The 72,089-nt window shown below is 46.0% G+C and overlaps 1 protein-coding gene across 1 annotated transcript; it reads right to left on the bottom strand.

Annotated features, from left to right (window-relative positions):
- Positions 1 to 28,590: 28,590 nt before the first annotated feature.
- Positions 28,591 to 58,398, bottom strand: LGI2 (leucine rich repeat LGI family member 2). The gene is made up of 8 exons (XM_036419330.2): positions 57,950 to 58,398; positions 56,071 to 56,142; positions 54,148 to 54,219; positions 51,893 to 51,964; positions 46,145 to 46,216; positions 45,308 to 45,477; positions 37,636 to 37,800; positions 28,591 to 34,029 (listed from the first exon to the last, which is right to left on the bottom strand). The coding sequence occupies exons 1-8, from the start codon at positions 58,171 to 58,173 to the stop codon at positions 33,212 to 33,214; spliced, it is 1,665 nt and encodes a 554-aa protein (XP_036275223.1). The 5' UTR covers positions 58,174 to 58,398; the 3' UTR covers positions 28,591 to 33,211.
- Positions 58,399 to 72,089: the final 13,691 nt, after the last annotated feature.

Genomic DNA, 72,089 nt, shown 5'->3' with positions numbered 1-72,089 from the left:
GCTTTCCCTCACTGTCCTCACTAAGGGCTTCCAGTGCCCACCTGCCACTGGGTCCCTAAGCTAATGCCATATGTTTTAGATTTTTGTTACAGTAGTCTCCCACTTCCAGAATCCAGAGTTTCTGTTTCTATTGCTGCCAATTCCATTCCTGTTGCTTCCAAACTTAGTGGCATGAAATACTATGCTAACGGTTTATGTGGATCAGGAATTCAGAAAGAACGTAGCTGGGATCACTTGTATCTGGCCTGTCTGGAACATCAGCTGGAAATATTTGAAGATTGCGAGTGACTCTACAACTGCAAGTTTGGAGCATTTAAAGGCTTTTTCAATCTGTCTGGCACCAGGCCTAGGAGAACTCGAAGATTAGACTTTTGACTGGAGTACCTATCAGTCTGGCTACTCCATGTTGCTTAGCTTCCTCTCAGTATGGCGCCCTCAGAACAGTCAGACTTTTCCCATCGCTGCCCGGCCCCCAGGGTAAAGTTTCTAGTGAACAAGTCAGAAGCTACATGGCCTTGATGCCTCAGCCTCAGAATTCATTCATGCATGGTCACTTCTGCCACATTCCATTAGTCACAGGGAAGTCCCAAGCCTATTCAGATTCTAGAGGAGGGGACATAGACTCTTCTTCCTCATGGGAAAGTGTCAAGTTCACATTGTAAAGGAGGATGTGGGGTGAGATATTTTTGAGGTCATTTTTGCAAACTATAATCTGCCACATCCAGGAAGGTCATTTCTGATGAAGCAGAACTGAAATGCAGTTGTTTTATGGCCAGACCCCAATTTCTTTGCTATAGCATGCTGATGAGTCAATAGCATCATTTGCATGAATGAAGGACCTTATGTTATTAGGGGGGAAAAAGTTGAAACATAAGGCAAGAAGCCAAATTCAGTCTCAATTGAACATTCTCATCTTACAAATGCAGCATAAATGTGTTTTCCATAGTTCTTGCAGAGCAAACAGCTGCATTTATTTGCGTCCAAAAACATGGAAAAATTACCAACTGTAAGCAAAGGGGAGGAACTCGAGAAAAATATTCAAATGTCTATAAGTGTAAATCGTCATAAAAATCGTTGTAAGGTTGTCTAAAGCAAGTGCTGAAACCTTCTCCTAGCCTGAGTATTCCACTTTCAAATGACCCCCTTCCCATATGATGATGACATTCGCTAGGTACTACTTCTATATTTGTCTAAGAGTCAAATGCTGATTATACTTTCTTGTGTTAACTTGATCGACCACTCCCTCCTATCTCCAACACACACAAGTTTAGCGCCCTTTCTCTCTCTCTCTCTCTCTCTCTCTCTCTCTCTCTCTCTCTCTCTCTCTCTCTCTCTCTCTCTCTCTCTTCAATCACACACACACACACACACACACACACACACACACACGCATGCATACACAAAATTTTCTGTATTCCTCTAGAGTCCTTTAGATCGCCTTAGATTCCTTATACAGACTGGTATATTTTTCATAGTTAAGACTTGGCTTGGACAAAAACATAGAACATATACACCTATGTCCAAGTTGATTTTACCCTATGTGAATCCCTTCCTTTTGCCCCATGAATAAAGACACAGTCTGAAAGAAGATGGCACCAAAGAACCTTTATAAAATTCTCATCCCTTTCCAGCCAACCCTTGATCATATTTTTTCTCTGGTTTGTGAATCTGAAAATGTCAGAATTGTTCCCCACAATTTAGCATTAGCAAGAGAGCTCTTTGAAAGGATTCTATTACATCTTTATGTATTTTCAAATAAACTAGGTCTTGTCTAAAAAGTTTGATTTGCACTGCAAATTCCAAAAGTTATGGTAAGGATTTTAAGAACTAAAGAAGGAAATACCACTCAGTGCTTACTGTGTCCAAAGCAACATGCTAGGCACTTTTTTAGAGAGATGTGCATTGTAGGGCATGGCATAAAAGAGGTCATGATAAGTACTTTGTGTAGATGGGTCGGATGTCCAGGAAGGAGGAGGTGGTGAAGGAGAAGGGAGAGGGGCAGCATTAGGGAAAGTGGACACCTGATGATTGGGAAGGATGTCTAGAATTCCAACTGAATGGATGGTATGTGTATTGCTCTCACTTTCTTAATTAACCCGCTGCCTCCTTACCACTGCTTATGTGTGGTTTGACCATTACCAGGCTGTCCGAAACTCTTGACTCTGCTCCCACTCCCCACTGCCTTAATCTTGTTTTCTCTATTCTAATAACACCAGCCAGGTTCCCTCCTACTTCAGAGCCTTTGCAATTATGGTTCCCTCTGCTCTGAATACTCTTCAAAAACTGTGAGAGAATATAATAAATAGCTGTTGTTTTCGACCACCAACTTTGTTGTGGCATACCCAGAAATCCAACAGAGATGTACCATGATCTTCACAGAGTAGAGGGGTTTCCCTGTCCTTCCTAATGTGTCTGGGAGCTGAAATGAATCTGGAAGGCAAGGAAGGAGAAGAATAAGAGTCACGGGTAGCACTCCATGTGATGGGCTGAGTAGCGCACACCCCTTCATTAGGTGACATTTACGGCCATCTAAAATGAACTTGAATTATTGCTAAACTTCACCTGCCAGGTTGCTACAGAGTCATGCACTTAGCTGGTCCATCTGCTTGATTTAAATGAAGAAGAGGCACCCTTATTAGCATAGTGCTCTGACCCGTTTCCTTTGAGTCTCCTCAGAAAAACTGAGGGTGGAGAAAAGCAATCCCAACCCCAGCGGTGTTCAGTCCCATGATCTGGTGGTGATATTTGGTCCCACTCAGAGCTGGCCTAAATGTGCTGCTTGGTGACTTCTGTGTTCTCCAGACGTATTGGCCCGAAGCTCTGCTCTGCTGATTCTCAAAAGCAGCCTGTAACTTGCTGCACTTTTTCTCGTGTGGGCTCCCAGGGAGCAGAGGTCGGCCCAGGGCAGCTCCTAAATGATGAGCTCGAGGATTCTCAGAGTGAGACCAAAAGGCTTCCGGGTAGATTAGGAAATTCCCCCAAATCTCCTCTCCCTCCTCTTCATTAGCATTGCCACCACTACATTTCCATAATCACCTTTATAATTATTTGAAGTGGAAAGAGAGCAGGTTACCTGCATAATGAAAAATAGATGGGGGAAAATAGAAACTGTGGAGATTGGTGATTGAACAGCCTCTCTCGGAAATGCACATCATCCTGTGTGGTGAGTGAGTGTGAGGGCTTTGCATCCAACACACTGGTCCAGATTAAACTAGCTCTCTTCTCTCTGATGCCTTTCACTCCAGCAATTCAAATCTGACTTCCTGCCATAAAGGCTCCCCAATTCCTCTCCTCTGTGACTTCAACACCTCTCTCCCATCACAGAATCCTCCATCTCCCCTTCTCCTCAACGTCCAAGACTTATCTAAACCTCCCTTGGAGATTTTGTCATTTTCTGACATATTATATAGTTTGTTTTCTACTAAATTATAAACTCCCTGAGGGAAACTTCCTGTTGCATTCTCCTCTGCATCTCCCATCCCCCAGCCACCAAGCATGTGCTTTGAATAGAGCAGGGGTTTCATCCCTGTCTATTGAAAGAACAAGAAGCTAGAGGTTATTAACTCATCCTTTTAATGGACATATATCAAGAGGTGTGGTATTATTCCCCAACCATTCTTCCTCTCCTTTCTAGACACAAGATAAATGGCACTGATCTACCTATTTTTGCAATTAAAGAAGAACCTATAGGTGTGTTCTGGCCAATGGAAAGTAAGCAGAAAAGATTCATACCACGTCAAGGCCTGGCCAATTACACCTCCATGCATGACCTTCTATTCTCTTTCTCTTCCGCGAAGCTTTGAGACTACATCTGGAAGATGACAAGGACACAAGATAGAAGGATCCTGGGTCTTTGAATCATCACATGAGGAGAAGCCACCTACCAATCAGAAATACCATTTTAAGATTTTGTGTAAGAAATAAATGTCTGCCATGTTTGAGCCATTACAAAGTTTTGGGTGTGTTTTTGTTTGTTTGTTAGTTTGTTTGTTTTGTTACAGAAACTAGGACTACCTTCACCAATATAACAGATTTTAGTATTTCTGGGAAAAGGTGCAAAAAAACATGATTCTTTTTTTTTTTTTTTTTTTTTTTTTTTTACAATGTATATAAAGTTTTATATTAGTCAAGACAGGCTAGGTTACACTACAGTGACCATTAAGCCTAAAGTGCCAATGGCTTAGCTCAGTGGTCCGCAAACTCATTATTCAGCAGAGCCAAATATCAACCATACAATGATTGAAATTTCTTTGGAGAGCCAAATTTTTTAAACTTCTTCTAATGCCACTTCTTCAAAATAGACTTGCCCAGGCTGTAGTATTTAGTGGAAGAGCCACACTCAAGATGCCAAAGAGCCTCATGTGGCTTTTGAGCTGCAGTTTGCCTGGCTTAGTATATGAAAGCTTTATGTTTGGCTCATGCTGTGTATCCATTACAGGGTTTTTATTTGTGTTCAAGTCCAATGAAGCCTCTAGTCCACACTGACACTCAGGTACCCAGGCTGACGGCCTTTCTACCATCTGTAGCTACAACATCTGGGAGGGGTGGCCTTCTCATTCACTTTAGTAGGAGAGGAGAGACCAAATACGCCCTTCCCTGTTCATCCGATTGGCCAGAACTTGTCATGTGACCCTAAAGAAAAAGAGCTGGGAAGTACCCACATTAAACGTAATATTTAGTGAGCATTACTGTCTTCACCACTTTCCAGAAAGCCTCCTGGGTTCCCGCCAGCTACAAACACTGTCTACCACCACTGGATTCTGGTAGCACTGTCTATGCCCTTCCTTATAAGAGGTATTTTTTTTTACACTATATGAACACACACACACACGTCTATATCTATAAAAGAGAAATCACTTGCTACATGCCTCTCTCTTATTTTCAGGTATTAACTAATTTAAAACCCCACAATAGGCCCTGGCCAGGTAGCTGCTCTTATTGTCTCAAACTAACAGATGAGGAAAGTGGGGCACAGAGGGCTAAGTTTCAAGCCGGATTCCAGCCAGGATCCTAGCACAGCCTGTTCACTCACACAGAGCATGCTCTGAACTACTCCACTACATTGCAGCTTGTCTTTTTAACTTCCTTATTAGCAGAGATTAAGATATAAAATTGATTTATTGCTTTATTTCCCATAGTGCCAAGTTCAGTGTTGGACACATAGCAGGTTTCCTGAAAGGTACTGCACACAATTAGTACCTTTCTAATCAAGATTGTCAACAGAGCTGGTCTTTTAGTAATTCGATCTTCTGCAATGCTGGTTGCTCCTGAGGTTTGGGGAAGTATTTTAGGAGATACGATTGTTTCTCCTTAAAAAGCCACGGGTCTTCAAAAAGGTAAAATCGCTTTGTTGGAGACAGCTAGGAAATAGCAAAACAGGAGGCAGCAGAAGTGAAGGTAAGACACTGAGGAAAGACTTGAGCCACTTTGCTTATATTTTGTTTTATTTTGTGCTTAAGAGGCTGTTAAATTGCAGTAGGGAGGTGTGGCTGCTAAATCTATTTGGTCTTCATTTGAGTCCCTAGACTTCATAAATAAATCCAGATCCCCAGAGAGGACTTCCCTTGGCTTAAATGTGGATTCCTAGTAAGCTACAATCCCCTGCCATTGGCCGTGGCCTTCTACAGATTAAATTTATAAAAATTAAATTACAACCCAGCAATGTGGCTCCCAAATGAAATGTAGAGGGCAGAGCACCTGAAAACACCAGGGAAATGGTCGTGAGAGGGAAGTGTCAGGGACCCGGTGGCCAATCTCACCTGTCTACGCTCAGAGAGGCAAAGGTCCCATTCATTTAGAAAGAAATGGGATTGTGCGAGCCAATTTAGAGCCATCAGAGCAATGAACGGGGAGAGGCGTCTCATCCTAATTAGGACTCCGTGGTCCAACCAGGCATGAATGACATCACAGTAAACCTATTTCAGGGGAAGGCATTCCCCCAGTGTGACCGGGGCTGATGTCTTACGTGCAGTGAGAACCAGTGAGTCAGGGAGGGAAAATACTAGAAAATGATCCTCTTTGATGACTAACATAGAGGGGGCTGTTCTCCCATTGCCCTGATGGAAAAGTTGGAATTAATAAGGAACTATCAGCCCTGCTTGGATGTTGTATGGTAAAAGTGGAGACATGTATGTGTTTAAATGGGAGGGACTGGGTGGCACAAGAAATCTATCCTGAGAAGGCAGGACTAAGTGATGCTTTGTCATTAACCAACCCACAGGATTGCTCTGCACTACCTGTTGAAAGGTAACAATGCCCAAGTCACCTTCAGACGTACTGCAGAGCCCTAACCAGTTTGGCTCAGTGGATAGAGCCTGCGGACTGAAGGGTCCCAGGTTCGATTCCAGTCAAGGATATGTACCCTTGGTTGCGGGCACCTCCCCAGTAGAAAGTGTGCAGGAGGCAGCTGATTGAAGTTTCTCATCGATGTTTCTAACTCTATCCCTCTCCATTCCTCTCTGTAAACAATCAATAAAATGTATTTTAAAAAAACAAAAACAAAAAACACACAGAGCAGAGCTTGACCCAAAGTATTTTCTAGATTAAGCAAACAAACAAATGAACAAAAAGCCTGAAGTTTTCCTAGTACCATACTAGAGATCTCAGGTTTAAAAGAATATTGGAATTTAAAGAAAAATGTTTCCATGAAGATGGACATGATTTTTGCAGAAAAGTAAGGCTCACGTATCAGTTAGGGTTCTTGGTATTTTAATATAGTCTACAAATATTTTCATTTTTTATTTTTGTATTACACAAGTTTTTATTTGCTTATTTTTTTTGCAACTTGATGTTGCTCAACAAATATTTACTGAGTCCTAAAATAGGCCAGGGACTGTTCCAAGCCATCCCTGAGAATGATGTGGTGACCAGACCAAGTTCTTTTCCTCATAGAATTTTCTGTTCCAGAGGAAGAGACAATGAACAGTAGGCAGATAAACTAATAGTTGTGTGATTTCTTACTGAGATAATAGTGATGATGGAAAAAAATAGTGTCTTAGTCTGTTCAGGCTACTGTAACAAAATACCATAAGAATATGACGTAACAAACTACTATAGACTGAGTGCTTATACAGAACAGAAATTTATGTCTCACAGTTCTGGAGGCTGGGAAGTCCAGGATCAAGTGCTGGCAGACGTAGTGTCTGGGGAGAGTCTGCTTCCTGGTTGGGAGAAGCCATCGTCTTGCTATGTCCTCACGTGGTAGAAGGGGAACAAGACAGCTCTCTGAGGTTTCCTATATAAGAGCACCAATCCCATTCGTGAGAGCTTTCTCCTTAAATGGATAGCTTTCTATATTTTCTGTGCAGCATGAATGCTGGCATGGGGAATTGCATGTGCAGTTCTTCTAGGATAGGGGTGTCGAACTCAATCAGAGAAGGGGCCAAAATCTAAAATCCAGCCTAAATCGCGGGCCGAATGGTTTACTGAACAGTCATAAACTGTCATTGTGATGGAAACGCAGCGGAGTGCAGTGATGACAGCGCGGTGCGGGCCACATTGCAAGGCCTGGCGGGACGGATTTGGCCCGCGGGCCTTGTGTTTGACACATGTGTTCTAGGACATTGGTTCTCATATTGCGTAGGACCTCAATCCCCCAGAGGTCTTGTTGAGGCTCAGTTTGTTGGGCTCCACTCGCAAAGCTTGTGACTCAATATGCCTAGGGTGGGGCCTCAGGATTTAGATTTCACGGGTAAACTAAGTTAAATAGTGTCACCCCTTCCCCCACCCACACACACGCACAGACTTAAGGTTCCTGTCTTCCCAGAACCTCAGAAACTGACCTTATTTAGAAGCAGAATCTGGTCATACAGGATCAGATGGGTCTAAACCAAAGATGACTGGTGTCATTTGGAGAAGAGAAGAGAAGAGATAGAGACACACAGGGAGAAAGCCATGTGCTGCCAGAGGCAGGACTGAACTGGTGCATCCGCCAACCACGGAACACCAGGATGCCAGCAACTACCAGAAACCAGGTTGAGACAAGAAGGCTTCCTTAGAGCCTTCATGCATGTTCTTGAAATGGCCTACACTTAGCTGGGTCGCAGAGTAATGAGGACTTAACCTTGTTCTTCATTTTTTTAAATTATTCTAACATGACATTGTTTCAATTACAATATCTTGGTTTTTTCCCCCTAATTATAAAAGTAATGCACATGTTAGAACAAAGGAAGGGTGCTTTCTAAGGTTGAATTTAAAACAAAAACAAAAACAAAAAAAAACAATAAACCCTGCTTAAAAAATAAAAATATCCCTGCTTGCCTTCCATTAGTTAGACAAGTGGTGGGCAAACTCATTAGTCAACAGAGCCAAATATCAACAGTACAATGATTGAAATTTCTTTTGAGAGCCAAATTTTTTAAACTTAAACTTCTTCTATTACCACTTCTTCAAAATAGACTTGCCCAGGCCATGGTATTTTGTGGAAGAGCCACACTCAAGGGGCCAAAGAGCTGCATGTGGTTCAAGAGCCCCAGTTTGCCGACCATGGGGTTAGACTATCAGAAAATACAATACAATGTTGGTTAACTAGACTAGAGGGCTTTCCCCTGAGGAGGGAACACATTAAATTACTGTCTAAAAAGCCAATCCTGGTAAATATGAGCAACTTCATCCTAGCAAAAGGTGGGAGTTTCCTTTTTCTTATCCTATTCAGTGAGTTAATATCAACTCCAGGTTTATCATCAGTCTAAGATTTGCCTTAAAATCTCATTTATATTAACTCAAGGCGCACTCTTAGAGTCCAGGACTTGCGTTTTTCATACAGTCATTTGTGGTGTCTCAGTATTCGTATGCATGCATAGCTTTTCCTCCCTGAACTGCACATTTCTTCCTCTCTGTGACACCATCTGCTTCCCCCACATAAGCCACTTTGCAATGCTATTATAATGTCGGCGTCAACAGCTTCCCACCTGACCTGGAAATCAGGTTCCTGTGGGAGACAGTAATATATTTTTTTCAAACCATTAGACAGATACGACAAACTTTTCTTCTTTTTATTAATGCATGAATACATTGAAATAATCTCAGCCAAGTGTTTATACATGCTCTTTGCTTCAATTCCATCCTCTCAACCTGCGCTAAATTACAGGTGTTTAAGTCAAAGATGACTCCCAAGAGCCTGCCCCAAGTCCATCCTTTTTGTCCCCCCAAGAAATCCCAGCCACCCTTTTCTGAACCTCCCCAGAAACTTGCCATGGCATAGCAAATAGCCAGAACTGGACACCACCTCTCCTGCGTATTGCATCTAAAAATCAAAATGCTACCTTTTAAAAATGAAAAAGCCAGTAAAGTGCCTTTCAAGGTTCAATTTGAGTTTAGAAAATTCATTACAATGAGAAGAAAAGAAAGAGGATTTTATATATATATATATATCGCTGGATAGTTAGTGGCATTGATAGATCATGGCAGAACCATCCGCAATATGGCCAAATAATTTCACTGGAGAAGATTTTATATAGCTACAGCTAAAATCCAATGAGCTGATGCAGAAGGCTCAGTATAAAATATAACAGTGACTGTGAGCGCCAAATCAATCTGGGAACTTGGAGGGATGGGGGGAGCCCCCTTCATGGATGCAACTAAGTGGAGCTGTAAATTCAGAGGCTTCGGAGTGGCCGGGCAGTGGGTTACAGCTGGTGATTTAAGAGATCTCACACAAAACACCAGCAAGTGGTTGTGAACACCGATGCTTAGAAAAGCATGTGACTCTGCAGTATGTCTGCGAGAAAAAGCTAGAAGGATATTCTTGAGGACAACTTAGAGATTTGCAATCAGGTGGCTAGGTTTGCAATTGGGTCAAGACCCCATGTCCTACTTCAATTTTCTCCTGTATCTGTTGTAATCAAAATACGTTGAGCACCTATATTCATTTATTCACTTATTAACCAGCAATAGGATACCTCAATGAGCCAGAATCTATGCTATGCTCTGAGGCTAAGAGTAAATAGGACGTGATTCTGGTCTCAGGGACTCACACACATTCCACAAACACACAGACCAAATGCTTTTTGTGTGGTTCCCAGCCTGAGAGAGGGCCCTGTACACAGCTTTCCTTCCCAGCCACACCGAAGTCGCCCAATGAGGGATCTGGCTTGGGCAACTGCCAATTGCCATGGTAGAAGGGAGGCCCCGACTCCATGAAGAACAGTCTGTTGTGCACTTCAGACCCAACACCCTCTGGGGGAGAAGGCATGAGCAGAAGGATGAGGCAGATGTGGCCTTTCCCCAAGATGCTGCAGGGATTCAGGCGCAGACCAGGGGCTCCTGGCTTAGCGGATGGGGATGGTTGCTTTAGAAACCTGCAGGTGCATAGAGGGTAGCAGAGAGGGCCATGAACAGAAGTACGGGCGATAAAGGGCTATGGATCAGAGGCACTCTTCTGACCTGGCCCCTCTGCACCTGGGGAGGTGGGAAGGGCGGTAATCCCCCTGATGAGAAGAGTAGGGATGGTCCCAGTGTACCTCAGCCCTATGAAAAGACAGAGGGATATGTAGGTGCAAAGCTGCGAGCACGAACTCTGGAGCCACACTGCCCAGCTTTGAATCCAGTCTGTGTCACCTGCTGACAAATAATATATTTATCTTCAGTCTCCTCATCTGTAAAGGCAGAGTCTAACCCCACCTGACGGAGAGCTATGAAGATTTGATTAATGGACATACACAAAGGATTTAGAGCAGGGCCTGGCGCAGAGCAGGTGCCATGTCAATATTAGTATCACTACTCCATGTGAATGTTAGTGTTACTACCCCAAGCCACGTCACTGCCTTCCTTTCCTGGTGGCCACATTGTAAACATACTTCAAGATGGCCCCCAATCAAGTGGAGTTGGAGGTGGAAATTTAATTTGGCCGATGGGCACAAGGCTGGGAGGCAAGGTGGAGCATCTGAGGCTTTGGAATTGGAGAAATATTTGCCACAAGCCATCTCTGTGATCCTGGCAAGGACTTACCTTCTCCAGTCCTTAGTCTTCTCATCTATAAAATGGGGATAATGATAGCATTTACCTTCTAGGATTGTGGTGGGGCTAAATGCAAAGCATTCCTTTATTTTTCCTTTACTTCTGTATTCAATTTACAGATTTGTCCCACTATGCAGCTGTGCTTATAAGGCAACAAACTTGTTTCACAATTTGAGGGTGGGTCCAAGGCACATATACGGTCCTTCCAGGCCTCTCATGAGAAGGCCCAAGCCTCAGTTGCCACAGGGACTTGACATAATTCTTGCTTCTGAATGGGATGTACCCCATGTTTCTTGGCTCCAGCCTTCAAGGACTCGGACACCATCAACACCTCAGCTCAGCATCTGTGGACCCTCAGGGACCCCTTCTGGAAAAAAAACAACTGTTCTCCCACTGGGGAGGAGGAAAGGAGTCAGGGGCAGGAGTGTGCAGGAAATTGCTGCCCAGTGCTGGGTGATTACCGCATGTGTGGGTACCACTCCTGCCTGGGCGGTTACCAGGACTACAGGCAGTGAGTGACAGGTCAGGTGCACGCCTCCTCATTCAGATGTACCCCTTGCTCCAGATCTGTCTGTTCCCAAGGAGCTTTCAGGGCAAGTTGCCCCGAATGTTTCCATTCAGAACGATGCATCGCCACTCATCTTTGGAAGCTTTTAAACTTCAGGGTGGACAGCGTGGCCCTTGGGAATGTGCTTTCATGCATTGGGAGTTGGTTTTGGACAGCAAATATGCCACAGTCAGTCACAGAGCAAAATAATAACACAACTTCAAAAGAGCAGAGGCCAAAAGAAAGGGTTATTATTAATGGAAGGAAATTTTAAAGTCATATTAAACAGCCTCGAGTCCAGTGGAAAAAGCCAGGAAATGGGAACAAAATTAGCATTATTATAGCTTTTCATGGTAACTTACTCTGGGTTTTTATGGTGGCTTAAAAGGGGAGAAAAGAAGGGGGAGCCTCACTGATAACGATTTCTCCGACCAAATACATTTCCCATCCAAAATGCGCCTGCGATAGCGAATGTATTTAAAATGTTTTCTTTTTCTCTCCCTTTGTGGCTGTTTACACCTCACAGTGTTATTGAAGAAAGCTAGCATTTTTGTTTGGAACAGTAAATAGTAAAGCTCTTTGAGGCCTCTCAGAAAGTGGTGCCACTTAGGGCCAGGAATTATAATTATTCATTTGCATCTTAATATTCCAGGGCTTCCCAGAAGCCCATGCTGCAGGCACAGCCTCCCAGCTCTGCAGAAGGGTGGCTCTGTATATAAATGGGGTTCTGTGGAGGCCAGAGGACAAGAAGCTTCCATGAAGGACAAGACCTTTCCTTCTGTCTTTGCAACTGTTGTGGGGTCGAACCCTGGGTTCAAAATAAGACCATCGGAGGCTGATGATTGATTAAAAAATATATATAGGCAAGGATTTATTGAACTGGCCAGGATGGCCGCAAGAGCACCACATGCAGGTGACCACACTCACCACCGTGCTGTTCCAGGTGTAGGCAGTCCTTTTAAAGGTCCAAACCAGAAGAATTTTCTTTTGTTCTAAATTGTAAATTCTAAAGGCTAGGAACAGCCTGCAGGGTCATTCCCAGCCACATCCTGCTGGACATTGGAATATAGCCCTATCTTGTGATATCAGATAGTACAGAAGCAGAGCTGAGCGGTTAATCTCTAAAGGTTATCTACAGTTTCTACTCCTGAAGCTACTGAGTCAGTGGGAATCAATCTCCTGTGGTCCTGGTCCACAGGCACAGGAAAATCGGCTTAGCTTCCAGCTCTCAATCTGGAAGCTGAGGCAACTACCCTATTGTTTAAGCAAGTCAGAATAGCAGGGTTAAAATTCAAACAGCAGTTTTTACCTAACTATGGTTGCTACCATACTTCAGCAACAATTCTCTCCTCTGAAGCTGCCCACTCCCTCTGTTTCAATCACCCCAGCTGAACTAGACCACCCTTGTAGTGCCTCCTCCTCCCATCACTTAAGACATAAGACCACTGATTCCCAGGGTCCCCTGCCATTGTTCTCCATTTGGCTTAAGATGCTCACAATTCCACTCTCCTGACCCTATTACGGGGCATCTGTGTTCACATCCGCATACTATGTGTGCGCATGAAACTCACATAATCTTATTAACCAATGTCACCCCAATACATTTAATTTTAAACTAGAGGGAAACAATCTTTGCTTTCCTTTTCACCCAAGAAGATGCCAGGAAGCTTAATGAATGTCGTAGACTCCAAAGGTGATTCTGGAAAGAAAAAAAAAATTGGGGCACATTATTAGAATACCAAGAGACAACAATATAAACCTCAACATGTTCATGCATCTCCTACCAAGTTAATGGGACCAGTGCTGAGTCATTTCTCCCTGAGGGAGAAGCCAGACGCTTCTTGTGAGATGATGGAAAACCTAGTTAACCCAACCCGACCCCATACAAGTGTTCCTCTGAACTTGCCCGAGGCCTGATGGTCCCAACTCACCCTCTCGGTGACCCTCTATTAACATATGTAAAGGCTTTCAAAGTGACTTCTAAAGCTGTCCTGTTTTGTTTCAAGGCTGCTGACAGCCTCTGATTCCCTTCTCCAGACTGAATTTGTGAATTTGCTGCACTGCCTCCGGGGAGAACTGAGCCGGATATAGGCCATTTCAGGCTACTCATGCAAATGATTTTAGTGACCAGTAACTTCAGTTCTTCCCAGTACACACCCCATGCATGCTCACACCTCACACTCACACCTACCCCAGGCCTTCACCACCACTCCGTGGCTCATTGATGTTTCTAAGGACAAGACCAATGGGCAGCCAACAAGAGTACTATTTAATATGTATGAGCAAGAGAGTAAGGAGGAGAATAAACTAAGGCCAGCCGCCTCCATAGGAAGTCATGACAAGTGCTAATTTGACTCAGAGCAATCCAGGACACCCCACCCCATGCATACTGTATGACTCCATGTATGTAAAACTCTAGAACCGTGGTCTGCAAACTGCAGATCTTGAGCTCAAAATGTGGCTCAAGATACTACAGCCTGGGCGAGTCTATTTTGAAGAAGTGGCATTAGAAGAAGTTTAAGTTTAAAAAATTTGGCTCTCCAAAGAAATTTCAATCGTTGTACTGTTGATATTTGGCTCTGCTGACTAATGAGTTTGCCGACCACTGCTCTAGAACACGCATAGGACTGTAAAGTGACAGCAGATCATTAGTTACTTGCATATGTGTCAAACACAAGGCCCGCGGGCCAAATCCGTCCCGCCAGGCCTTGCAATGTGGCCCGCACCGCGCTGTCATCACTGCACTCCGCTGCGTTTCCATCACAATGACAGTTTATGACTGTTCAGTAAACCATTCGGCCCGCGATTTAGGCTGGATTTTAGATTTTGGCCCCTTCTCTGATTGAGTTCGACACCCCTAGTTACTTGGGATGGAAGAAAAGGAAAAGTGAGCAGGGGGAATCTCAAAGGAAACTTTGGGGTCATGGATATATATACTCGCCATCTTGATTGTGGTGATGGTTTCATAGGTATATACATGTGTCAACACTTACCCAGTTGTACAGTCTAAATATATAAAGTTTCCTGTATATCAACTACACCCTCATAAAGCTGTGTAAAGATTACCAGGGAAAAGAAAGGCTCTTTGGGTTGAACTTGGAGTGGTGAGTATGTAAACCTGAGGCTCCTGGCAGCCATCCTTACATTGTGAGGAAAAACATGTTTGAGAGTGAAACCAACACAGAGGAAACAGAACCAAAAGCAGGCCCACTGAGCACCTGGATCCAGCTGTGCCTGAAACTGTCCCATTAATTTTTGCTCCTTGAAACAACACATGAGTGTGTGTGGGTGTGGGTGTGGGTGTGTGGGTGTGTGTGTGTGTGTGTGTGTGAGAGAGAGAGAGAGAGAGAGAGAGAGAGAGAGAGAGAGAGAGAGAGAGAGACAGGGACAGAGAGACAGAGAGACAGAGAGAGAGACAGAGAGACAGAGAGACAGAGAGATGACCTCAGTCTGAATCGACTTTTCTCTGTTGCAGCAGAAGAGTTCCATGGATACTGTTCATAGTCAGCCAGACAGACTGAGAGGCCCTTCCTGGCCGACACAGATCTTAAGGAGGGATTCGTCTGGGGATGATGACAGGAAGCAGCCCTGCTCTTCTGGGGTACCCCAGCCAGAGGCCCAAGGGGAGGGAGGCTTCAGCACTTCACGCTTGTATGCTGGGCTGTTGCGGGAGAGTCACGGTCAGTTGCACGTCTGCTTTGGAGTATTTTTAGAGGCAAATAGAGTGGTTTGTGGAAAACAGATGCCTGGAACAAATCTTTAAAAAGGAGAGCGCCCGTGTGTGGCCCGCTGCCAAATTAGGTCAGCCTCAGGCACAGCTGCTTGCGACAGTTTGCTCCCAAAGGTGACTTGCCAATACTGTCACCAGAGTGCACCAAAGACCTTGGGTGTTAGTAGGACTGACGCTAAACACCATTGTTAGTGTTGAGAGAAGTGGTGGCTCAAGGCAATTCCCTAACCTGATAATCCTCTTACTGTTTACCAAACTTTACCTTTGATATGCCTGTATGCATTGCTAAAGGGAAAATGTGTATTCAAGTAAATAAAAGATGGACCAGGCCAAAAGTCAGGTGTGCCTCTTCAAGAAAGAGGTTTCCACCTGGCCCCCAATGTCTTCTAAATTCATATTTCTTATAGAGCATTTTCATTTGTGTATCAGCCCCTCATTCAGATCCTGAACCCCACCGTGAAGGCTGCAGCAGTGAACCACATACCATAATGGTTCCACTAGGAATTAGCAGGCTAAGCTATTTATTCTCATATATATATATATATATATATATATATATATATATATATATATATATACAGTCAGTTTGGAGGTGTTAACTCTGGTGTTTCCAGCTTGTTGAGTATACTCATAGGGACAGAGAATTCTCTCAATAAGAAAGATGTAGGGACTCTTTATATGAAAAATGTCTACAAGTGGGCTTCAAGAAAGGCTGAGGAGGAATGGGAAAAACACAGGCAGTGCTTGCTACACCTGAGAAGACAGAGAGGAGAGATAAGAAGAAATGGGATCCTTGTTGATGGTTCTGATCTGCTGGATCCATCCTTACCTGAAGCCTACACAGACTTCTTATTTATCTGTATCTATAAATCCCATATACTGTTTAAGCTGGCATGAGTTTAATTTTCTGTTAATTACAATATAATGATTCCTAACTCATTTCTTTCCTAACCTTGTTCCCACTACCCAGGAGTCTTCCCAAGGTTTCAAAATCAGGGATGGTGGATAAGTCACCATTTCCTTCCTTAAACTAAAGAGAAACAGTAAAATGAGGAGCTGCATAAAATGGTGGCCAAGTTCTTCTTGTGAACTACCAGCCATTCTAGGGAAGGGGACCTCACTCAACTTTCTCTGAACACTGGGAGCTCCATGTTCCAAAACAAACTCCACATCCAGTGCATTAATGTTTATTCCAGAATCACATAAAAAATCTTCCAATAAAAACACAAAAAGATTTCTCTGATGCTCTAAGTCTCACACAGTAATAAATGGAAAATACCATGTTCCATACATATATTTTTATACAATAGAAATACATATATTTTTTATACAATAGAAAATAATTATTTCCACCAGTAACTTATGAAATATATCTAAAGAATAATTTAAACAGGAGAAGAAAAGAAGAAATTTCTCCTGCCATTCACATCGTTTCCCAAAATTTCATGGATTCAGGAGGATATCCAGGCCCCAGGAAGATTAAACAGAACATGTGAGACTCCCCAAAAACCTGCCTCTCTAGTATCCAATCCCAGACCCACCAGGTTGGATCAATTGGTCTTCTCTCACTTTTTGCTTTTGGGTTGAGTAAGGAAGTGGGAATTGATACAGTCCCATTCCTGATATAGCCACAAGAGGGAGTGCCTAATGGTTGCTGTACCTGAAAGGAAATTACAGTCCAGTCTATGGAAAGTGACAAAAAAAAAAAAAATTGATTTAAAAGGTGTCTTCTGATGGACGTCAGCATATTCTTGCTAACATGCCATGAACATGTCACTGAACACTTCTAGTCTGTTTAATGCATCCTCTGAAGATCTAAGCATTGTCCTATTAAATCTCAGTCATTTGATTTAGGGCATCTGGCTTTTCTTGGGAGCTGCTCCTACATTTTACAGGGTGAATTTTTGAGCAACAAGATTAAAGCTTCGGAAAGTTGGTAAAGTTTAACACTGAGCCATGGGGCCTGCTAAACTGACAATTGAGCCAGAATGACTATTTAGGGAGGAAGCTCTGATCTGCATTTCACAATTGTTTCTGAAGAATGCCACTATCACCTCCTTTTCCCAGTACTTGTCTTGAGTCTTTTCAACTCATATTTGAATTGATTCTCTCTCCTCTCTCTTTCTCTATTTTATTATTATTATCACTTTGCCAGGGACTTTGGATCATTACAAGATTGCGGATAATGACAGACTATAATTAAGCCTGAAACAGATTTTTCTTTCGGGGAGAGTAGAATCTGCTCTAGCTGAGACTCCAGATTGCCTGGGCTGTAATTTGTGCTGCTGTCACAAAGGGGTCCTTCTTCCGCGTGGTGCACTGAGATGATGAGCGAGGAGCTAGAGTTGAGGGGTGTGGGCCTCTCCCCGCACTCTCTCAGAGCCAGCAGAATGGACGCTTAAATAGCTGAGTATAGCTTGAGGCTGATTACAGGCCAGATCCTGCTATTGTGCCTCATCAGTTGTCATTGTTGAGGTTGCAATTGCATGGTATGCTTCTCTTTGTCGTCTGCTCCAAACTCGCTTCTAGGACAGGAGGGAAACTGTGTGGTGAGCCTGAGGTCCGGGGTGGGGAGAATTGTTCTTCTGGTGTGTTGCTCACACCCACGGAAGAGCTTGGCAGCTCTTTGGAAATGGAAGATGGCCCAGCCTCCGCCATGATGTCAGTAGCCTTGGTATTGATTTGGCTCCCAGATTTAAGGATAATCTCTAACAAAGAGGATGAAGTCCTGGCTCTGCCTTCAGTAGCTGTGGGAACTTACGCAAACAGTTCAACTTCTATGGGCTTGGTTTTCTCAACTGTACAATGGGACTAATAACACTTACCTATTTCAATCGCAGATTTGAGTATCCAATGAAATGAAATATAAAGAGCCAAGACAAAAAAAAAAAGACCCCAGAACACACACACACACACACACACACACACACACACACACACACAAACACACTAGAGGCCCAGTGCATGAAATTCGTGCACAAAGGGGGGTTCCTCAGCCTGGCCTGCACCCTCTCCAATCTGGGACCCCTTGAGGGATGTCTGCTAAATTGGCAGTCAGACATCCCTCTCACAATCTGAGATGACTGACTCCTAACCACTTGCCTGCCTGCCTGATTACTCCTAACCTCTCTGCCTGCCTGCCTGCCTGCCTGATTGCTCCCAACTGCCCTCCCCTGCTGGCCTGATCTCGCCCCCAACTGCCCTCTCCTGCTGGCCTGATCACCCCTAACTGCCTCTGCCTCAGCCTCCACCTCCATGGCTTTGTCTAGAAGGAAGTCAGACATCTGGAAGATGGCCAGTCGACCTGGTCAGATTATATAAGATAGGATCGCTTAAATGGGTGTGAAAAGCCTTTTGCAGCAGGAGGAGATACCCTTAGCAGACAAAAACACATAATCCCTATATCTGAACTGATAGCCAGCCATATACACTATACTGCCAAACTGGTCATTAAAAAATTGAATCACTTTCTTACACCTTGAACCAAACAGCTGTTGCCCTTAAAAACCCTCCTCAGCTCCCACCTTAGGGTTTGTCTTCACAGTTCACCAGAGTAGGTTCTGATTGGTCGGTTTCTATGCCAATCAGCGTCAAAAGTTCTGCTGCTTAGGCAGCCATTGGCTCCTCACAGTTCACCCAGATATGATTCTAATTGGTTGGTTTCTATGCCAATTAGTATCTCTGGGCCTATCTCTGGGTCTAATCATAGAGGCGGGGCTGATCGGCAGCTGCCCAAGGCTGCTGTAAACAGGCTAAACTGCTGACCTCTGGAAGAGAGACAGAGTCTTGGCTGTCTGAGAGGCCCATCTCTCTCTCTCTTAGAGGTCAGCAGTTCACCCCCCTTGCCTGCTGCATGCTTAGCCTGGTGTTCAGTTGAGCCTTTGGTCATTTTAAATGTTATGATCCTTTTCATATAGATACTAGAGGCCTGATGCACAAAACTAGTGTCCCCCCGCCTACACCTTCTCCAATCTGGTATCCCTCTCACAATCCAGGACTTCTCGCTCCCAGCTGCTCACCTGTCTAACTTCCTGATTGCCCCTAACCACTTCTGCCTGTCAGCCTGATCACCCCCTAATGACTCCCCTCCAGCATGATTGACACCTAACTGCTCCCCTGCCAGCCAGATTGCCCTTAACTGCCCTCCCCAGATGGCCTGGTCCCCCCCAACTGCTCTCCTCTGCAGGCCTGGGTCACACTCAACTGCCCTCCTCTGAGGCCTTATCACCCCCAACTGCCCTCCCTTTCAGTCCTGGTCCCTCCCAACTGCCCTTCCCTGCTGGCCTGATCACCCACAATTGCCTTCCCCTGCCAGTAATCTTGTGGCAGCCATCTTGTGACCACATGAGGGCAGCCATTTTTGACCACATGGTACAGACATCTTTTGTGTTGGAGTGACGGTCAATTTGCATATTACCTCTTTATTATATAGGATATATTAGAATAGTAGACAAAGCAACTATTGATATGTGTCCCAAAAATATAAAGTGTCCCCCAAAATGTATACACACTTTAACAGCTGATAGCCCAATTTGAAAATGAAATGTATTTTAATAAACACTGCCTTTATAATGATTCAAAGTGTGTGTATAAATTTTTGGGACACCTATATTATTATGGGCATTGTGTGTGGATGTTTGTGTGTGTGTGGTTTCTTAGTAACAGGGGTCAAATTATAGAGAGTCAGATTATGTGCCAGGAGATGAGGTCTGGACTTGACTGCAATAATCATGATTAGCTTATATGAGTGTTTCCTATGAGCCAGGCTCTGCTCGGAATACTTACATGTGCCACGGGAGTGATTCTCAATAGAAGCACTATTGGAATTTGGGCAGGGCATTCTTCCCCCTCTTTGGGACTGTCCTGATCATTGATAGTTGTCAAGGGTCTTACAGGACACTCAGCATCTCTGCCCACTAAGCACAACTAGCACACCCTCAGTCATTCGACGGCCCGACTTTCACACTTTTTACAATACCCAGCTTGAGGACCAGCTTATTAAAGCATGGGCAGTGCTGTCCAGGACCAAAGCTACGGACCACACATGGCTACAGCGTGCTGAAAATGAGCTAGTCTGGACTGAGATACACTGGAAATACTGCACATGCAAAAAAAGTTTCCTGTGACTATTTTTTATAATGAGTACTTGATGCAATGATATCACCTTGGATATATTGTGTTAAATGTCACCTTTTTCTTGGTGCTTTTTAAAATGTGGCTACCATGAAGTGGTGAAGTCCAGCTGTAGGAGACATTTGTGGTTTGTGTTACATTTCTATTGGACGGTGCTCAGATAGATAGTGGGATGTTTTTGAGAGGTTCTGAGCTAGGCCTTTTCCTTTAGAAAATGGGAATAATATTTATCTAAAAGGTTTGCGGTGAGAAATGTGTTTAGCCTGGGGCCTGGAAATAGTATGTTCTCAGCAAACGATAACTGCTATTTCTCTTGCAGCCTCTTCCCCAACAAGCTAAGCTCCCAGCTCCCTCGTTAAGCCCCGTATATTCAGGGCCCTTGTGGGGACATACCTGACACCCACTGCAGCATCAGGGAAATGGGAAGCCTTAGGCAACCAAGAATTCCCACTGGTGAGATTTCGGTTCAGTTCTTTCCAAATAGAAAGCACACTGCACTTCTCCTAGGACTTTGATGTTGCAGAGGGAGTCTCCTAGATAACTCTGCGATGAGAAATCTAGGCCACGTGATTAGCCAGAAGTGCACAGGCTCCTGGAAGAGGCTCTGAGCTGCCTCCCTCTTCTGAACTGAGGATTGGGGATCAGACAGACTCTTCCTGACAGCTCCTGAGAGTCCTCTGGGCCTCACCTCCGAGATCAGCTGCTTCCTTGGCAACCAGTTCTAGGCAGACCCTGACCAGCTTTACACAGGGGCTTTGCATTGTGTGGGACACGCACCTCTGTCCTATCTTGGAAGAACATATATCCTAATGCCCTCCTACAGGGCACCCCCAGAGGCTGCCCACCTCAGGGGTGGGCAACAGCAAATGTCTGTAAGGTCAACAATGGCCAGTGGAGACGAGAGCTGATGGAGCAATGTTTCCCTTGCATCACCTCTGCAGGCAGCTCTGAAACACATTGACACGGACACGTAGATGGTCCAAGTGGGATCAGGAGGCAGCCCCATGGCCCCAGCCACCTTGCTTCCTCATCCTGCTTCTCACTCCTGCTCCAGGGATCACACTCCCCCAATAGCAATCCTTCCAACAAAGCCTGGGTCCCAGGCCTTGCGTGCTGGGGGACCCAGCCAAGACAATCCCCATGGCTCTCCTGAAATGAAATTCATCCATTATAACCTTCATCCACACGTATTTTTTAAAAATCAATATCATGCCCTAACTGTATTTTAATGGAGAAATAATAGGAGTAGTCTCTAAAAAATAAAAAAGAAAACATCTCACAATGTGCACAAGTTCAGGCAAAACTCTTGCAGATGAGCGCAGGAGCAGCGTGCATGTGGCACCTTTGTGCCGATGTGACTGAGTGGTCAGAACCCTCGGAGGCTCGGGGACCTGGCTCTGGGTGTCAGCTCTGCCATTAACCTCCCGTGTCATCTGAGTCCTTTACTCTGGGCCCCATTTCCTCAAGGATAAAATGTGGCTTTGAACTGTATGCTCGCCAAGGTCTGGTTCTGCTCTATTTCGGTTTGGTTTTCTGACCTTCTCTGAACACTTTTTTTTTTTTTTTTTTTTTTTTTTAATTCCAGTCTCCCTCCAGCTGTTAGAGCAGCCGTGGACAGTTAAGATAACAGTGTGCACATTGAGGACCCACCCACTGCAGACACCTACAGAAAATTCAAAAACCTGCCATGGTGGAATCTACATTCAGGAGGCAGTAGGGGGAGAGGGGGACGGGGGAAGGGAGAGGACAGGCAGCATGCAAACAGACAGACATGAAGTGTGCCAGATAGCAAGAGGAACAGAGAAAAGTGAAGTGGGTAAGGGGCCAGGAAACATGGGGGTTTATTTTCGGGGGAGGCAAGGGAGGGTTGCTAAATAAATACATCCCTTATGATCTTCATCTCAGAGAGTTATACGTGAACCCTCTTCCACTGGGAATGCCTGCTGTTCCAGTAACTATTGCTGCATAAACAATGACCCCAACATGCAACTGCTTAAAACAGAGATTGTTCATCCTCTCGCGTTGTTTCTGTTGGAAAGTGCTCAGCCAAGTGGTTTTAGTGTGGGGGTCTCTCCCGCATTGCAGGGATAGTGGAGCTGCCAGAGGGAGGCTGCAGCAGCTCAGGTGTGAACCTCTGTCTCTCTTCATGTCTGCTCCGGGTTTCTCAGGGTTCCTTCTAAGTGGGGTGTTTTGAGCTTCCTCACAGCATAGAAGCCTTTGCACAGTCAGACACTCATTGGATGGCACAGAGCTTCAGGTGGCATCCTAGCAAACCAGATGGAAGTTGTATCACCTGCTGTGGTGGAGGGTCCCTGGAAAGGCCCCATGATTATTGTTCCCTAATGTCTGCCCCCTGAGGAATCCCCTCCCCTAGAGGTTGGCAGGAAGGGTGACCTAATTCGAACCAATAGACTGTGCCGGGCAATGGGCTCTCACTCCCAAGATTACATTATGTAAATTGAAAAAATGTAATGTTTTTTTCAGATGAAATTAATGTCCCTAATAATTGAACTTGGAGTTCATGGTCCTAAATGGGCCCGAGCTAATCATGTGAACCCTCTGAAAGACGGGTCTAGACCTTTCCTGAAGTAAAAGGCTACCAGAAGCAGAGACTTCTCTGTAAGTTGCTTGCTTTCATGGGCTGAACTGTGTCCCCTCTAAATTTCTATGTTGAATTCCTAACCCCTGGTACCTTACAATGTGACTGGAGATAGCGCCTTTAAAAAGATGATTAAGTTAAAATGAGAGCACTAGAATGGCCTAACATTATAAGAATAGGAAATTAGGACACATAGACACCAAGTGTGCATGTACATAGAGAAAGGACCATGTGAGGACAAGGACTGGAAGAAGGCCGCCATCTGCAAGCCAAACCTCTTGCCATCTACAAGAAACCAAACTTGTGGATACCTTGATCTCAGCCTTCTGGTTTCCAGAACTGTGAGAAAATAAATGTTTGCTGTTTAAGCCATCTGATCTGTGGTGTTTTATTATAGCCACTCTAGCAAACTAATACACTTGTCTTGAAGAAATCAGCTGACATAAAGTCTACAGTCACAAGGAAATAAATTCTGCCCCAAACCTGAGGAAGCTCAGAAGTATATCCATCCTTATTTGAGCTTCTTGCAAAGAACCCAGCTCAGTCACCACCTTTATTTCGTCCTTGAGAGACCCAGCTAAGCCACACCGAACATATGACCCACGGAAAGTGTGAAATGATAATAAGTGCCATGGTTAACCACGGTGTGTGTGGTCATTTGTTATGCAATAGAGAAACCTAACCCATCTTTTATTATTCATCCTTAGAAGTCCCAGAACTAGCTCTGCTGTGTTTTATTGGGTGAAAGTGGGCCATAATGCCAAAACTGGTTTGGCTCAGTGGACAGAGTGTCAGCCTGCGGACTGAAAGGTCCCAGGTTCAATTCCGGTCAAGGGCATGTATAGGACTCTCTTTCACAGCCCGCGTAGAAAGAGTTCCAATTCAGGGTTCAGCTTCTGGAGAAGGGCCGCACACAAATGAAGAGACTTGAAATTCAATTTGGCGATATGGGGGGCCAGGCGGTAGTCCAACTCTAGTGGGAGAACTACTCTTGCTCTGGCCCTGCCATCCCCTTTTATTGAGGCTTTGGGGAAAACATCTTAAGCAATATAAACAGAAATTTACATGTAGCCCCTGGGCAGGAAATAACAGAAACTTACACAGGACAAATAAGGTAGATTCTGCTTCAGCTAACATAATCTCAACTAAAGGTTAGAGCAATTAAGGTTGTTGACCAGCCTTCCTGGCTTCCTGTCAACATCTCTTTTTCAGTGAAACTGATTTGGTTTCCAGCAGGCATGTACCCTGGTTGTGGGCACATCCCCAGTAGAGACGTGCAAGAGGCAGCTGACCAATGTTTCTAACTCTCTATCCCTCTTTCTTCCTCTCTGTAAAAAATCAATAAAATAAAAAAATTAAAGAAAAAAGAAAGTGGGCCATAAGCCCATCCTGATTCCAACCTTGGATGGAAGGTATTGCTGTGGCCAAATTTGGAAAATACAGCCTGTGTCACCTACATAATTGAATTTTTTTTAATTGATTTTTCAGAGAGGAAGAGAGAGGGGTAGAGAGTTAGAAACATCGATGAGAGAGAATCATCGATCAGCTGCCTCTTGCACACCACCTACTGGGGATGTGCCCGCAACACTGTACATGCCCTTGACCAGAATCGAACCTGGGACCTTTCGGTCCACAGGCCGATGCTCTTTCCACTGAAACAAACCGGTCCTGGCTGAATTTTCATTTGCGGCTTATATTCAAAACTTGCTTTCTGAATGTGCATCATCTTTGTTTATACCACATACTCACTCCTTGGTCTTCTACTGAGGCTTGTTTGAGCCTCTTGGCAGATGTCTTTCTGTCCCTCTGAAGAATCCCCAGCCTACACAATACCATTAGAAAGCAGGCTTTTCCAACCATGCTCTGGTGTTTTATGACTCTTCAGTCAGGCATTTTCTCATGTAATAGGTAGAAACATTTATTTCCTTCATCCCACTTTTGCTGCTCCTGGTGGCTGGTGCAACTGACCAACCCTGAGGAAGCATGAGTGTAGTGAGCCAACTGGAGGTGTGAGTCCCAGCACCTTGTGACGTGGCCCCTAAATTAGGTTCACTCCACTGATTTTCGGGGTTGTACCTGCTTTGAGAAGCCCTCGGTCTGGACTTGCACAGCTCATAGGAGCATCCCAAGAAAGCCAGAGTCCAGAGCCCTGGCCCTAGGCTGCAATCCCAGAGGTGCCCTCAGGGCTCCACCAGCCAGGCCACCCTCTCAGGTGTCCCCAGCCAGGAAGGATGTTGGGACATTCTGGCATCTGAGGCTCAGTTCCCTTCTCCAACAGCCCCACCTAGTGGAACTGCCAGAGTGCTTCTCCTGGGGATAATAATAACTCCCAGCTGCCCCAGGGAAGGCAAGGGCAGGTTCTACCCAGAAGAAAGAGGCCATTCATCAGCTGGAGTCTCTAAGCTGCCTTCCTTGACCTCTTTAGCAAGACAATAGTCTTGACAGCCAGGCACTGTCAAAACAAAAGAATTGTCTAAATTCCTCTAGTTTCATTGGCCAACTGAATCATTTTACCATAACACAGAGGAGAAAGAAGCAGAGCTGAGGCAGAGGAAATTGGAAGGCCATGCCTTCTACTTTTTTCATTGGGGATTGTGGGAGGAAGAAGAGAAAAGCAGGGGCAAGGCCCTGGAAGTAGGGTGGGAGGGATGCTGCAGAGGTCAGGGGGAGGGTGAAGAATTCTACTTGCCATGCATTCCAAGCAGAGGCTGCCAGGATCTAGGAGAAGCCCACCAAGTGGCCTCTTCCTACATGGCACATGGGGAGGGACAAGGGCCCTGACAGAGCAGTACTTCTGGCCCCAGGGAATCTCAACATTTCTGTGCCCTGGTGAGGTGACCTGGGTGCTGAGGGGGTTGGCAGGGTGGCCTGCAAGGGGAACAAAGAGGCCCATGCTAAATGCCTAGGACTGGGGCAAATGGCCAAGATCCAGTGATGGGCCTGCCCAACAACAGCAAAACAGGTGACGCGTATTGAGCATTTGCCAAATGTGAGGCATTGCTCAAAGCGCTTTCCACTTAATATCTCATGTAATCTTTGAATTCGGCTTGTGAGGTAGGTACCATTAAAACCACAGCTTTGCAGATGAGGAGACCTGCCCGAGTTCACTCAGTAAATTATATAGGCTCAGCCAGACCTTAGTAGCCCCAAGGTCAGGTATCAAACCAGGTCAGGGTAAAGGTGAAGGAGTATCTAGAAAATTCTACATGCCTGTGAGGAACCATCCCTATCCTCTCCTTCTGTCACAAGGTCCTTGAAAGTTCTCCTGAAGGTGAAACCCAAAGAGTGGAAATCTGAAAATTGTGTGTTTAACTCACCACAGCCTGAATGCTAAGGAGACTGTTTAAACCGTGCATTAGACTGAGTTTACTGGATTGGCTTATATTTCGTTTACTCATTATCCAGTGGGATGGAGTTCATACAATATATTAGGTTGATCAGAGGACAAATACAGAAGCTTAATTTTTTTGCAGGCTTGAGTGGTGTGTGAGTCGATGCATGATTTGACTTCATTTCTTAGCCTGGCCTGTCTAAAGCATTATTTGGTCTCAACTTGAGAATCAGACAGCTCTGGTTTGAATTCCTGCTGAGCTACTCACTTGCTACTTGACTTTGAACAGCTGGCTTAGCCCTCAAGGGCTTCCTTCTTCTTTCATATATACAAAGTGTGGGCTCTGGATTAGGGTTGCCAGATTTAGCAAATAAAAATACAGGATGTCCCAGCTGGTGTAGCTCAGTGGTTGAGCATCGACCTATGAACCAGAAGGTCACAGTTCAATGCCTGGTCAGGGCATATGCCTGGGTTGAGAGCTCAATTTCCAGTGTGGGGTGTGTAGGAGGCAGCCAATCAATGACTCTCTCTCATCACTGATATTTTTTTCTCTCTCTCCCTTTACCTTCCTCTCTGAAATGAATAAAAATATATTTTAAAAAGTACAGGATACTGTATTTATTAACACTTGAATTTTAGAAACACAAAGAATAATTTTTAGTATATGTCTTGCAATATTTGGGTCATTCTTAAGCTTTAAATTTTGGGGTTTTATCTGAAATGTAAATTTAACATAAATCCTGCATATTTCCCACCCCCTTCTGGAAGTGAACTAAGTGTGTTCCTACCCCAAGTCTTATTCACTCTACGAACTTGAGCAAGTTACCTAAGTGCTCTGGGCCAGGGCTTCCTGATATTGCTGATCTTTAGCTGTACAACCCAGGGAATCCTTCAACCTCTTTGTGCCTCCACTTTCTCATCTGTGAAATGGGGATATAAGATATAAGAGTGCCTGATTCATGGAATAGTTGTGAGAATAAGCGGAGTTAAGGCATGTAACACCCTCTACTTAACACCTTCAATCATATCCTTTCAGAGAATATCGATTGGGGAACACTTTTGGGTTAGGTGACATGAGGGGTGACAGGGAAACAGTGATGACAGACACAGATACAGCCTCTGAAATGAGAGTTTCCTCCTGCTGTGGCTCTTTCCACACTCACGGCTTAACTGGCTATCCAATCCCCATGTCAGTTTCATCTTTAATTTCCTAATGGCTCAGGGAGCATTTGTTTGAATTAACTTATTTTTTTCTTTGCAAAAGTCCACTTTCTTCTTCCTCTGAGCCATCCTGACTAGAAATGATAGTCTGTAGTTCCATGCTGAGAGAGACCCGTTCTGGAACCTACTCATTGGAGGGTTTCACTGGTTATTTATTGTGACCGAAATGCAAATGCATCGGCAGTAAACCTAAGGGGGGAAAGCTAGCTCAGCAGTCTGCGCAGAACATAAATGCAGATGGAAGCGGTGGGAGAAAGTGTCATTTCTAGTAAGTGGAGCAGATACTCCACTTTGCTAAAAATATGAAATGCCAGAAAGTTCTCCTGATTTTGTGTGTTACTGAAAGAAATTTAGGATCCAGAATGACATGAGAGCACACTGTATTCAAAGGGAAAGGATAAAATAGAAAATAAAAATCTACAAAAGGGATTGTGAAAAAGAACAGAGCTTTACTGAATTCTATCAGCTCCTGCCACCTGCCAGGGGTCCTCTCTCAGCGCTGGCAAATTTCCCTTGTCATCTGGTCTCTTTCATACCAAAAAGATCCTTTCCAAGTGGTTACATGCATTTCTCTGGCCTCTGTGGACAACGTGCAAATAGATGGTAAGAAGTAGGAAGCTTGAGCTCCCCAGATCCGCTTAAATATGGAGACACTGCCTTGTCCCTGAGTTGTTGACGTTTGGGGGGGAGGGTGGCATGAGGCTTCGTTTCTACTCCGGATATCTCCTTCCACATGGATGAGACTCCTAGAGCACAATACTCCCAGAGGCAACCTGCATGTTCCACTCTCCATCTGAGTCAGTGGTGGTGTCCTAATGTGACTGGTGAGTTAGCACAGAGAACCTGACATGCCAAGCCAGCCTTCCCCTTCCCCTCCCAGTCTGCATGCAGAGAGCGAGGGTGTCCCCTGCTCTGCATACTGTAACTCTGCCTTGTGGTGCCCATCTTCCTCTTAAACAGGGACTAAGCCACAAAGACACCTGGGCACACTCAGCTGCCCTGGGTAGGCATCCCTTCAACTCTAGAACTCAGATGGACGTATCAATATGCAAGCAGACCAGAGATCAAAGCCATAGTAGGCAGGAGCTATTTTTTATTCATAGGTATACAGGACATAGTGAATTAAGAGGCATATCATTTGTTAACTCTATTTACCAAAAGGAGCTAAATATACGTTCGGCCTTAACAACGCATTCCTTGTAGCTTGCATACCACAAAATTTGCTTTCATAGACAGATAAACTATTCTTACGTTGCCTAAGTTATGCATTTAAAATACTTAAAAATGGTACCAAATGGCATATTGGCCTATTTTCTCACAGGTCTTATGCATTCCTGATAGTTAAAGGGAGTGATGGGGAATGCATAGTTTCCTACTAGAAAAAAAAAAAAAAAAGGTGGATTCTGAGACAAGCAATGGAATCATGTAGGGATCAGAGTGCCTCGGTTTAGATTTCAGTAGCTTTCCAGATAATTCTTATTCTCATTAGCACTATTAGCGGCTCTCTCCATTAATAATTAGGATGCTGTTCATTTGCCTGGTCGTTCCACCGTCTACTTGCCTGGCTGAGGCGAAGGAAATCATTATGACTTGTTCTTTTCCTCCAGTTCACTTCCATGTTCCCCAAAGAGTCTCCTCCACAGCCATCTGCCCTGCTTTTCTATCCATTTCCTTTCCCTCTCCCCCAAGTCTGGACCATCTTACTCACTGTGTCGACAGCTGGGTTATTGCATTCTATTCCAGGGTGCCATTTAACAGAAGCTCTGGTCACTGCCTAATTAACTCTACTGCTTTGAGCGAGGGGCTGATACTTCTGCAGAAGAATCAGGAAGCTGGCTCAAGAGATTTTCTTTAGGAGGCATGCAAATAGATTCCCCTCCCGCAGACCTTCATCTCTCTTCCATTACACCCCGGTGGAGAAATTTCCATCCTGAGTGTTCCTGGCAGCCAGATTTCCATCGTGAGTGTTCCAGCATCCTACGCTGATTTCTTCCCTAAAAATACACAGCCTCTCACTCCACAGGGAAGAGAAATGCAGCCCTGCCATTCCCAGCGTGCTCCCTGAAGGCTGACTGTAGCCCAGAGCAATTCATCATCACTCGTGCATCACAGTTTTAGTTTTCCCCCTCGTGGAGCTGTTCTTGTTTATCTTGTGGACATTGTGACAAGAACCAGACCCGTCTTAACCTCAGCATCTTTCCCTTAGCTATGTGAGGGGAGAGGCAACTGGGCCCGTTAGAAACCCTCTTGAGAACAGAAGATTACCTGCAACTTCTGGAAGACTTTCAAGAGTGGGGTCTTTCATTGTAACGGCAGTTGTGCGGTGTTTAATTGTGAAATGGACCAGTTGATTGGATGGTGTCTAGTCAGCACTCTTTTCCTCTGGATATCCACATTTGGTTGCATTTTTAAAATTTTCTCTCAAGGTGCTGCTATCTTCAAAATCCTGATTAAAACATGTTCATTTGGAGGGCCTAGCAGTGCTCACAGGAAAAAAGTACAGTCTGTTGGGCAGAGGGCAAGTCCCTGGTTTTCCAGAATTTCTGGTCATGTTCCAGTTTTGCCACTCACTATAAAGAATCTTGAACAGGCAACTGACTTAGAACTTTTGTGTCTATTCCTTCTCACTGTAAATGGAAAAATATCTGCCCTCCAAAAAAACTGGAGAACTATTTATGAACAAAGAAGATGAATACAAATCTACATGGAAAAATATAAAGGTGGTCTTACCAGCCACTGTCTAAGGACACAGCGCCATTCAATCTGAAGACTTATTTTTAGTCTTCATAAGGGATCTGTTCCTGGCTCTGTAGAGTTTGGGGTCAGGTCCTCACTTTAAAGCTATGTCTTGGCCTCATGGCTAGGTGCAGGGACTCAGTCTGGGAGTCACACCACCAAAATTGTAAAGACAAAACCAGCAGAGATGATCAAGCAGTGGGTGATGGGAAGGAACGGAGCAAAAAGCACAGCCCCTCCTGATGCTATCTCTACAGGGATGGTCCCCCAAGACACCCCGCTTTGAATTCTTATTGTTGCTTGGAGTTTTTTTCTCTTACATTTATTACGGGAAGAAATCTTCTTGCAGAAATTGTTTAAAACTTGAGGGACTCTTGGGATGGAGCAGTAAGATTAATGAAGCAAAGCTTCCATCGCCTGGCGCCAAGAACATCTCCACTCCTTAAGTCGGCCAGAACCAATATCTCCTCCCTCAGGGCAGGGACTCTAGGGACTGCAAACGAGGATCTTGTCTGAAAGTTTTTTTTAAAAGAAACAGAAAAGAAATCCTGATTGCAACTGAGTGGCTTCCCCACCCCTGCTCCCTCCGATCCCCGCCTCCATCATAAGCTTGGGATTTTTCTTTCATCCTGTCTCACCTGGACATCCTATCTCACCAGTCCCCCCACACCCAGCCCGGCACCCTGTGCTCCCTGGTTTTCCAGATTCTGGGCAATGGTGATCAGGGTGGTGACTGCACGTGATTAGCCTCTAATTCCATCCCCAGCGGTGAAGCTGAAAGACTAGTACACAGCTCTGTAGAGACAACACCGTGATGTTGGAGCAGTTGCCTTCTCTATAAACATCTGAATTGGGAACATCATTTCGATCTGGCACAGGGCTGGGCTGTCTAAACGTCTCCTACTTGACTATTCGCCAAGAACCTGTTTTCCCACCCAGCCTTGTCAGAAGGGTTCCATGTGCCAGAAAGAATAGTCTGACCATTGTGACAACCCGAGGAGTAGCTGAGCTCTCCCACATCCAGCCGCCAATGCAGGGATTGGGGCATTTGCAGTCAATGCAAACAACCAGGAAGAGGAAAGAACACAGGAGAAAATCATTGGTGCTTAAAAATGACAGACAACACGCCACTTTTCTCCGGTTCCCTCGGTGCCTCATGGAAACATCCCAAGCAACAAGGCCACCGTGTGTGAATGAGCTAGTTCATGAAGGTCCCTGGTGTCCGAGACTGGGAGCGGCCTTCAGTCCCAGAATGTGCCCAAGAGAGCTGCTGTGACATCAGCGCATTGTTCTCTAAGTGCTATTTATTGCCTCGGTCCGCATTGCTTACAGTCTGGAAACAACACACACATTCATATTTGTGTCAAAACATCTACCTACTCATGACTTGGCAAACACAAATCATTAAAAAAGTAATACAGTACAGCGATGATGCTATGCTCATGGCTACGAGTGGTGGGGTTACTCTTTGAGAGCCACTCCTGAAACCATCCCCTTCCTATTCTCTGAAGAGAGCCAGCTAACCAGGCAGAACACCCCCTGGACCCTCCACAAAACCAGATCCCTGTCCCCATGCGCTTCCTGATGGTCCACACCAGAGAGACCCATTTGGAAACAGGCCACCTGGGCCCCTGAGTGCAGACCCAGTCTATGGGATTCTACGTGTCCGGCTCCTAAGCTGGTCCCTATTGTTCAGTCCACCGCGCTCCCCCACCCCTTTCTGTGTAAAGCCCCCTATCAGCACATGTCCCCGAGGGAGCAAAGGACAGGAACAGGGAGGAGTGTGCTGTCCTGAGTACCCCGGCTTCTACAATTTGGTGCTACAGCACCTTTGGAAGGACTGAGCTGGCAGCAGCAATATCAGCAAATCAATAAAGCAGATGGCTACATGAGCAGGGAGGTAGGCAGGTGGACAGGTAGATAGGTTGCTATTCAATTACTTGAAATATTAAGTTGCCCATTAAGGGGGCAAAGGCATGCATCAATCCAAGGGCCATCTCTAGGTTTCAAAGTACATGGAGATGTGTGTGAGGTCCTCCTAGACTCTACAAACTCTTGGTTCGGAAATGCTCATCAGATGGCAAACCCTCTTCTATTGCTCTAAAGGACAGAATAGAAAGCACCATTCGGTCTTTGGGCTGTCTGCTGGCGACCTGCAAACTCAGAGAGTGGGTTCTGAGAAGCAACGCATCAGGGAGAGCATCGAACAGGCATTGCTGCTCCAGCCACCACGGGGGTCAGCGCTGAACCACAGGAAGAGGAGACCTTCTTTGTCTCCCTCCTGGGCCCACAGCCCATGCTGGGCCTAGACAGGTGTCAGCAGAATATTTTTTTTTTTTTAGCAAAGGAAGCAATTCATCAAACATTATCGTGTTGACACGCCCATGACAAGCATCCATATGAGCCAATGCAATTGCCAAGGTTCTGCTGGGAAAGGGAGTTGGGGGGGGGGGGGGGATGTTTGGAAATTGGGAGGGCTCAAAATAGCAATGCTGAGTGTTACCCGATTTTTAAACTTACCATCAGCAAATCTTTTCAGCTGACTTTGGCTTTAAGAGTCCTTACCAGAAAGATAGCTAAAATGGGGTGAGACGGGCCCATAGTTTGTTTGGTCTTTTTAAAAATTTCATTGTTAAGAGCTGTCCTATCTTATCTGATTTTCTCTTTCCTCATTTAAAAAAAAATATCACATTACTTTCCTAGATGGTATGAGTTACTACTGTACTCGTTTCTCAGGAATTAGAGGCTTCTCTATGTCTTTTTAAATGGGAGGATGGACGTGGCATGCAGTTAGCCAATAAATGTAATCCCTGATTAAAATGTGAGTTCTAAACATTGGAACACGTCTATTTCCCCAATGCAGTGTTCGTGTCAGACCTCTGAACCTGGCTTCCCTTTACATATGTTTTCTCGGTTCTCTCCCGAGAGCTCGTGCTGTGTGTCCTTTAAAGTCACCGATCACAAGCTTAAGTCAACAACTATGTGTTCAAAAATCTTTGTTTTCCCTTTGAAACTGGACGCAAAGAAGAAATCCCTCCTGTCAGTGGAGACGGCCGTGAAGGAGCGGGGCGCCTGCACATAGATCTCCTTGAACTTCTTGAACAGCTGCTTCTCCTTGTCCCACTGGTAGATCTGGGAGAACGTGTAGTCGCTCCCCAGGGCCAGGTAGTGATTCTCTTTGAAAGAAAAGGGCTGCAGGGTCATGGCCCCCCGGGACGGGAGAGCCTGGATCTCCACGAACTGCTTGTTATTCCACCTCATGACCCTGGAGTCCCCAATGAACCGGGTGAGGGACAGGTAGAGAGAGTTCTGCATGCGGAAGCTCTTCACGGCCAGCACGTCTTCCATGTTGGGGATGTCGCTGTGGGGGACGAACTTCTTGGAGCTCTTATTCCACTGCAGGATGATGGGGACCTGGGAGCGGCTGGACAGGATCAGGTGCGACTTCCCGTCTATGTCCACGAACTCAGCGTCCGTGTCCCTGAACCACTCGTGCAGGGACTGGTAGGAGTAGAACCCTTTGCTGTTCCACTTGTAAACCGTTGACAGGCCGGCTTTCGAGCTGTCGGCGATGACGAAGAATGTCTCGTCCTCGATCTGGAACAGCTCAATGTCGTTGGGCTTGGAGATGCGAGAGACTTCGATGTCTTGGAATTTGACAAACTTGGTCCAGCTCTCGTCGTACCTGTAGATGTGAGAGCCGCCGAAGAGCTGGGCCACCACCACAAACACCTGGTCGTCGATGAGGATGGCCTTGCAGCCCACAATGGACTGACCTGAGCCCCAAGAGAGAGGAGAGGGGGTTAGGGCAGTCGTGGTTGAGATGCTCCTCCACAGTGACACAGAGACCTGAGGGAACTGCTGGTGGGGAATGTATGATGGGGCAGCCCCGTTGGAAATCACAGAAAAGTTAAACCATTGAAAAATTAAATATAGAATTACCATATAATATAGAATTCCACCTCTGGATCCTAAGCCAGAAAAATTCAAAGCAGGGTCTTAGAGAGATATGTGTCCAGTCATGTCCTTAGCAGCATTATTCACAATAGCCAAGAGGTGGAAGCAAGCCAAGTGTCCACTGATGGGTGAGTGGATAAACACATGTGGTCTACGCATCCAATGGGCTTTTATTAAGCCTTAAAAAGGAAGGAAATTCTACCCAGCCAGCATGGCTCAGTGATTGAGCACTGACCTATGAACAAGGAGGTCATTGTTCAATTCTCAGTCAGGGCATATGCCTGGGTTGTGGGTTTAGTGTGGGGTGTGCAGGAGGCAGCCAATCAATGATTCTCTCTCATCGTTGATCGCTCTCTCTCTCTCTCTCTCTCTCTCTCTCTCTCTCTCTCTTTCTCGCTTCTCTTTCTCTTTCTCTCTCCCTTCCTCTGAGAAATCAATAAAAATCTTTTTTAAAAGGAAGGAAATTCTGACTCCACTTTTATGTGGTACCTAGAGTAGTCAGATTCATAGAAACAGAAAGGGGAGGGGCAGGTGGCTGCTGGGTCTGGAAAGAGGGAAAAATGGGGAGTTGTTTCATGGGTGGAGATTTTCAGTCTTCCAAGGCGAAAAGGTTTCTTTTTGCTGCACAATAATGTGAATGTACTTAACACAACTGAACAGAACATTTCAAAGTGGTTAAGGTGGTACATTTTATGCTATGTCTAGTTTCCCATAATTAAAAAAAAAATTAAACACTTTTTATAAATGGTGGCTCCATAGAAATATGTAAATGCTGGTCACCTGGGTCTCTGTGTCTTCAGAGGCAGGTGTACAAGCCAGGAAATTCACTGACACACCAAATGCACTGGCCTCATGATGTTCAAAAAAGCACGTCCCAACTCCACAGGGCAGAAGGAGGCCATTAAATGACTGTCAGATAGTGGGAGTGAAGGCTCATGGGCAGAAGGAAACAATTTTAATAAGGGCTCTTGAAGACATTGGCCTCTTCCAATGGCCGGAGCCAAAGGAAACCTAGATAGTCTGACTGCTGCCTACACTCCACCAACAAGGTACCAAAAAGCACAAAGAAAAGAATCAAAATCATGGTCTTGCAAATGCTGAAATGATACTTATGTTTTGATATATTTATTAGTCATCAATCTATGCTCATATTCAAATGCACTTTTTAAAAATAAATGTGAGCTTATCATACAAATACATAGGCTTCTTATTAACCTGTGTTTTCACTTGACCATGTTCACTTGTGAATATTCTCCCATGATATTTCCTCTTCTATAACTAGAATTTCAAATACTACACCGCATTCCACTGTATGAATGCACTGTCCTTTGTTTAACTAATCCTCCACTATTGGACATGGCAGTTATTTCTAGCTCTCTGTGATTGTAAATAACATGCTTCCTCGTAGAGAAATCGTTTTTGGAAAACCATCTGGCAGTGTTCTTATGTGTTTGCTGAGTCAAACATTGTGCACATTTTTAAGGCTTCTGGGTCTAAACTACCACACCACTCTTCGAAAGCTGCCCCGGCTGCCGCCTGCCAGCACTGACTAAGAGTGCCCGCTCCTGCTCTTTCTCCTGCACCACCGGGCCCCGGAGGTGCCTGCTGCCGAAGCACCCACTGGCCTGCTAGCCTCAGTTGAGGGGCGTGAGAGACAGAAAGAACTGACTTCAGAGATGCTCCCTAATGCCTCTGCCCCGGTGAACACTTGTAGCCCATAGAGTTGCCAGTAGCAGCCAAGATCATGTGTGTGTGTGTGTGTGTGTGTGTGTGTGTGTGTGTGTGTTTTCAATAACACAAACCAGCACCTGGCACCTTACAGGCACAACCAGCATTGCCCAAAGCACTGACATTGGCTCTCCCCGCACAAGAGCAAAGCGTCACTCTGCTCCCACCTCCTGGGGAGAAGGCAGAGGGGCCGGCTCATTCACCCCTCACCACCTTCCAAGTCGGAAAAGAGAGAGGCAGAAGCGTGTGGCCGGGAGTCCCTGTCTGGCCCCCCTTTTTCCTTGCATTGGGGCTGGGTGTAGGGTGCGAAGTCTCGGCTTCCCTCGGCAGGTTCACCTGAGCGGCTCAGTGCTGACTCTGCACTTAGACTCAGGAATGTGAGCTCAGCACCAGGCGGCCAGATGGCCGACAGCAACGTGCTCCTCTGAATGGCCTCTCAGTGGCATCTGCGCGTGTGTCTCACAGACCTCTCAGGGCTGTGAGATGAGGCTCATTACGACACTTTCCCTGCCTCCCACATCCCCACACCTGCTGCCAAGCCACTCGGATGCCGGAGAGATTCCGAGGAGCCGCCCCCTCCAGACATTCCACCTCTGCCCACTTCTCTCTGGAACAGCAAAACGCTGCCCCATCCCCAAACCAGGACCCGAAAGGAAATTGTCTCATGGGCTGACTGTGGGGCTATTGTGATGCTGCTCATAAAGTTAGTATCATTATCAGGTTGCACTTGATAAATGAGAAGTGTTTGTAAGGTTGTTTTAACTTTACCCACTTATTTAAAAAGCAAGCCCTAATCGGTTTGGCTTAGTGGATAGAGCATCAGCCTGTGGACTCAAGGGTCCCGGTAGGGGGTATGCAGGAGGCAGCTGATCGATGTTTCTCTCTCATCGATGTTTCTCTCTCATTGATGTTTCCAACTCTATCCCTCTCCCTTCCTCTCTGTAAAAAAATCAATAACAAATATATATTTAAAAAATAAATAGATAAAAATAAAAAGCAAGCAGGCCCTCTGTTTTTAATAGCAGTAAGACACTGGGGGCCTCCGCCAGCACTAAAAGAATCCTTAACCAAGTCTTTTCCCAAAGGCCTGGATTTAGAGAGCCATGCATTCTTAATTGCTTGCATTTATTGCAAGAAAGCAGTGATCACCAGGACCTGGCAAGGGGGCTAGACAGTGGAGGTGTGTTTACATGCATGTGTGCATGATCACACATGTGTGTGCATATGTACTGGCATATATTTGTGCACACATGTGCACACATGCATATGTACATGTGTGTGTGCATGAGCACGTATGCTTGTGTGCACTTGTTCATTACCATATTGTTAATAATCAGCTTAACAAAAGGCGAGGATTTGTTTAGCTGCTACAAAGTGGGTGCAATCGAAGGTGCCATAACTGCTCAAGATCAAGGTTCTTGGGGTGACCTCTCACCTCTCCAGGGAAATGCTTCCCACCACATATACCCCATCACTCTCTTCCTTTTCAAAAGGATCCCCCACAACAAACAAGATCGCCACCTGAGGCTTCCGGTCCCACCAATAATGGACCATGTCATGAAGCAGTCAGAGATGAGGATGGGCTGGCACGTGTCCCTAAACTCTAAGCCAGGGAGCGAGCCCGGGGGTCCCTCGGTATGGCAGAGAATGTTTCTTCTCTCGCTGAAACTGGGCCGATACCTCAAAGCCACACCCACCTGTGATATTGTCATAGCTCCGGAAGTTCATCTCAATGTGGTCCCACTCCAGCACCATGCAGTTCTCCATGCTGGGCTGGGCGATGGCCACGTACACGTCATTCTTGGAGTTGAAAGTATCCACCGAGACCGACTGGTAGGGCAACGTCTGATGAACCACAAAATCTGGGAATAGGGGTTTAAAGAGAAAAGCTCCATGAGATGCCTTGTAGGAGTCATCGACCACCCCTTCTTTCCTTTCTCTCATCAGTTTCAACAGGAAAAAACAACTCTAACATCCCAGCCTGTTTGACTCTGGGAGATTCCAGAAAGTTTCAGGGTGCACAGGACTCCCAGACTGAATGCACCGCTTCTGATACAGCTTCTTTGAGATAAACAGCTCACAGGCGTGGCTGAAGGATCTCGATGGCTTAAACACATCTGGTGAGACCTGGCTTTCAAAAAGGCTGGACCGAAAGGAAGCCACAGAGCCGAACTCCGGACACTGCCCTGGAAAATTCCTCGGGGAACCAGGGCGGCAGGGGGCGGCCTCGTTTGGGGAAAGCTGTGTTTAACGCTCTTGGAAGAGCCGGGTAGTAAAGAAGCATGTGGCTGGGCTGGTTCTCAAGCGGACCCGGCCATCGGATCCTTTATCACCTGTTAGCACACTCCCAGCTCTGCATCGCCCTGCGGGGGAGGCTGCCTCGGCAGGTTCACCAGGAGAAGTCAACCTCCCAATGGCTTCCTGCATGTTTAGAAACCAAGCCACCCCCTCCCATGAGGTCTCAGAGGTTTATAAAGCCCTCCATGGGGAAGGAAAGACAGTCGCTGGCTCCTGGGCCTGGTGCAATGAGTGACGGCTCTGCCTGGGGTCCGGACTGCTCAGCTAGCACTCACAGGAGGTCTGTTGCATTTTCAAGCAACAGAGAACCTGCCCAATGTGAGCACATGCTTGACTCTTACGTTTAGTGGTAAATTAAAACTCCTCATCCACACGGCTCCCCTGAGCTATGACAGACTCACTGTATTAAGTCTCAGTAGGAAAGGTACAGTTTACCAAGAAATGGGGTGAGGACGCCCCCGGATACAAGGATACTTAGTGCGCAGGATAGCCGGAGAATCGATGAAGACAGCGGGGAAGGACACTAATAAAGTTTAAGTTCTTTCTTTAGCCAGAGAGCCTTCATTTGTACTACTTCCTGGCAGGTTAAATGCTCCCAGGGTACAGTGATGGTGCACGCCTGGCTAAGGAGAGTCGCTCTGTGAGAAAATCATTGCCCCTCAATTCCCCACACTGTCCTTATAGGGGGCCCTCAAGTCCCACCTCCTCTGCAAAGCCTCCCCTGACCGCTCTAACCCCTGGGACTCTTCCTCATTCGTTGAACACCTAATCAGGCACTGTTGTTTACATCCTGCTTTCCACACTGACTGACTCTTCCACATAGCAGCATCAGAGCCAGATCTGGGGACATGGGAGCGATCTTGGAGCCGTGAGTCATTGTACAGAGTCAGAAGCCCAGAGAGGGTGCACATCTGGCCGTGGGCACACAGCATGGTGTGTCCCCGAGCAAAGGGCTTTCTAAGGTCAATCCCCATGGCTCAAGCCCACAGCAGCCACTCGAGAAATGCCTCTGACTGGGAAGCCTCCTACAGCTGTTACACCAGAAAGGCAATAAGAGGACCGGCCACTCCGTAGGGTAGGGATGTCGAACTCAATCAGAGAAGGGGCCAAAATCTAAAATCCAGCCTAAATCGCGGGCCGAATGGTTTACTGAACAGTCATAAACTGTCATTGTGATGGAAACGCAGCGGAGTGCAGTGATGACAGCGCGGTGCGGGCCACATTGCAAGGCCTGGCAGGACGGATTTGGCCCGCGGGCCTTGTGTTTGACACATGTGCCGTAGGGAGTCAAGAGGGACTGTGCTGAGGGAGCGGGGCAGGAAAGGAGGTGGAGCAGCTGAGCAAGTGTTGGAGTGGGAAGCGTGGTGACAGCAGAAGCAGGAGAGAGGGGCAGGGCTGAGGGAGTGAGGGCAACGTGAGGCACCAGGAGGAGCACTGTGCCTGGAGTCAGGCCAGCTAAAACCACTGCCTGCCCTGGAGACCCTGGGTGCACACGTCCCCTTACAAGGCCTCAGCTTACCTATCCACAAGATGGGGGCAATGGTACTTACCTCCCAAGCTTCACGGCAGAGGGACACATTGGGTAACGTTGCCAGAAATGCCTGCCTCAAGGCTTAGCACAGAGCAGCTGTTCAATAAACATGGAACTAGGGTCCGAGAAAGGAGAGTCCACCTCCTCTGTCCTCGCCACCACCCCTGGCCTCTCCCTTGGGGGAGTGTCCATCTCAATGACATCTGAGATAAGATGCCAGAACTGTGACTCCACCATCCTGCTAACGTACCCTCTCTCTGCCTCAGTTTCCTCCCTGTGCATTATGATTCATACTCACTTAGAACTGAACGTAGCACAGAGTGAGTTCTCAAGGCATGCTACACACAGAGGTGGCCCTTTCTGTGTACAGCAGGTGCTTAATAAAGGCTGCTGGCTTAATGAGTGTGGGGGCACTGGCTCATTCTGAGGACTGGGGGGTGGGGTAGGGAAGAATGATGGGGCTGAATGCGTAATGCTTGCAGGTGTGGGGAGAAGAGGGAGACGCAAAGAGGAGGCTGCCTCTGCACCCCGACAATAAGAAGTGGCCAAGGGGTGTGGGGACCGGTGGCAATCAAGGGTGAGGTCCCCCCCCACCCCAGGGAGTGGACTATCCAGAAGAGCTGGGGCTCAGGCTTCCACCTACACGTTAGCCTGTGACCTTGGGCAAGAAACTTGAGCCTGAGGTTTCTCAGGAGTAAAATGAGGGGGGTGTTCATTCTGTAGGTTGTTGTAGACACTAAGTAAGAGTGTGCATGTAGTGTCAGCACAGAGCCGTCTATGGAAATGCCTCAGCGGAGTCAGATACATACAAAACGATATAGTTACATGGAGCTAGATGGTCGTAGGTCCAATGATAACATTATGCTGCCTGCATGAACACAGGGAACAGCCCTAACCCTCTGCCCAAACCCCCAAATACCAGTGCTGATCAGCCAAAGAGGAGCAAAAAGCATCAGCCTCGGCTCTTTCCTGTTGGCACACACAGGACCAGCGTAGGAGCCAGGAGGCGCTGGCCAAGGACACAGGCTCCGAGGCTCTGTGCTCACAGGTCCAGAGATGGGAAAGGGAAGCCGGCATTGTCCGCTGCCTCTTTTTTCAGAGTTAGCAAAGGACTCTGAGGACGCAGGTGCACTCTTTTCATTACAACCCGGAGGCCTATACACCACACCTCTACCAGGGCATTTGCCTAACCCAGGGCTGCAGAAGCGTCCGAACATGCGTGCGATGCCCCTAGCGAGCGGCTTGTTCGAGTCAGGCCCCTGACTGCTCGCTGGCTTCCCAGAAACATGAGCGTCTGCTTAAAAGCGCAGGTCATCTAAAGTGCAGGCCCCGAAGTCAGCGTTTTATTAACGATTCCCAGAACGAGCGAAGAGCTGCCAGACTGGAGAGCATTTTACAAATCTGGCCTTCCATGGTCTGATTGTCGTTTATTTTCCCCAAACATCGGTTTCATCAGATTTTGTATAAACTGAGTGTCTTGCACAACACAGACGGTTAACTCATTTGAATTATAAATCAAATTGCTAATAGGAAACCCCTTTCTCCCTCTATAACCCCCCTCATAAAAAAGGAGGAGACAGCCCTAGCTGGTTTGGCTCAGTGGATAGAGCATTGGCCTGCAGACTAAAGGGTCCCGGATTCCAGTCAAGGGCACATCCCTGGATTGTGGGCTTGATTCCCAGCAGGAGGCAGCCCATCAATGATTCTCTCTCATCATGGATGTTTCTGTCTCTCCTCCCTTCCTCTCTGATATCAATAAAAGTATATTTAAAAAATAAAAATAGGAGACAGTCCAGCTGGCATGGCTCAGTGGTTGAGTGCCAACCTATGAACCAGGAGGTCACCATTCCATTCCCAGTCAGGCACATGCCTGGGTTGTGGGCTCGATCCCCAGTGTGAGGCATGCAGTAGGCAGCCCATCAATGATTCTCTCTCATCATTGATGTTTCTATCTCCCTCTCCTTTCCTTTTTGAAATCAATAAAAAAAATATATAATAAAGGAGGAGGGAGAGAAGGAAAAGAGAAAAAAACAGGTGGAATAAAATGATTGATATATGACCTTGTGTGCATGGGGGGAGGGGACTCAGATTTAAATATTGTCTTCCATCCTCATCTTAATTTATCTTTCACAAGCGGCAAATGCACAGCCACGTGGAAAGCTCTTGGAGAATGTGCGCATTGCTATGACACTAATTTACTAGTGTTTGAGTATTATTGGGATCTCTGCAAAAGCCTGCCACTTTCATTCACACTGGATTAAGTTCATGATGTCAGTGGGGCTCTTCCAATTCAGGCACGGCTCCCCCCGGAATCAACAGATTTTTGCATAGCTATTTATAGCACTTGCAGAGAATAAATTATACATGATGCCTCCCCCACTGGGAGAGAAACTGCACATTAATGCATTATTTCTCTCTTTGCATTTTCATCAGCCCTGAAACAGGGCAGCTAACAGGACCATTAGGATGCAAAATTCACTCCCTCTAAGGAATTTAGTGAATTATCCACCTAACACGGGGAATCATGAGCAGGTAACAGGGATTTCGGAGGTGGATAAAAATAGACTGGAGGCGGGAGGTTCGGGAAGGACGGTGATTAATCTAGAGAGCTGGACATGGTCCAGGGTGCTAGCTACCCCCTTGCGCCTGGAATAGAGTGGTCCCAGTGCCTTCCTCTCCCTGGGAAGAACAGCGCCTGCCTCCCCTCCTCCACCTCAAGAACTCACTCTCTTCCTGAAAATCTGGGCCACGAAGGAAATAAAACACTGAGAAGACGCGCTTCTTCCCAGCTCCTCGGTGAGCGTGCAGTAACAGTCCTATGACCTAGGAATGGGCCTTCCCTCTTCCTCACACATTTCCTCCCAGCCTCTCATAAAGCCCAGGCAATGACGCTTTATCTGAGCAGGAAAGAGGAGCCCAAAACTCACCATCGATTGGCCTATGTTCTTACGAGGCAAGGGCTCTATGTTGGGACAGGTTATAACTTGCCTGTGCCTTTTTTTCATGATGGAAGGCCCTAAGAGCAAGAGGCCCTTTGCCCATGATTTTATTTTTATTTTTTTTGGTATTGTTGTTAACCCTCACCCAAGGATATTCTTTCCATTGATTTTTAGAGAGGGGAGGGGAGGAAAGGAAGTGGGGGGTTGGGGGGAAAGAAACATTGATTGGTTGCCTCCTACACCCTCTCTCAAACTCCGCCAGGCATTGAACCTGCAACCCGGTACATGCCCTTGACCAGGATTCAAACCGGTGACCCTTTGGTGCATGGAGCAGATGCTCTAACCACGAGAAACACCAACCAGGGCCATTTGTCCATGATTCTTAAAGGGATAAAACAATAACAAAAATAGAATCCTCATCTTCCTGATACCAGGGAGGTGTGATGACTTTCTTGATTTTAATAGGAAGCTGTTTAGCGAAGATATACACTGAGTGGCCAGATTATTATGCTCTCTGGCCACTCAGTATATATATTAGAGGCCCAGAGCATGAATTCGTGCATGGATGGGGTCCAGCTAGCCTGGCCAGGGGGAGGGGACATGGGCAGTTGGCCAGCCAGCCTGATGGTCGAACTCCTGGTCGAGGGGACAATTTGCATATTAGTCTTTTATTATATAGGATATACGCTGAGTGGCCAGACTATTATGCATTCAGAGATCATAATAATCTGGCCACTCAGTGTATATAAGAGAGTGAATGCCCTAAAATGTGTTAGGGACTCACACTGATTCTGGGTTTATGACATGGACTCTGGGTTTATGACAGATTTCAGGACCTCCGTTCCCATGACAATTCTCAGAGCTCGGATGGTTTTCATAACCATCCATGGGGCTCTAAGCTCAGAAATAAGGTTGTCTTGTGTAAATTATTCCCAAATCTCTCCGTCCCTCTATAGCCCATGTCACTTCTCTCAGAGCTTGGCAAACTTCTCATATACTATGACCAGGTGTGACTAGAACAATGGAAAAGCTGCTAATTTCACCAGTGTGTTAGAGAACTCTCTAGAAAAGCTGGGGAAGAGATAGAAACAGCCCCAACGAGCTTTGGTTTAGCATTTCATACCCAATGGCCTTGAGTGCCACCTTCCGGTGCAAATGTCATTGACTCGACCTCTGATATTTTGCACTGTTCCACAACACAGCGAATAACCTGCCGCAGCCTCGCTGGCTAAAGGGCACCTGCCGATTACACAGCTGAATAAGCCCCTGCTGGGTGATGAAAGACAAGGTCATTCCCGTAAGATTTCAGATTTCCTCTCAGAAAAGAACAGAGAGTCGCAGGGGCCCTTATTTACAAAGACATCTGGAAATAATTTTTACTTGCGAGTGTTTATTTGGAGGATGGCTGCTGGGATGTTTTGTTCTTGAAGTTCTTTTGTCTTTTGAGTTTCTGTGACTATGTTCTGAGTTCTCACTCATGCTGCTCCTACTGACATGCCTTGAAGCCCTGTAGATATCAAATCTCAGCCTGTTCACTTTTCTTAGTCTGATAAAGCAGGTTTCATACTGTGGATTGACCTTTTCTCCTCTGGTATTAGTCCTGGTTGCTGCTAAGTGGTTAGAACATCAGACCACATACATAAGAATTCAAGGTTCAATTTCCAGTCAAGGATATGGACCTGGGCTGTGGGTTTGCTCCCTGAAACCTGGTCAGGGTGCATGCGGGAGGCAACCAGTTGATGTGTTTCTGTCATATCTCTCTCTCTCTCTCTCTCTCTCTCTCTCTCTCTCTCTCTCTCTCTCTCTCTCCTATTTCCACGGCCACCCTCCACTCTCTCTGAAGAGCTATGGAAAATATATCCCCTGGTGAGGATTAAAAAATAAAATCTGGCATCGGAAGCTGTGGGGACTCCATCTAAGCCTTTCCTATGGAGACACTCATCTGCTCTCTACATATGCAGAGAGTTGAGGCAGTTAGTATTTTAATTTTATCTTTATAGCCTAAAAATGTATAAACTGGACCCTGAGAGAGGTCCTGGAAAACAGAATCAACTTTACATTTTTCCCTCAATGTGAGTTTCCTCTTTTGACAATTAACTCTTAACTTATATTCCTACTTTGCCTAGTTTGGTTATAATTTACCTAGTTATCTCTTTTTAGATGGGACTATGAATGCAATTTATAGATTTTAAAGTCTCGTATTTACTAGTTAAATTTTCAATAAAATTTATGTAATCCAATCAAAAGGACAGAAGTTTAGGCCCCTCTGCACTGACTTTCTATGGAAACATAACTGAGTTGAAAATGTTTTTATGCCAAGCTCACCAGTTTATATTTGACAAAAAAAAAAAAAACAACCTTTAGAGACATTTAAATTTTGTAGAGGATCAATAATAAAGCCAGCGCAGTTAACAAAAATCTAAACTGTTGAGATATTTTCCTTACCACATCAGTGCATACCTTTTGGAGCTTAAATTTCACCTAAAATAACTTTGACAGAAAGTGTTTGCACCCACTTTCCCCCAGTCCCTGTTGACAAGCTAAAGGGAAAACACAGGAATTGTTCTGATTAACCGCCTTGGTGGCAGGGGCTCTGCATACCTGTAGTTGTGCATTCGTAGTCAAAGCTGGTCACGTCATTTAGCTTCTTCTCCTGATATTCCGGGGGACCGATACACAGCACGTCCGAAACGGTGGAGTTTGTCATCTTCAACCACAGATACAGCCACTTGGCTTTGCAGTCACATTCAAATTTATTGCCCCTTAAATCTCTAAAAAATAAAACCAAGTACAGGCACAGGAAAACAGACATGCCTCAAATGTTCAGGCACTGATATGAGACTCCAGGATTATTAATATCTTGACATATTTAATACCCCAACATGTAACTTAATTTTTTTTATATTGAATACATCCTATTTTTTTGTTCTTATCACTGACTTTATTTAATAGTCTTCAGTGCCTCTGGTTTTAACTGGACGGCCTACAGGGAGCTTTCAGAGCTAACATACCACCATTTCTCCAAACTCTCTTGAAACTGTCGCCATGCCATGCTGGACATGGGAGCGATGACAGAACAACAGCCAACACAGGTTCACACAAACACAAACAGGACATTCCAGGAAACCAGTTTTCACAAACACACTTGAAACGCTAAGAACTTGTTAAACTAAGTCCAATAAAAAGTGACCAACACTAGAAGGTAAATCCGATGGATACGCTATCTCAGGGAAGGAGCCTAATGCTGCTAAGGATATTCTAAAATGGCACAATCCAACCCCATACAGACTCCATGCTGTCTCCCAGTGGGCACAGCTCTGTCATAGGTTCTTGAGTTACAGGGGAAGAGAAATGCAGCGAAGAGGGAGAGAGGACTCAATACCAGGATTTGCTGGGGCACAAGCACTAGCAGACACAAACTTGACTTTCATTACTTACAGCTCAATCAGGGAGTCTAAATCACTGAAGACATCTCTTGGGAGTGCTTTGATGTGGTTATTGGCCAGAGAGCTAGAAGCAGAAAGTAACATTTTAATGTGGTTATTATCTTTACGCCCTATTACTCTGAAGTGCCTTAAGTAAAGTCATGATTTCAAACAGAGCTCTAATCCTCTTCGGCACAACATGGTTCAATTTCTGGCTCTGCTCATTGATACTGAGATAAAGAACTGAGTTTAGTTATTAAAAAAATAATATAAATGCTGGGGTACAATGTAAGTCTTTTGTTTTTAAAACAAGCATTTATTAAGCTCTTGATATACATTTTTTAAGCCTCAGGTACCACTCATGTTTTCAAAATAAAAGCCACAGTCCCTTTGATGGGATGCAAGACTCTCCATGGTCTAATTCAGTGGTTGGCAAACCGCGGCTCTCGAGCCACATGCAGCTCTTTGGCCCCTTGAGTGTGGCTCTTCCACAAAATACTACGGCCTGGGCGAGCCTATTTTGAACAAGTGGCATTAGAAAGTTTAAGTTTTAAAAATTTGGCTCTCAAAAGAAATTTCAATCATTGTACTGTTGATATTTGGCTCTGTTGGCTAATGAGTTTGCCAACCACTGGTCTAGTTTACCTCCATTCCCACCTACCGATGGGTCATCTTAACCACCAAGATCCAGCTGCACTGGCCTCTTCGTTATTTCTCAAGCAGGAGAAACACAGCCCCAGGTCAAGGCCTGAACTTGCTGTCCATCTGCCTAGAATGCTCTTTCCCCAGACACTCCACAACTCACTCCATCACCTTCTTACATCTGTCCGCAGCTCTCACCACCTTCCCTGACCTCTACACACTTTCCTACCCTGCTATGTTCCTCATTGACATACTATACATTTTAGTTATCTACTTGTTTATTGACTGTGTTTTCATCCTATACATAAGCAACATGAGAAAAAATTTGTCTGTTTGTCCACATCTGTATCCACAGCTCATAGAAGATGGCCTGGCATATAGTAGGCACTCAGTAAATCTTTGTTGAATGAATTATGCACTAAAATGACAGTGATTTTTTTAAAGGATGAATAATCGTGTACCAAGAAGTTCCCTAGTGGTCCATTCTATTACTTTTGTCACTCTAAGAAAGGACTCAGTACATAAGCTTTTACCTAAAGACCCTCAACTCTAACCCTGACAATAATATTAAACCTCAACAAACCCCATTTAGGGAATGAATGATGGTGACCGATTTTGTTTTCTCATTAACAACGGTTGACCAGAAACTATTCTGTATTTTTGCTGTTAGTTTTTAAGAACTTCTAAAATATCTTAGTCCCCCCCCCCCCCCACCTCCACTTCCAGAAGAAGACTCTGAATAAGCACTGTCAACTCCTTCTCGGATGATTCAGGGTTCTGCAGTGCCCTGTCACCATGCTAAAGATGAATGTCATGGGGCTGGGCTGCTGACGTTGAAAGATGCAGGGTGTTGAAAGGATGTACATGGAGTCTGATTTCCCCCAGGCACCGTGTTCTAATATGAGTCAGCCAACAAACTAATGGCTACTTTTTTTTCTTTTACACATGAGTACAAATAGCAAAACCATAAATGAGCAACATGTAGGCAATTCATCACCAAATATATATGTGTAAATATTTATATATGAAGTATGATTATGAAACATATATGAAATTAGTCTTCTGTAGCATCATAATGACCCATCCCAGAAAGAGGAATTAAAGAAATGCTTGTAAAAAAAAAAAAAAAAAAGAAAAGAAAAGAAATGCTTGCCCTCTTTAGACTTAACTAGAATAGAAAGTTTTGAGCCTATTTTTAAAAATGTTTCATGTTTTCTTTTCTTTTAAAAATAGTTTTATTTATTTCAGAGAGGAAGGAAGAGAGAGAGATAGAAACATAAATGGATGAGAAAGAATCATTGATCGGCTGCCTCCTGCACACCCATGCTGGGAATTGAGCCTGCAACCTGTGCATATACCCTTGACCGGAATCAAACCCGAGACCCTTCAGTCTGCAAGCTGGCACTCTATCCACTGAGCCAAACTGGTTAGGGCCTTTAAGCCCATTTAACCAATCATTCTAGCTTCAAGATACTATCAGACTATAGAGATACCCCTTCCCATCTAAGTAACCACCAATGGATTAAAATACCATTTCTTGTATTTTTTAAGCTTTATTTCCTAATATCTGTACATTTTTAGAGATGTAGGAAAATAGACTGAATATGTAATCAGACTGAACATACTTTAGAATAGCTTTCTGACATTAAAAAAGAACATGTTTGTTTTGATTATTTTCTGGTTGATGGTCACCTCACCTAAAAATGTAAAGTAAAAACTTTTTTTTTTTTTTTTTTTTTAGCTAATTAAAGGGGAATTTTTCAGCTAATTTTTTTTTTCTACTTGAACTGTACGGGATTAAAGTGATAAGAATATACAGGATATTCGAGGCCAAAAAAAAGCAGACTATTCAGCAGCCGTTCCAAGCATTCAATTTGGATTTCAGAAACTGAATTATTTAGATGGACCATCCACCCCACTCACACTCCGTGCCTAACATCTCACTTTCCACTTCATTTTATCTATAAACTCATGGCACTTACTTCATTTCCAAAACTACTTAACAGCAACCTGTCCCTTGGGCTTTCCGGGCTGCTGGAAACAACTGTCCCAGATTTTACTTACAGATTGGCACTGCTCCTGCAGGGCCCTGAAACCCAACCCGTGTCTCTTTACAGGAACATATGACCCTGCAGGTGTTGGGGAAGTTTATAAAGGGTAAAAATCAGAAACTTAAACAAGCAAATTCCAGACAGTGGTTTTCTTCATCACAGGAGTGAACTTTAGAGAGCTGACATGTGATCTTCACTCAGAGAGTTTACAAAAAAAAAAAAAAAAAAAAAAAAAGTGGGGAAATGGAAGGACCAGTTAATTCCTAAACAATGTACTAAATGCTTTAATGACTATCTGCGTCTCCAGCCCCGAGGAGGCCACCTGACTTTCCCAGGAGTAGAGTCCACATGGAAAATCCAGCTCAGTAAGGAACACACTGGTCAGCCAGTGAATCTGAAAGGATGTCCTGCTGGCTTAGCCCTGTGCTAGATGCTGGGCGAAGAACACAGCTAATGCAAGATCCTCACGGGCTCTCCCCTCGAGGAGCTCTCACTGCTGCTGGGAAGGTAAAACAAACACCATGAAATTGCACCAACCAGTGTGGCCCGAGTCTACAGTAAGGTGCTGGGTGTGTGGAGCCAATAGGGAAGCTACGAGAGAAGTGAAGGGGAGACCCACATGGCTCCACGTGGGAGATAGAACTTAATCTGGACTTTGAAGAAAAAGAAGATCCCAGGAGATCGTGGGCAGAAGAAAGAGCACCCAAGGTCAAAGAAAGGATGTGAAGGGAAGCCCAGGAATGGGATGAGTTGGGTATGCATGGAAGCCCCCTGAGAGCCCAGTGTTCTGAGGACATTTAGGGAAATGAGGTTGGAGAGCTGCAGATAAAGGGGGCCTGGTGGGCTTGACTGTCAGGTGGCAATACAAGCTGGAATGGGTGTACTAGGGCATCCGATGCATCCTGGGCCCAAGGAGAGGACTTCTTTGTTCCCTCTGCATTTCACACAGAGAAGAAGGTGCTTCGTACACACATGTACATCTGATATGTACATATGGTCATATGTGCAGATGCATAAGCATGCACACACATACGCAGTTATACACTGAGTGACCAGATTATAATGATCTCTGTGTATGTGTGGCCCAGTGCATGAATTCTTACATGGGTGGGGTATGGCCAGCCTGGCCAGGGGGAGGGGACATGGGTGGTTGGCTGGCCTGTCTGCTGGTTGAACTCCTGGTGGAGGCGACAATTTGCATATTAGGCTTTTATTATATAGGATATATACTGAGTGTCCAAATTATTATGTGCTCAGAGATCATAATAATCTGGCCATTCAGTGTATAGATACGTAGAAAAGTCCATATACCCATGTAAAAGCTATGCAAATATACATGTACAGTTCCCATACATTCTTCAGACCAAGGACCATAGCCAACTGGTCAAATGAAAATTGACATCTGGGCTAACTCAGTCTCATGGGCTTTGTTAGGTTCACAATCTGCCCAGAGTCTTTGCTCAAAACAAAGCCCCTCGTTCCTGACTTCTGGGAACTGGTTTATCTGGCCACAGCTGTTCCTCTCAGATGCCCACAGCTGTGTACTTAGCAGACTCTGCCTGGCCACCACTCTTTTTCCAGGGAGAAAATCGAAACTTCTTAAAGATTGGAGGGAAAGAATGGGGTTGTTGTTGATGATGATGATGATGATGATGACAACAATGATATCAATGCCTGTCATACCTGGAGCATTTACCTGGGCGATGGGCTGGAATCTTTGCAAGCAAGCATTAACCACCATGCGCAACAGTATCTGGGGTCAGTATCATCATCTCCATATTAAGGATGAGGAAACAGGCTCAAAAAGGTGAAGCAACAGTAACAAATGATGGCCTTGAGATTGAACCCAAGTCTATGTGACTCTAAGCCCATTGTCTTAGCCTCTACAGGAATGTAGGGATTGGGCATGTAGGATGAATTTGCTGGGGAGAGAAATCAAGATGTTTACAGGAAGAAAAGGAAACCTGGAGTAAGTATGCCAATAGGAGTCAGATGCTCTGCAGGATGACTGTGCTGATCCGGATGTTAGGACCTCCCACTCTGCTCCCTCGTCTCCTTACTCTGTTAGCTTGAACTCAGATAGAGCTTTTTCTTGGTAGGAGTCCAGAACCAAGTGCTCCCTGAGCTCAGGGACAGACACTTTTGCCTACATCAGGGTTTGATGTAAACTCTTCAGATGCTGTATCAGACAGGGTGATACATGCCAAGGATATTACCAACACCCCAGTCAAAGCCCTCCCATTTCCTCACTTCTCTTTTTAGCACACATGGCCTAACTATGGAGATGAGACAGTGTCTTACTCAGACACAAAATATCTATCCCGGCTAATAAATGGCTCCTACCAAGACAATGGTTATCCTTACATTTTCATAAACATGGTCCCTATTTCTTCCAGTTTCCTACACTTGTTAAGTGTGTGCACTTGCTTCATTCTGATATGCCAATTCAAATCAATTTGTTGAATTTTTTCCTCCAGAAAGCTATTAAAAATCCCAGAGAGCTTAGCTTAAGCTGCCGATAAATCCAACATAAAAGAAAAAGCTATTTGCATTCAAATTTGAGGAACCACAGAAAATGTCTCTATTCCACTTTGTCCTAATTCTGACCCTGCATTCAACCTTCTTCTATGAGTCTATAAGTGTCAGTTCCTAAAACTGTAAAGTGGGGACTCACAGATTATCTTGAAAAATGAGAAGAAGGCTCACTAAGCACCCAGCCCTGTGCCTGGCACAGAGTAGGTGCACAATACATGTCAGTCTTCTCCCCATCTCTTCTGTCACTCACACAGGTAGGCCCCTGGAAGTAGAGTGCTCCCTACTTGACATGCAGTCATGTGGTCCATGACAACAACCCCGAATGATGGAAAAGATAATCAAGACAAGTGTGTCTTTATTTTCATGGACAGGTGATTGGTCCATAACATAGAAACCTTTAGGGCAACCTGGAAATTAGTTTCATTTCAAGGATGTTACAATAAGGACAAAACACTCAAGAAAAAGAAGAGGCACGAGGAAGGGAATCTTACTTTGCATCTTGAAAAATTGACAACACTTTTCATAGGACTTACAGGTGAGTCAGGTCACGGAGGCCACGGAAGGCATTTCTTGAAATCGTTTCTATTTTGTTCCCTTCGATGAACCTAGGGAGAACAGCAGTGTAAGTAAACGGAACTTTCTCAGCTTAACAGCTCTAGGAAATACTATTGGCATGCTTTTGAAACAAAATCTAAAACATGGACACAAGTGTTTGTTCTGCACTCTCTCCAGAAGCAGCACAAACATCTTCAAATTCAGAGTTGGCAACAGGCGTAGAAACATGTTTGGGGGGAAAAAAGAGAAAAGCACTGGACCAAGGCAAGAATGTTCAAATCTCCGCAGGCCTGGAGCATTCCCAGACATCAACCCTTCTTACATTTCACGGCCTGGCTACTCCTACTTTTGTTAACATCTTTGTCCCTTGAGGGGAGCCTGCTGTTTCACATCTCCTTATTAAAGTTCTTGCTGAGGGAGAGTCCCATTACGCTTGGCTTCTGGCAAACTCTTGAGTTCATCATGTCCTACACGGTCTGATCTCGGTGACGAGGCAGGGTCCTCTCCAGATCTCGAAGGCTCAGGGAAGTATAATGACATTGAATGTGGGCCAAACTTCTTTCTCTGTGCTGAAAAGTCTTAGGGCTTGAGCTAGGATCCTGCATTAAAGATAATTCTGGCCATGCTGTAACATCTTGGTGAGAAATAGATGCACTACCAACTGTTTCCTTGGGCCATAGAGACCTACAGCTTAGTTTAAGGCATGGGTGGGGAGAATCACATAAGGCCCTCAAAATTATGGGGTCTGGCCCTGCCAAGGCATTAGGGGTGAATTAATTCAATGTTTGACCAAATATAACAGGCTCATTTTTAAGTTGATAATTTTGTGTGGACCTTGAGTGATGTTATACAGATCCAAAAGGCCCTTGGCATAAAAAAGGTTCCCTTCCATTTCATTAAATGGAAGGGGGTCTTTGATGAGATGGTCCAAGGGAGAGGCTTGGCACATGATGCCATTCGTTAATAAAATAGTTCTTGATCCTTGCACTGAGAACGTTCCCATGCCTACTTTTTCAAGATCAGAGGTCTATTCCATGATAGACTTCAGGATAAACTAAGCCAACCTCCTCCTCAATCACCTTAACACTAAGATGAACTGCTCACAGGAGAAAACTGGTAGCTTCACATTCACTCCGTGCACGGCGTGTTCACATACTTGCTTTCAGAGACCCTAGCTGGACTCAGCACTGCAGTCCTACCTGTCTTCACATGTACTACCATGTTTCCCCAAAAATAAGACATCCTCTGAAAATAAGACCTAGCACATGGAAAGATAAGACATCCCCTGAAAATAAGACCTAGCGCACAATTTTTTCTCCTTTGGGAGAAAAAATTAGTATAAGACACTGTCTTATTTTCGGGGAAACAGGGTAGCAAGTGAAGCATGCTAGTACAATGTCCTGAGAGCACACATAGTATGTGCATCTGGAGAAACAACTCCAGAAACATCCTTCCTGAGGCCATAACATCAGCAGAGAGCTTCCTTAGACCTAGGATGTGTTTGGAATTCAAACATCTACCTGCTCACCTCAGATAAGAAAGCAGAGACAAGGCTTTAAAAATGCCTCTGAGTGCCAGGTAAGTAAATCCCATCTGATAACGGGATTAATGTTATTACAAAGTTACACAAGATGAGGATGAAAGAATTTAAGTGGAAAAAAGACATCAGAGGGGGGCAAAGGCAGAAATCAGAGAGAGAGCAAAGCTCATTGCTGGGGGGAAACTGCACCTCTGAAAAGGGAAAAATAATCATTCTTGAAAGCAGAAAAAAGAAAATTAGACCCTCGTCAGCAGCTCCCAGGGGATACTGCACACAGAACATAGGCCAGCTGAATTAAAAACATGACACTGTATTCCCATATAGGGAGACTTTATTTAAAACTAAGTAACCCTCAGAATCCTTTCTGGCTGATCAGCAAATCCATGCCTCATTATGAGAGGTAAAAATATCCAACACAATTTCCAATTGTGCTTACTACATGGCAAATTAAATGTCAGCAGAGAATGAATGGCTATCTTTCCTTCTTTGTTCCCTTTCCCCCTCTTTGTCCCCACCTCCTCCTGTCCCAGCATGTTTATACACAAGTGAACTGCAAAAGATCAGCGCTGGAAAGGGAGTGGGGTTTTATCCATCCCCCAAGTTCTATAAGAGATGCTATTTGGCTTGGAAAGCAATAGAGCAATTGTACTGAAAGACCAAATGCTCAGCAAACAGGCAAAGCATGGCACTTACAGGTATTCAAGATGAAAGAGTCCAGCAAATGCATCATCGCGGATGACTGTAAATGAGTTAGAATTCAGCAACCTGAAAAGAAAGGACAGGTTTCAATGCAGAGACGTAAACCTGGAGTCCCATGGGGAAGCATTTGTTTCTTTCCCTGTGTCCTGAGCCATGAGCAAATAGGGGTTCTTCTCGCCCTAAGCCTGGCCCGTTAGATGCGCAACCCAACTCGCGGATCCTGACAGAAAACAGCAAGTGGATTCTCTTTGGCCAGATTTTCTGGTCACTCCCATTACTCTAACCTTTTCTCCCCTGTGAGTTTCAGGGGAGACCCCGAGAGCTGTTATTTCAAAACATTCGAAAGCCAGCACAACTAAATAGCCAATGAATGCTCAATGATACATGAGCAATCACGGAAGTAAAGATCTAAAGGGAGTTAATCCAACTCCATTTTTATATATATTTTATTGATTTTGTACAGAGAGGAAGGGAGAGAGATAGAAAGCTAGAAACATCGATGAGAGAGAGTCATCGATCAGCTGCCTCTTGCACACCCCCTACTGGGGATATGCCCGCAACCAAGGTACATGCCCTTGACCGGAATCAAACCCGAGTCCCTTCAGTCCCCAGGCTGATGCTCTATCCATTGAGCCAAACCGGTCTCGGCTGCCAACTCCATTTTTAGAGAAATCTGAGCCCAGAGAAGTTAAGAGACTTCACCAAAGTAACACAACTGAGACATAAATAAATAAATAAATAAATAAATAAATACTTTTCTACTATATTATACATCCCCATGAGAAGTAATAAATAAAAAAGTTTAGGAAGTTCAGAAAACTCTTTAGCACCAATAGTTTTTTATGAGTCACACCTACATCTCCTTGGTAAAGTTTATATGGAATAGATAGTTACCACTTAAGTCTACTGGGTAAAGTATCTAAAACTGTATTTCTATTTTTGGAAAGTATATTTTAATAGAACTAGAGTTATTAAGAAACTTCAGAATTTAATGTTATAAGCAGGTACATAACATTTCAAAAACAAAAAGATCAACAATCAGTCAACTTAGTTTGAGTAGTGATCCATATTTCATTTCTTCATGTTTTTCTGTAGTATATTGCTTTTGATTCATCTCAAGTTTAAGAACCCAGTACATACACAGAGAGTGTGCTATGTACTCATGACTGCCTCTCAATAATCTGCTTTTGAAAGTTGCTTTCTTGGCATCTCTTTTCATTAGCGAACATGAAGTGGCCTGGGCAACAGGGCAGGACATAGGCACTCGCCAAAAGGGGCTGGGATGTAGAATAGTTATGAGTGTGGGTTAGAATCCTGACTGTGATTTTGAGCAAGTTACTTAACTTCTCTGAGCCTCAATTTTCTCATCTGTCAAATGGGAAAATAAAGATACTCTTCTTGTCAGGATAATAGGAAGATTAAATAAAATTTTACATATAAATGCATAGTATGCTTCCCAACAGTTTATGTACTCAGTCAACTAGAAATATTGCTATTTCCAGAGTAACATTAAGAATTTAAACTGTAGGTTTTCTCTTAAAGTGAGAGAGACCATTTAGGTCAGTGGTCAGCAAACTGTGGCTCAAGTCTCGCCACTCTGTTGACTGAGTTTGCTGATCACTGATTTAGGTGAAACTCTAGTCAAAATTCCATGGACTCACATTCCTAGTTGCCAGATGTGTGGTCTGGTATCTATAATCCAATCCTTGTGCCAGAAGAAGGAATGGACACTGAGTTAAGCCTTCAGGCTCAGCTTGGTGGGAACACCACAGCCCATGTTACCGCTAAGAACCAGCCGTGACTTACTCATGAGCTTGAGCATCTTAGGAAGAATTGATATCAAAGATGCAGAGATTGCTCCTCCCAGGACCACACCTCAGGGGACCCCCACTTTCAGGGAGAACTTGCCATACTCACAGCAGCTGCAAGGAAGGCAGATGGGAAAACATCCGGTCCTTGATCTCGGAGAAGGTCCCATTTACCAGGCTCCTGCAGGCAAACGAGGAACAAAACAAGGCCCGGGTGGTTTGAGAAGTTCTGGGCAGGAAGGGCCGTGAGCCTTTACCCTCTACCTGTACTGAGAACGCCTCCACTCCGGAATGAGTCTTAAAACCGCTGGCCCGGGGCTTCACAGGGTAAGAACAAGGCAAGGCAAGTTCATGTCCACAGACGTTATCTCAGCCAGTTTAACTCAATTCCCCCGCTTCCTCTTCCTCTACTACAGGAGGCCCTGACTGCAAACGGGTAATTGCTTCACCTCTGCCCATGATTCTGTTTGTGTAGACACAGCGTTCATGTTGGCCCACAGAACTCCAGAGTAGCATTAAGCATTCCCCTTGGGAGCCCAGCTCTGAAAGACACTCGAAGCACTTCTGATTAAATGCACCGTGAAAGCCTTAGGGGGAAACTCCGAGACACCTGAACTTGGATGTGCAGTGGGAGGCCATGCCATCTGCCAGACTGAATGGTTAATGGGGGGACAAGAGGCATGGCTCTATTATTGCCATCACCCCCCATCCTTTCTGGCCACAGCAGGACCTCAACACATGATTTCAGAATGCCTTCGGTTGGCATGCAGATAGATTGAGCAGCTGCTGGTCTGGAGGCTTTAACGAGGCGAATTCTAATTTCTGGGCTCCTCCACGTCACCTGATTTAGCAATAGGAGGAACCAAAAAGGCCTCTGCCTGCCAGCCAGACTCCTAACTTCCTAGAAATGCCAACAGGAAGCCCTTCACTGCTGGGTCCAGGCCTCTGTGCCTTGCCCAGGGGGGGAGGCAGGACAGTGTAGTACAGGAGGAAGTGCCCTGGCACAGCTGCTGCACCTGGGCATTCCCTGCCTCTGCGTGGAGTGGGCATCCCCAGCACCTTGGCCGAGCAGAGAATCATGTCAGCAGGAAAGAGAGCGCCCGGAGCCCCTTCACAGCCATTAGGAGAGCTGGTCAGGCGGCTTGAGAGGCCACGTGTGTGCGGGCAGGTTAAAAGCATCTCTTAGTAGGTGGGTAAAGGATGTGGAGGCTTTTCCCATCAGCTCCTCCATCATTGAGAAAGCGGCCAGTATAATATGTGGTGCAGAGAGAGGGGGGGCGGGAAGCCAGCGTGGACTACGGGCAGGGACTCAGGCTGACTTCCAGCACCTGACCACGAGGCTGGATGCCCCACCTGCCTGGAGACTCTCCAAGCCCCTGGTCCCCTCTTCCAGGCCCCATGGGGCACCCTCCTCCCTCTTCCGGAGGCTGCATGACTTTACTCAGTTCTTCCCATCCTGGGCTGTGCAGAGGAGGTCAGGATGAGGCCACGGTGTAAACCGCAGCCCAGACTTGAGGTGGGACAGGGAGGCCTCACCCTTACTGGGTGCACTCACTCCAGTCACGCTCACTGCATCTGCATGCCCATACTCCACACTGCTCCCCGCCCCGCCCCCACCCACACCTCCTCTCAAACTTTGGTGCACCTCCGAATCCCCTGGGGACCCCACATGCAGACCCTCAGGCCCCAAGAGCCGCTGCAGCCATCAGCGCGGCTCCAGAATCTGCACCCCAGAATCTGCACTGGCACTATCTCCCCCAGGGGGGTCCCATTCAGGGGGCTCGCGGGCCACACTCGGAGAAAGCACTTCTGCAGGGACTTGTCCGGGTTCCCAGACTCTGCGTCTCGGTCCCCCTCCACCCTCCTCAGGGCCCGAGACTCCACCCACAGCACGCCCCCACCCACATCCCGAGAAAACCCACTAAGGAGTGGGGTCCGGGAGCGCCGTCCCAACTCCCTTGGGGGCTGGAGGGGCCCCGCAGACTCACAGGGAGCTGATGTCGCCCGGCACGACCCTGGGCACCCAGGAGGAGCCCACGCAGATGATGGACTCCTTGGTGCAGCTGCAAGTGGCGGGGCAGCGCGCCAGCCGCCTCACCTGCGCGCTCGGCGGGACCAGGCACGCGGCGCCCAGAAGCAGCAGCAGCGGCAGCGGCAGCGGCAGCGGCAGCCGCAGCCCGGGCGCCCCGCCGCCTCCCCTCCGCAGCGCCATGCCGGGTCCCCGGTGCCCGCCCCGGCCCCGATCCGGATCCCCGCCGCCGCCGCCGCGCAGCGCGCTCGGACCCGGCGCCTCTGCAGCCCCGGGAGCCGCTCGCTGCTCCGCCGCCGCCGCTGCTGGCTAGGACGAGGGCGCCGCGGGTGTGGGAGGCCGAGCCGCAGCCTAGCAGCATGCTGGCCGCCACCCCCACTCGGCGCCCCCCCACCCGCGCCCGGGCTGCTGGGCGGCCGCTGCGCCCGCCGCACCCGCGCCCGCCTGACATCAGCACCAGCGCCCGCGGCCCGCTCTGGCCAATGGGGAGAGGGGCCGCCCCGCCCCCGCCGCGCCCCGGGCCGCCACCCCTCCGGACCCTCCCGTTCCCTCCCCAGGAGCTGCGGGGAGAGGAAAAAGTTGGGTACCCTTAGGGGAGGGGCCGGACTGGGACGGAGACACCCCCACCCCTGCCCCCGGGGCCCGCAAGGAAGTGGGAACCGGGTGCCCGCAGTCCCTCCAACCAGCTCTTTTTGCTTTTTGCAGGGTCAAACCTGACCAAGGCAGAGAAAGTGGGGGAAATAGGGCCCAGGAACTGGCTTGAAGGCTGGGAAGGGAGATTTCGTCCTGGGTGCTTTGAAGAGTGCAGGAGGTTGAGCAGCTCCTTAAAAAGAAGCAATGAAACGGATGCTGCCCTAGAGCGGGGCGGGATGGCTTCGCTGGTCCTTTGCGGTGGGCAGTGGGGGTCTGGCTGTCATTCCCAGGACCCCATGGGGTCCCTGAAGCCAGCCACCTTCCCTGGCGAAGGGATGGAGAAAAGAAAGCCTGCCACAGCCCTGCGTAGCCCTGCTCTCTGGGCCTGCCTGCTGCTTGCCACAGAGCTGGAAAGGCAGAGAAAGTTTCCCCTCACTCCATGCTCTCCGGCACCCCACCCACCCCAGCGAAAGGACTGGGGCGCTTGTTAACAGAGATTTCATGTGTGATGCATGCTAGGCGCTGTTCATTTAATCTTTCCTATGAATATCAATGTACTGGTGGGGAAACTGAGGCACAGAAAGCACCAGTAACTGGTGGGTGGTTACGGAGTAAGTGGCTGGGCAGAGATGGGGATTGGCGCCTGGGATGGGAACTGGTAACCAGGCCCTACTGAGCTCCACCCTCTTGCATTCTGCACGATTGATCCACGGGGCTTGAATCTTATTACCACAAGCTACGGTCACCTGGGAAATCAAAGAAAATGGCCAACGCAGAGCCAGAATGATGGCTAATAGCCCGCACTGCTCAGAGTGAGGAATCCCAGGGCACCGTCATTAGGCTGCTAACCAAGGCAAACTGCTTCTTACATTAAGACACACCCAGAGAAGGCAGCACCTGGCGCAAAGGGCTGTTACTGCAGAGATCCTCATTGCCATCCCTTCTTCAGCAATCATTCTGAGTGTGTCTCAGCTGGCCACTGTGGGAGGGGGCAAAGGGACAGGCCCTGTCCTCAGGGAAGTCTAACTGGGCGGATGGGCCTAGAGAAGTAACTGCACACAGTACACGGGGTCACAGACTGACCAAAGGGGTTGAGGAATTGAAAGTGAGTTCGTCGCAGGTAACATAAAACAGAGGCGGTCGGATCTTCCTTGCAGGAAGCCTGTATCCAGCACCTAGCATCGATGTGAACCAGTCAGCGTCTCTCCTCATTTCATTCTCACACCTTCCCTGAGAAGTGGGTCTTCCCATTTTATGGATGGGAAAATTGAGCTCAGAGATGTGTTCAGCTTGCCCATAGTCCCCAGGACAGAGCCAGGAGGCTCCTTCTCCGGAACTGCCTCCCTGCTGTGCTGGCCTGCATCCCACAGCTGGGGGAATCAAACGCTTCTCTCAGCAAGGCCCTGAGAGAAGCTGGGGCGGAGGATGCAGGCTACGGTCTGGATAGGGCAACTGGCCGCAGGCACTTGGACCCACAGTCATGGATGTGTGTGCTTCACGCCTGAAATATGCCTGCTTTTAGAGGGATGGGCTATGGCAGTGGTCGGCAAACCTTGGCTCATGCGCCACATGCAGCTCTTTGGCCCCTTGAGTGTGGCTCTTCCACAAAATGCCACGTGCGGGGGCGCACATACAGTGCAAATTGAAACTTCGTGGCCCATGCGCAGAAGTAGGTTTTCTGCCTAGGCGAGTCTATTTTGAAGAAGTGGCGTTAGAACACTCAAGGGGCCAAAGAGCCGCATGTGGCTTGAGAGCCGCGGTTTGCCAACCACTGGGCTATGGGAAGGAGAGGGCAGGGCTTCTCTAATGCAGTTCCTTCCTGCTGGGCCAAGAAAGAGAATCTGGTTCTCACTGTGTTGGAGAGGAGCTAGAAGGAAAGGTGAGGAAGGTAAGCTCTCTGCCCCGAGGACTGGATGGGTTTGAGTTAGCATCCTAGCATGCCTCTCAATAACTATGCAATCACAGGCAAGCTGTGCCCTGTTTAAGCCTCAGTCTCCTCACCTGTAAAACAGAAATAGTTGTACCCACTTTGGGGGGTTAAATGTGACCAAGAATGTAAAGCACCTGGTGCCACGCAGGAGGTACTCGGCATCTGCTCAGAATTCTGAGTGATGGGGTGGAAAGGGCAATTCTCAGCTAACCTCTGATTGCAGGGGACCGGCAGGGGCTAGGGGAGGGCCTATGAAAGGAGGTGAGTTTTCTTGACCCTTGTGCCTTCTTTATCATCAAGGACAGGACACAGTCTAGCATGGTGGCTCTCAATCAGGGGTGACACTTGGTGATGTCTGGAGTTATGTTGGGTTTGTCCCAGTGAGAAAGATGCAACTGGCATCTAGGGTAGAGGCCAGGGATGCTGTGAAACATCCTGCAATGCAAACAAAGAATGATGCAGTCCAGAAAGTCACTAGTGCCCAGGTGGAGAGACCCTGCCCTGGTGTCCTGGGAGGACCCTCGGCATGAGGAGTTCCAGAATACAGATTCTAAGCCTGGCTCCAGCGCTCACCAGCAAACCTTCCTGGTCATTGTTGCTTCCCTCTCAGCCTCTATTTCCTCATCTACAAAGTTGGAGTCATGAGATAGTGACTGCCTCTCTCTTCCTGATATAAATGTAACATATCATTATTGCTATCCTTATCCTCCCCAAGCCAGGCTGACTCCAGCCCGTCCTCTCCAACCTGAAATCTAGAAAGTTCTGAGAGAAAAGATGCAGAGAGAAGACTCGGGTAGCTGGCAGGGTTGGTATTTGTTTCGGCTCTGCTAGCGACATTAAGTGAGTGCTTGTAAATTAGAAGGTGCCGTTTATAAATTAAGATATAAAAATGGAAATGCAGATTACTTTGGTTTGGTTCCAAAATCTTCAGCAGGCTAAAAAAAGAACTTAATAGACAATCAGAGAAACACAATCTGTTTCCAAGGAATAGCAGGAGTTTTTGAAAATGTAAAAATCTGTGTTCAGTTGTACACTTACTCAAGCTGTCTCTGTGACGTGAGCTCACATCCATGCCTACAGGGGCTGAGATGGTGCTGGCTGGAGTGGCAGCTCAAAGCATTGTTCATTCTTTCCCCAGCTCCTTTAACCACCTGTCAGTCTGATCAATATTGATTGAGAGTCTACGAGGTGCTGGCTTGGATTGAGCTTTGAAGTCCAATGAAACATCAAGAATGCCTCCCAGGTTTTAGTTTGAGCCAGTGGGTGGATAGAGGCACTATTTTTGAAGATGAGAAAGCCTAGAAGAGAAGAGGGTTTCGTGGGGTGAGAGGTATCAAAAATTTGGTGTTGGAGATGTTGGCTCTGAAATGTCTAAGAGGCATCCATGAGCAGCTGATTGACAGCTAGACGACCAATGGGAATGATAAGGAAGAAGTGGGAGAGAGGAGATGTGAAATCTTCCTACTCTAGATGAAACATTGATTTGCCCTCAGGGTAATGTTGGTTGATTGAATGAATAAAGGAGAGAAGAATAAATGACATTTTGGACATGCAAACATTAAAGAGAAAATATTCTCAGGTACAATCAGCAAGAAATAACAGAAATCTCACAAAATAGGGTAAATCTAGGGACACTATAATTTGGGAAAATCTAATTTTAGACAAAAAATAATCTTTAAGTACTAAACCAAACTGTAAATCTCCTAAGAATCTCAGAGACCTCATCATGCTTGTTATCTCCCCTCCCCTGGTTTCCAGCCACTGCCACCCCACAGCTGGTCCTTTCACCGGAACCACAGGCTCTGGAAAGTTTTCACTAATGTCTGGCACTTCTGGCTCTGATGCTCACTGTAACAACGGAAGCAAAACTATTCATACAAACCTCAAAGGCACTCGCTTCAAATGCCCACAAATTGGACTCCCTGGGGTAAAAATATAAGTAAATATAAAACAAAACCATCTTGTCCATTTTTTAAATCAGAGAATCTGCCAAACTCTCTTTGACCGCATCACCCAACATGCCACTCTGTGGTTGGCTGCTGGTCAAATGTCGATGCCGTTTCTGGCTTCCCATCTTCATAAATTCAGTGGGTGTCACAAGTCTGGAGCTCGTTCTGAATTGGCCTCTGAGTGGCCTCTTGATTTTCAATCATGCTCTTGAAGGGCCTCCTGTGGATACCTCATGCAGTTTCCTAAATCAGCTGAAGGGCCCTCAAGACCCTGGACAAGTTTCTGGTGACCTTGGCCACCTCCTCCCCGCCACCAGTGTAATGGACACCTGTGAGGTATTTGCCACCCAGCCTCAGAGGTCCTCTCTCAGGACAACAGGACACAACTGTGCTTGGGAGGGAATGACCCTTCTCCACATTCAATCCATGTGGCTCATTTGATAAATTCTTCCATCTCCCATTGCACGTGTCATCTGGACTAAAACATTTCAGAGCATCCCATTCTCCCACAGTAACTAATTTAGTGAGGAACACATCACCCAACCAGAGCAACCCTGCGAAGGGTGAACTGCCTTTCTGCCTGAGCTGGGACATCTGTCCTCTTCTGTCCTCAGTCATCGGTGCTCGTGTTCCTCAGTCTTTTGGATTTGAACCAGGACTTGCACCATCACACTGCACCCTACCTGCCCACCTCCTTCCCCATTCTTAGGCCTTTGGACTAAGCTGAATTACACGACCGGTTTTCCTGGGTCTTCAGGTTATGGGACCTCTGAGCCTCCACAACTGTGTTGGCTAATTCCTATTATATTTCTTCATGTATATGTTTTCTGGAGAAACCTGAATGCCTTTAGCTGTGTTCCCAGTTCTAGGAACCTAATCTTTTAGTTGGGTTGAATTGATTGAAAATAGATAAGTGAGTCACAGACAGTGGGTCTGAGTAAAGTCAATACCTAAGATAAGGTCTGTTTTCTAAATCACGAACTTTCATGGTCTCACATCCACAAGTCAACATAATTTTATGGGAAATCTCTTTGCTCTTGTTAGCAAACAGAAATTCTTCTTTAGGAGAACAAGTTACAAAAGGAACATAGATTTAACTTAAATTTATAATAATGGGCCTCTACATATCCTCTAAGCTCTTCCCTTAGTCATAAACAACGACTAATTCAATGTTTTGCATTCCCAGAGGCCGTATATTCTCTCAAGATTCCTGCTACTGAAGCCTCCGGTCTCAATTTAGCTTTAATCAAGACTAAATTAAATGGATGGACCTGGAGAACATTATGCTAAGTGAAATAAGCCGGTCAGAGAAAGATAAGTACCATATGACTTCACTCAGATGTGGAATCTAATGGACAAACTGAATTAACAAGCAAAATAGAGACAGACTCATTGATAGAGAGCAGGCAGACAGCTCTGATGTGGTGGGGTATTGAGGGTGGGGGTGGAGGGATTGAGGAAGAAAAAAGAGAAAACTCATGGGCAGGGACAACAGTGTGGTGATTGTGGGAGGCAGGAAGGTGGATAGAGATAGAGAAGGAGATGGGGGGATGAATGGTGACAGAAAGAAAATAAAAAAGAGACTAAATAAAAGGTATTTGGGGCTTATAATTTTTCATTCTAAAGCATCTGAGTTATTCTGTGTTCTTATGCCCTCTACTCTATCAACCCACCCCAGCCCACATCAAAAAGTGTTCTGAGGGAAGTGTCAGAAATGCATCCACATTTAATCCCAACGCCTGTTTATTCATTGAACTGCTCTTCCCAGGGACATTTGTGTTTGAGCAACACTCTCAGAAGTTAACTAAATACCATGGGGGGGGGGGGGGGGGATGGGGAGAAGATAATAGAGAGTCCCTGAAATAAAAAAATTTTAAAAATGGACTAAGGCTTCCACTGCTACCTACAGGCAGGCTAAGGGTCCCCCCTCTTCTACCCCTCCCCCCTATGTCTTATAGGAAAAGTTATTCTGAAAGGAAGTATCCAGAACTTATATTCAGAAACCCCCATCCCCACTCCTGCCCATGTCTCCCTTCCCTGAGCTCTTCAGAATCTAGGACCAACTCTGGTGTCATGAGGGGATCCTGCAATATGCTGGGGGAGGGCCTGATTTGAATCCCAGTTTCACCATTGACCACGTTGGCAGGCCTTATCTTCTAGGGGCCGTGATTTCCTCCTCTGCAAATGGGAGATGACAATGCATATCACCCCAGCTTGCATGAAGGACTCAATCAGTTGAAGATCTTTAAAGCAGTAAAGTTAGTTAAGTGGTTAGCTAGTGGCTCTCTACCTGTTCACCTGAGAGCCACAAATCACTGTAGATACAGGTATGGATATGGGAACGAACAGATATAAATATAGACAATAGACATGGATATGGGTATAGAGAATTGGATACAGAGAGATATAAATCTGGGTATAAATATTGATAGGGTATAAATATAGACATAAATATTGGTATGGATGTAAATACAGATCAATATAGACATGGATATAGATCTAGATAGATATATATTTATATATATTCTCCTCAAGAAACTTAAGCCGAAACCGGTTTGGCTCAGTGGTAGAGTGTCAGTCTGCAGACTGAAAGGTCCCAGGTTCGATTCCAGTCAAGGGCATGTACATTGGTTGCGGGCACATCCCCGATAGGGGGTGTGCAAGAGGCAGCTGGTTGATGTTTCTCTCTCATCAATGTTTCTAGCTCTCTATCCCTCTCTCCTCCTCTCTGTAAAAAATCAATAAAATATATTTTTTTTAAAAGAAGCTTAAAATGTACTCAAAGAAATAAGACTTTTCTATGTTACAATAGCTTGCTCATATATCAGAAGTGTCTTAGTTCTTCCACAACCCAAGAGAGAGAATCTGTGCATTCATCCGAAAACTGGAAAGGTAAGTGTAACTAACTTAATTGTTCAACCAATATTATTGAGTAGATCCACAGAGCTAGGCACTATGCTAGACTCTGGGAATACAATGATAAGCAAGGCAGATGTGATCCAGCTGTGGACTCCTGCTGTCCTCATCCTGCCCTGCTTCTCATGTACCAAATCCAGGTGGGCATCCTGTGCCCATGGATCAGCATCCCCCAGGTAACTGGGCAGAAGCTCAGGAGCCCAGCCAGAGGGGCAAGATGGTGACAACACCAGTACACACCCACTCACCTCCCCTTATACCAGGACAAGATCAGACCTGCCATTGCACTGAGATAAATTTTCATCCCTTAAATAAACCTTATGCCTCCTTGTTCTCAATCGGTAGAATGACATTGGAGCTTAGAATTTATGTGCTCCTGAAGACTGCTGATTCGGTAGGCAAGCAGGTGATTTGTCATTTAAGGAAAGGTAAGGGAAGTGTCCACTGGTCTGACCACTGACCCGCAGGAGCAGTTGTTTTAGAAAGAGGCAGTTGTAAATCCCAAATTTGTCCTCAGCAGGCATCTTAGCTCATGTCAGGCAAAGGCTTGCCCTCTGTTTTTAAAAAAAAGTCCTGGAGTGCTTCTATTCTCAAGGATATTTCCTTCCTACTGTGGTGAAAGTAAAGTAGCTCCTTAAGGGTACCATGATAAAACCTGACATTTACTGCAGGTTCACAGCTAGCAGGGCTCTTCACCCCATTATCTCAGTGGTAGCCTCACAATCACCCTGGCACAGAAGGAAGACACTGAGGTGTGGACAAGTTAAGTGTCCTCCCAAGATCAGGCAGTCAATGTCAAAGTGCCAAAGGCTGCCATAGACAGAGTTTTCACCACACTGGAGGGTATGGGGTCAAGGGTTAGGAATGCATTGGAAAAGGAGCATATCAATGGCTTCCACAAGATTCCAGAAAACAGGAGCCTTGTCATTTCTTCCTCCATCTTGCCCCAAGGTATTTTAAAACACATCTCTCTTTTCCCCTTGTGCACTGTTAGTGGGAATGTAAATTGGTGCAGCCACTGTGGGAAATAGTATGGATGTTTCTCAAGAAAATTAAAAATAGAACTACCATAGGATCCAGCAGTCCCACTCCTCGGTACACATCCAAAGGAAATCAAATCAGGACTGCACCCCATGTTTTCTGCAGCATTATGCACAATAGCCAAGATATGGAAACCTTGTGTCTGTGGATGAAGGCATGTCTCTGACGATGGACTATTGTCTAAAAGCAACAGTACATATTCTGTAAACTCTCAGGGATGGGTCTTGATGATTTTCAAGCCCCATGTGACCTACAAGACAAAACTGTCCAGCCTGGCCGATGTAGCTCAGCAGTTGAGCATCAACCCTGAAACCAACAGGCCACCGGTTCAATTCCTGGTCAGGGATTTGACCAGGTTGTGGGCTCAATCCCCAGTAAGGTGCATGCATGAAGCAGCCGATTGATGATGTCTCTGTCTCATCATTGATGTTTCTATGTCTCTATCCTTCTTCCTTCCTCTCTCTCTACAAAATCAATTTAAAAATACTTTTTTAAAAACAAAACTGTCCAAATATCTCAGGAAGCACCAGCTGAGTACAAAAGGGTGAGTGGCAGAATGAAGGTCCTTTACAAATTTCCCTTCAATGCACATGATGCCTGGCTTGAGGCAGGAATCCCCAGGAGCCCAAGAGACTTGCTGAAGGGCGACAAGGGCAAGAAGAGGAACAGACAGAGTCACACTTGGAGATCAGACCAAAGAAGGGCCAGCTGGAAAAACTGCCCCCAGCCACCCTCCACCCCCTCCCCATGCCAGGACAAGCTTCGACCAGTCCTCTGGGTGTACAACCTAAGACAGCACTATTTATTTTTATCTTTATCCTCTGAAAGGAATAATAGGATTCATCAATAATGTCTTTTTTTTTTTAGACTCATTTGGGAAATCAGAAAATTTGCCACCCAAAGAGCATCCCCTCTGATAGATTTTCCTATAATATTTTGAGCAATGTAATTACAGATGAATTTCTCCATAAAAACCAAAGGACCCTTTGTGTCCTTCCTGATATATGGGCAGGACCCTGGATAAGACTTTAACTGGCCGGAGGATGGCCAAAACTGGTGCGGTCAGATCAGCCTGAGATTCTGCATTGCTTCACCTGCCATAATGTGCACCCCTCCTGGAAAATGAGGTCAGCCTTCCTCCTGGCTCCTCTAGGCTCTCTTGGGACACTGGTCTGCAGTGGTGTGCTGTTTAGGATCTTTGAGAAGCAGAGGCTTAGCTGGAATTAAAAGTACAAAAGGCTTTGTAGGGAATAACACCTATCACAAAACAAAGGGAGCAGTAGGTCAGGGCAGGGGAGCCATCAGTCTGTGATGCAGAGCCCACAAAGTTCAACCAGCACCAGGAGGCTCTGAAGCAGTCCCACATGGGCAGATACAGCTGGCCCTGCACCACTAACTTGCTCAGTCAGAGTCCAGGGCTCCCGAGAGAAGAGTGCCTTCAGTTTACAAGCCAAGGAGGATCCAGAGGAGCTAATAGCTGGAACTGACCCCTGGAGGCTGGCATTCAGGCCTTTCAGGAAAAGACTGAGCTATGACTGTCCAGTCTGCTAAAAATGATGAAAACATATTTGGGCTTTGCCAGTTGACATGAACAGAAAGGAACTTGGTAAAAGCTGTTACAGAAGATTCCCCAGGCATTCCTGGGCCCAAGAGAATAACAGCAGTGACTTCTATCTTGAAGTCCACTGATTTACAGGAGCTGATAACTGCTGCCTATTGGATTTCCTTTCCCATAGCTCATTGGTTGATTCAATAAACATCTACTGAGCATTTTATGTTTTACTTTTATTTATTTTTATTAAAGTATAGTTGAGATCAATATTATATTAACTTCAGGTATCCAACATAGTGATTTAACATTTATATACCTTACGATGTGATCACTACAGTAAGTCTAGTAACCATCTGTCACCATACAAAGTTATTACAATACTAGAGGCCCAGTGCACAGATTCATGCACTGATAGGGTCCCTTGGCATAGCCTGCAGAGATCCAGTCAAAACCAGCAGTCCAACACTGTCTGCTGCTCCTATCTACCATTCCTGCTTATCCTAGCTCCACTGCACCAGCTGCCACGCCAATGTGGTCTCTGGGCTGCAGTAGCCATCATGAGCCCCATGTTTGGTGCCTGTCAGATGAGCGGTTGCTGTCACTGTGGGAGTGCACTAATCACCCCCTGGTGGTCAGTACGCATCATAGCGACCAGTCATTCGGTCGCTGAGGCTTTTATATATAGAGAGATTATTTCCTATATTGCCTGTACTGTACACCTCATTCCCATGGTTTGTTTAGTTTGTAACTGGACGTTTGTACCTCTTATTTTCTTCACCTTTTTCACCCTCCCCCCCTTCCCCTCTAGCAACCATCAGCTACTGAGCACTTTCAATACATACATACACATATCTATGGAGTTCCTTGAACATATCAATTGCTGGGTGAAGGACTGAGGCTACAAAGATTCTTGGCTCTTAAGCCCTGTCCTCAAAGAGCCAGATAAATAACTAAAGAACTGCAAGAAATTATATGACAATTGCTATGGAAAAGAAAGACTTGGGGGCTAGATTAGAGGAACTCAGTAAAAGCTGTTAAAGAAGATCTTCAGGCCTTTCTGGACCCAAGAGACTATTAGCAATGATTTCTTCTTATAAATTCAGTGCTTCCCAAGAGTGACTAGCCCAAAGGGCCATAAATGCAGGAACCAGAGGGGGATGGGATATAAGGCTTCCCAAAGCCACTGGAGCTGGGCCATGGCGAACAGGTAGGATCCAAACAGACAGATATGAGAAAATGGAATGAGCAAAACCTCCTGCTAATAACGACGACAAGAATAATAGCTAACATTCCTCTAATGCCTACTTGTGCCAGGCCCTTTGTGTAAGTTTATTTATTAAGACTGGAAATGTCTCTGCCAGGCAGGTGTTAATATTCTCACACGCAGGGGAAGAGTCCCAGGCTCAGGGAGGTTAAGTAATCTGCCTTGGATTCCATGGGCCGTGGCAGATTCAGAATTCACAATTGTGTTTTGTGTGTTTGTTTGTTTTTATCTGAAAGCTCATTCCCAACCCTATGCTGTCCCCTAACCCTCCTATAGGTGAATTTGAAACCAATTACCTTATTGCCCAGGGAGAGCACACAGCTGGGCAAGGAGGAGCAGGAGGAGAGATTCTGGGGAGGACGAACAGTGGGTCCAGAGCTGGGTTGTCTGTGGAGATTTGCATGTGAAAGGCAGGCAGAGACCTGGATTAGAAAGGGGTGTGGTAGAGATCATTGCTGTGTTAGAGAGTGGAGACCTGTTTCTTTACCAAGAAGAGCAATGGGTTGGCTTAGAAAAATAGGAACATGAGACTCCAAAGGTTGGCTAAATGCCTTATAGGAGAAGAAGAACACAATCTGTTTTCCCAGGAGTTAGAGTGGGATAGAAAATACCAAGAGAGAAGGAAGGACAAAGAGAGAGAGATGAGAAAGGTTCTGTGAGCTATATGATTCTTCCTTGTGACTCTCCAATCTTTGGAAAAACTACCAAAAGCACACATGCTCAAGAAGAGTGGTGTGTGTGTGTGTGTGTGTGTGTGTGTGTGTGTGTAAATCATGTCAGGCCACAACAGATGAAACAGAGACTTTGTGCTCAGAGCAGGGCCTACAACCAAGGGACCCTGACAACCACACCCTGGGAGGGTTCTGGCCTTTCACAGGCTGGAGAGTCAAGTTAAATATACCAAGTTCTCCTTGGAACAGAGAGTCCCTGGTTAAGAAAGAGCAGGCTGCTGATAGAACTTTTGCTACCACTTCTGAAGCTCCATGGGGACCAAATCCAGTGAAGGAGAAAGCAGACAGCAGAACAGAGAGAAGATGGAGGTGACCTTGAGCAGAGGGAAGAGCCTGGGGCCTGACTCAGCCCTGAACCAACTGTTGGGCTTTAGATAAATTAACCACATGCCTCTGGGTCTCCTGTTTCCAAACCAGAGCACCAGACCACATATCTCCGGAGTTTTTAATGTATGGTGCTCTGGGCTTTGGAGACTAATAGCCAGGAAGGTAGAAGCAGCGGGTAGCCCTACATGCCCTGGATGCAAAGAGGGGAGATACAGGAGGCAGCTTCCAGTGCTGTCACGAGCTGAGGCTGAGAAGGTCGTGGACTTAGAGTTGTCCACTGGGTTTGGAGAGAGGCAGGGCCTTCTGAGAGAGTAGCAGGGCCACATTGCCCATCTCCTGTTTAGGACATTGTGTCTACAATTTCTTTTGTTATAAGGGGCCAGGAATGGGTCTGTTCAGGTGGGAAAGTGTCTCTGTACCAAAGCTGAGTGGCCAGCCCTGACGTGTATGCCAGGGCAGCACATTCTGTCCTGGCTGCTGACCCATTTCTCAATGCCAGGTGGCAGGAACCCCGCCGTTGAAACGCATAGCTCCAGGGTAATTAGGTTCTGATCAAGCAGTTCTGGGAAATGATACTCTCCTCTCATAAACAGATGAAGAGTTCCTGGGAGGCAGGAGGGATGTGATGTCATGTGGCAAGTCCCCTTTCTGTCACTCTGACTTTGGCTATTCCATCCAGCTGGTTTTCTATGGTCCACATAAAGAGAACACCAGGCAACTTCAGACACAACTTCATGAGCCCAGGAGAGAAGACTGAGGGGCCCTGGGAAGACCCCCACCTCACTGATAAACTTCTCCCTCACCCAGATACCATAGGGACTCAGATGACATACATTTTTTCTGTTAGGACTATAAGGCAATATAATCCTTAATGGCCATTTGTAAGCTTCCCACCATAGAACAAAAGACCAAGAAAGATTTGTTGGACACCAGGAGTCAGACCATGTTAGGAATTGAAACTGTCCTAAAGACACCTCATCGCACACTGCATTCCGTCCACATTCCAAGCCCACCTCACCTCCCTGACCCACTGATGACAAGAGCTTCCCGCCAGGGACTGCCTACAAGGATGAAACTCCAGCTCCTGGGTGCTGCCATCATTGGTGTTGTGCAGCCCTGCCCTTTGGATGTCCCATCCCTCACCCCGTTTCCTTAAAAAAATCCATTTTCTTTCATCACCATCTGAGATGGCTATTTAGCCTGCCCGAGTGCACCATCCACTTTAACTTTTCATTCTTTGTCAATTATTTCCTCAGAGGGAACAATAACTAACCCTTTCCTCATCTCCATTCAGCAATGGCTCACCTATCACATCGTTGAGATCTTTCCTCAGATATCTCTCTCATCTTCAGCAAGGCCTTCCCTGCCCAGCCTGTCTAAAATGGAACGTTCATCAACCTCTGTCATTCACGCAGCTTTTTCTTTGCAAGCAGTTCCCACTACTTGACATAGTATATATTACATTGTCTTCCTCATTAGAATGTGACTTCCATGGAGGCAGAAATGTTGCTTGTCTTGTTCTCCGCTATCTCTCAAAGGTCTAGGAAAGAAAGCTCCTGGCACTGAACTATAAATACTGGATAAACATCAGTCAATCAGTATTGGAGAATGAGTGGATGAGTGAATGAGTGGATGGCATTGAGATGGTCCATGCCCTGAGGAGGCCAAGGACAGAGGCTATGATGTTTGGTTACTATTTTAGTCCCATTGCCTCGTACAATCCCTGACACATCATAGATTCTCAAGTATCATTGAG

The sequence above is a fragment of the Pipistrellus kuhlii genome, unplaced genomic scaffold (assembly GCF_014108245.1).
Source record: "Pipistrellus kuhlii isolate mPipKuh1 unplaced genomic scaffold, mPipKuh1.p scaffold_m20_p_1, whole genome shotgun sequence".
NCBI lineage: Eukaryota > Metazoa > Chordata > Mammalia > Chiroptera > Vespertilionidae > Pipistrellus > Pipistrellus kuhlii.
Note: the sequence above shows the minus strand (reverse complement) of the source record. Positions and strands in the feature narration are given on the sequence as shown.

Coding starts and splice junctions, on each gene's coding strand:
- LGI2 (XM_036419330.2), bottom strand. CDS start 58,173: ATGGCGCTGCGGAGGGGAGGCGGCGGGGCGCCCGGGCTGCGGCTGCCG. Junction 56,143..57,949: donor CCGGGCGACATCAGCTCCCT/GTGAGTCTGCGG, acceptor GTTTGCCTGCAG/GAGCCTGGTAAATGGGACCT. Junction 34,030..37,635: donor GAGCTATGACAATATCACAG/GTGGGTGTGGCT, acceptor CTTGGGGCTCAG/GTCAGTCCATTGTGGGCTGC.